This window comes from Symphalangus syndactylus, chromosome 22 (assembly GCF_028878055.3).
Source record: "Symphalangus syndactylus isolate Jambi chromosome 22, NHGRI_mSymSyn1-v2.1_pri, whole genome shotgun sequence".
Classification (NCBI taxonomy): Eukaryota; Metazoa; Chordata; class Mammalia; order Primates; family Hylobatidae; genus Symphalangus; species Symphalangus syndactylus.
In genome coordinates this window covers 7,228,858-7,300,946 of record NC_072444.2, presented here as the reverse complement: position 1 = coordinate 7,300,946, position 72,089 = coordinate 7,228,858, and positions in this window count along the sequence as shown.

Genomic DNA, 72,089 nt, shown 5'->3' with positions numbered 1-72,089 from the left:
AAACTACACAGTAGCATTCTGTGAAAATTCTTTCTCTTCTGTGCATTCAACTAACAGATTTGAACCTTACTTTTGATTGAGCCGTTCTGAAACACTCTTTCTGTAGAAACTGCAATTGGACATGCTAAGCGCTAAGATGCCTACATTGGGAAAAAGAATATCTTCAAATAAAAACTACACAGATGCATTCTGTGAAACTTATTTCTGATCTGTAAATTCAGTTAACAGAGATAAAACATATTTTTGATTGAGCAGTTATGAAACACTCTTTTTGTAGAAAATGCAACTGGAGATTCGGAGCGCTAAGAGGGTAATAGTGGAAAAAGGAATGTCTTCAAATATAAACTACACAGAATCATTCGGTGAAACTTCTTTCTGATCTGTGCATTCAGCTAACAGAGTTAATCCATACTTTTGATTGAGCAGATCTGAACACTCTTTCTGTAGAAAATGCAACTGGACATTTGGAGCGCTAAGAGCGTAGTAGTGGAAAAAGGAATATATTCAAATATAAACTACACAGAAGCATTCTGTGAAACTTCTTTCTGATCTGAGCATTCAGCTAACAGATTTAAACCATACTTTTGATTGAGCAGTTTTGAAACACTCTGTCTGTAGAAAATGCAACTGGACATTCGTAGCGCTAAGTGGGTAATAGTGGAAAAAAGAATATGTTCAAATATAAACTACACAGAAGCATTGTATGAAAGTTCTTTCTGTTCTGTGCATTCAACTAACAGAGTTGAACCTTACTTTTGATTGAGCCGTTCTGAAACTCTCTTTCTGTAGAAACTTCAATTGGACATTCTGAGGGCTAGGAGGCCTATATTGGGAAAAAGAATGTCTACAAATTAAAACTACACAGAAGAATTGTGTGAAACTTCTTTCTGTTCTGTTTGTTCAACTAAAAGAGTTGAACCTTAGTTTTGATTGAGCCGTTCTGAAACACTCTTTCTGTAGAAAATGCAAGTGGACATTCGGAGCGCTAAGAGGGTAATAGTGGAAAAAGGAATATATTCAAATATAAACTACACAGTAGCATTCTGTGAAAATACTTTCTGTTCTGTGCATTCAACTAACAGAGTTGAACCTTACTTTTGATTGAGCCGTTCTGAAACACTCTTTCTGTAGAAACTGCAATTGGACATGCTAAGCGCTAAGAGGCCTACATTGGGAAAAAGAATATCTTCAAATAAAAACTACACAGATGAATTCTGTGAAACTTATTTCTGATCTGTAAATTCAGTTAACAGAGATAAAACATATTTTTGATTGAGCAGTTATGAAACACTCTTTTTGTAGAAAATGCAAGTGGAGATTCGGAGCGCTAAGAGGGTAATAGTGGAAAAAGGAATGTCTTCAAATATAAACTACACAGAATCATTCGGTGAAACTTCTTTCTGATCTGTGCATTCAGGTAACAGAGTTAAACCATACTTTTGATTGAGCAGATCTGAACACTCTTTCTTTAGAAAGTGCAACTGGACATTTGGAGCGCTAAGAGCGTAGTAGTGGAAAAAGGAATATATTCAAATATAAACTACACAGAAGCATTCTGTGAAACTTCTTTCTGATCTGAGCATTCAGCTAACAGATTTAAACCATACTTTTGATTGAGCAGTTTTGAAACACTCTGTCTGTAGAAAATGCAACTGGACATTCGTAGCGCTAAGTGGGTAATAGTGGAAAAAAGAATATGTTCAAATATAAACTACACAGAAGCATTGTATGAAAGTTCTTTCTGTTCTGTGCATTCAAGTAACAGAGTTGAAACTTACTTTTGATTGAGCCTTTCTGAAACACTCTTTCTGTAGAAACTGCAATTGGACATTCTTAGCGCTAAGAGGCCTCTTTTGGGAAAAATAATATCTTCAACTAAAAACTACACAGAAGCATTGTGTGAAACTTATTTCAGATATGTTCATTAAGCTAACAGAGTTAAACCATACTTTTGATTGCGCAGTTCTGAACACTCTTTCTGTAGAAAATGCAAATGGACATTCGGAGCGCTAAGAGGGTAATAGTGGAAAAAGGAATATATTCAAATATAAACTACACAGTAGCATTCTGTGAAAATACTTTCTGTTCTGTGCATTCAACTAACAGAGTTGAACCTTACTTTTGATTGAGCCGTTCTGAAACACTCTTTCTGTAGAAACTGCAATTGGACATGCTAAGCGCTAAGAGGCCTACATTGGGAAAAAGAATATCTTCAAATAAAAACTACACAGATGCATTCTGTGAAACTTATTTCTGATCTGTAAATTCAGTTAACAGAGATAAAACATATTTTTGATTGAGCAGTTATGAAACACACTTTTTGTAGAAAATGCAAGTGGAGATTTGGAGCGCTAAGAGGGTAATAGTGGAAAAATGAATGTCTTCAAATATAAACTACACAGAATCATTCGGTGAAACTTCTTTCTGATCTGTGCATTCAGCTAACAGAGTTAAACCATACTTTTGATTGAGCAGATCTGAACACTCTTTCTTTAGAAAATGCAACTGGACATTTGGAGCGCTAAGAGCGTAGTAGTGGAAAAAGGAATATATTCAAATATAAACTACACAGAAGCATTCTGTGAAACTTCTTTCTGACCTGAGCATTCAGCTAACAGATTTAAACCATACTATTGATTGAGCAGTTTTGAAACACTCTGTCTGTAGAAAATGCAACTGGACATTCGTAGCGCTAAGGGGGTAATAGTGGAAAAAAGAATATGTTCAAATATAAACTACACAGAAGCATTGTATGAAAGTTCTTTCTGTTCTGTGCATTCAACTAACAGAGTTGAACCTTACTTTTGATTGAGCCGTTCTGAAACTCTCTTTCTGTAGAAACTGCAATTGGACATTCTGAGCGCTAGGAGGCCTATATTGGGAAAAATAATATCTTCAAATAAAAACTACACAGAAGAATTGTGTGAAACTCCTTTCAGTTCTGTTTGTTCAACTAAAAGAGTTGAACCTTAGTTTTGATTGAGCCGTTCTGAAACACTCTTTCTGTAGAAAATGCAAGTGGAGATTCGGAGCGCTAAGAGGGTAATAGTGGAAAAAGGAATGTCTCCAAATATAAACTACACAGAATCATTCTGTGAAACTTCTTTCTGATCTGTGCATTCAGCTAACAGAGTTAAACCATACTTTTGATTGAGTACATCTGAACACTCTTTCTGTAGAAAATGCAACTGGACATTTGGAGCGCTAAGAGAGTAGTAGTGGAAAAAGGAATATATTCAAATATAAACTACACAGAAGCATTCTGTGAAACATCTTTCTAATCTGAGCATTCAGCTAACAGAGTTAAACCATACTTTTGATTGAGCAGTTTTGAAACACTCTGTCTGTACAAAATGCAACTGGACATTCGTAGCGCTAAGTGGGTAATAGTGGAAAAAAGAATATGTTCAAATATAAACTACACAGAAGCATTGTATGAAACTTCTTTCTGTTCTGTGCATTCAACTAACAGAGTTGAACCTTACTTTTGATTGAGCCTTTCTGAAACACTCTTTCTGTAGAAACTGCAATTGGACATTCTGAGCGCTAAGAGGCCTCTTTTGGGAAAAATAATATCTTCAACTAAAAACTACACAGAAGCATTGTGTGAAACTTATTTCAGATATGTTCATTAAGCTAACAGAGTTAAACCATACTTTTGATTGCGCAGTTCTGAACACTCTTTCTGTAGAAAATGCAAGTGGACATTCGGAGCGCTAAGAGGGTAATAGTGGAAAAAGGAATATATTCAAATATAAACTACACAGTAGCATTCTGTGAAAATACTTTCTGTTCTGTGCATTCAACTAACAGAGTTGAACCTTACTTTTGATTGAGCCGTTCTGAAACACTCTTTCTGTAGAAACTGCAATTGGACATGCTAAGCGCTAAGAGGCCTACATTGGGAAAAAGAATATCTTCAAATAAAAACTACACAGATGCATTCTGTGAAACTTATTTCTGATCTGTAAATTCAGTTAACAGAGATAAAACATATTTTTGATTGAGCAGTTTTGAAACACTCTGTCTGTAGAAAATGCAACTGTACATTCGTAGCGCTAAGTGGGTAATAGTGGAAAAAAGAATATTTTCAAATATAAACTACACAGAAGCATTGTATGAAACTTCTTTCTGTTCTGTGCATTCAACTAACAGAGTTGAACCTTACTTTGATTGAGCCGTTCTGAAACACTCTTTCTGTAGAAACTGCAATTGGACATTCTGAGCGCTAAGAGGCCTATATTGGGAAAAAGAATGTCTACAAATAAAAACTACACAGAAGAATTGTGTGAAACTTCTTTCTGTTCTGTTTGTTCAACTAAAAGAGTTGAACCTTAGTTTTGATTGAGCCGTTCTGAAACACTCTTTCTGTAGAAAATGCAAGTGGAGATTCCGAGCGCTAAGAGGGTAATAGTGGAAAAAGGAATGTCTCCAAATATAAACTACACAGAATCATTCTGTGAAACTTCTTTCTGATCTGTGCATTCAGCTAACAGAGTTAAACCATACTTTTGATTGAGCAGATCTGAGCACTCTTTCTGTAGAAAATGCAACTGGACATTTGGAGCGCTAGGAGAGTAGTAGTGGAAAAAGGAATATACTCAAATATAAACTACACAGAAGCATTCTGTGAAACTTTTTTCTGATCTGAGCATTCAGCTAACAGAGTTAAACCATACTTTTGATTGAGCAGTTTTGAAACACTCTGTCTGTAGAAAATGCAACTGGACATTCGTAGCGCTAAGTGGGTAATAGTGGAAAAAAGAATATGTTCAAATATAAACTACACAGAAGCATTGTATGAAACTTCTTTCTGTTCTGTGCATTCAACTAACAGAGTTGAACCTTACTTTTGATTGAGCCTTTCTGAAACACTCTTTCTGTAGAAACTGCAATTGGACATTCTGAGCGCTAAGAGGCCTCTATTGGGAAAAATAATATCTTCAACTAAAAACTACACAGAAGCATTGTGTGAAACTTATTTCTGATATGTTCATTAAGCTAACAGAGTTAAACCATACTTTTGATTGCGCAGTTCTGAACACTCTTTCTGTAGAAAATGCAAGTGGACATTCGGAGCGCTAAGAGGGTAATAGTGGAAAAAGGAATATATTCAAATATAAACTACACAGTAGCATTCTGTGAAAATACTTTCTGTTCTGTGCATTCAACTAACAGAGTTGAACCTTACTTTTGATTGAGCCATTCTGAAACACTCTTTCTGTAGAAACTGCAATTGGACATGCTAAGCGCTAAGAGGCCTACATTGGGAAAAAGAATATCTTCAAATAAAAACTACACAGATGCATTCTGTGAAACTTACTTCTGATCTGTAAATTCAGTTAACAGAGATAAAACATATTTTTGATTGAGCAGTTATGAAACACTCTTTTTGTAGAAAATGCAAGTGGAGATTCGGAGCGCTAAGAGGGTAATAGTGGAAAAAGGAATGTCTTAAAATATAAACTACACAGAATCATTTGGTGAAACTTCTTTCTGATCTGTGCATTCAGCTAACAGAGTTAAACCATACTTTTGATTGAGCAGATCTGAACACTCTTTCTGTAGAAAATGCAACTGGACCTTTGGAGCGCTAAGAGCGTAGTAGTGGAAAAAGGAATATATTCAAATATAAACTACACAGAAGCATTCTGTGAAACTTCTTTCTGATCTGAGCATTCAGCTAACAGATTTAAACCATACTTTTGATTGAGCAGTTTTGAAACACTCTGTCTGTAGAAAATGCAACTGGACATTCGTAGCGCTAAGTGGGTAGTAGTGGAAAAAAGAATATGTTCAAATATAAACTACACAGAAGCATTGTATGAAAGTTCTTTCTGTTCTGTGCATTCAACTAACAGAGTTGAACCTTACTTTTGATTGAGCCGTTCTGAAACTCTCTTTCTGTAGAAACTGCAATTGGACATTCTGAGCGCTAGGAGGCCTATATTGGGAAAAAGAATGTCTACAAATAAAAACTACACAGAAGAATTGTGTGAAACTTCTTTCTGTTCTGTTTGTTCAACTAAAAGAGTTGAACCTTAGTTTTGATTGAGCCGTTCTGAAACACTCTTTCTGTAGAAAATGCAAGTGGAGATTCGGAGCGCTAAGAGGGTAATAGTGGAAAAAGGAATGTCTCCAAATATAAACTACACAGAATCATTCTGTGAAACTTCTTTCTGATCTGTGCATTCAGCTAACAGAGTTAAACCATACTTTTGATTGAGCAGATCTGAACACTCTTTCTGTAGAAAATGCAACTGGACATTTGGAGCGCTAAGAGTGTAGTAGTGGAAAAAGGAATATATTCAAATATAAACTACACAGAAGCATTCTGTGAAACTTCTTTCTGATCTGAGCATTCAGCTAACAGAGTTAAACCATACTTTTGATTGAGCAGTTTTGAAACACTCTGTCTGTAGAAAATGCAACTGGACATTCGTAGCGCTAAGTGGGTAACAGTGGAAAAAAGAATATGTTCAAATATAAACTACACAGAAGCATTGTATGAAACTTCTTTCTGTTCTGTGCATTCAACTAACAGAGTTGAACCTTACTTTTGATTGAGCCTTTCTGAAACACTCTTTCTGTAGAAACTGCAATTGGACATTCTGAGCGCTAAGAGGCCTCTATTGGGAAAAATAATATCTTCAACTAAAAACTACACAGAAGCATTGTGTGAAACTTATTTCTGATATGTTCATTAAGCTAACAGAGTTAAACCATACTTTTGATTGCGCAGTTCTGAACACTCTTTCTGTAGAAAATGCAAGTGGACATTCGGAGCGCTAAGAGGGTAATAGTGGAAAAAGGAATATATTCAAATATAAACTACACAGAAGCATTCTGTGAAAATACTTTCTGTTCTGTGCATTCAACTAACAGAGTTGAATCTTACTTTTGATTGAGCCGTTCTGAAACACTCTTTCTGTAGAAACTGCAATTGGACATGCTAAGCGCTAAGAGGCCTACATTGGGAAAAAGAATATCTTCAAATAAAAACTACACAGATGCATTCTGTGAAACTTATTTCTGATCTGTAAATTCAGTTAACAGAGATAAAACATATTTTTGATTGAGCAGTTATGAAACACTCTTTTTGTAGAAAATGCAAGTGGAGATTCGGAGCGCTAAGAGGGTAATAGTGGAAAAAGGAATGTCTTAAAATATAAACTACACAGAATCATTCGGTGAAACTTCTTTCTGATCTGTGCATTCGGCTAACAGAGTTAAACCATACTTTTGATTGAGCAGATCTGAACACTCTTTCTTTAGAAAATGCAACTGGACATTTGGAGCGCTAAGAGCGTAGTAGTGGAAAAAGGAATATATTCAAATATAAACTACACAGAAGCATTCTGTGAAACTTCTTTCTGATCTGAGCATTCAGCTAACAGAGTTAAACCATACTTTTGATTGAGCAGTTTTGAAACTCTCTGTCTCTAGAAAATGCAACTGGACATTCGTAGCGCTAAGTGGGTAATAGTGGAAAAAAGAATATGTTCAAATATAAACTACACAGAAGCATTGTATGAAACTTCTTTCTGTTCTGTGCATTCAACTAACAGAATTGAACCTTACTTTTGATTGAGCCTTTCTGAAACACTCTTTCTGTAGAAACTGCAATTGGACATTCTGAGCGCTAAGAGGCCTCTATTGGGAAAAATAATATCTTCAAATAAAAACTACACAGAAGCATTGTGTGAAACTTATTTCTGATATGTTCATTAAGCTAACAGAGTTAAACCATACTTTTGATTGCGCAGTTCTGAACACTCTTTCTGTAGAAAATGCAAGTGGACCTTCGGAGCGCTAAGAGGGTAATAGTGGAAAAAGGAATATATTCAAATATAAACTACACAGTAGCATTCTGTGAAAATTCTTTCTCTTCTGTGCATTCAACTAACAGATTTGAACCTTACTTTTGATTGAGCCGTTCTGAAACACTCTTTCTGTAGAAACTGCAATTGGACATGCTAAGCGCTAAGATGCCTACATTGGGAAAAAGAATATCTTCAAATAAAAACTACACAGATGCATTCTGTGAAACTTATTTCTGATCTGTAAATTCAGTTAACAGAGATAAAACATATTTTTGATTGAGCAGTTATGAAACACTCTTTTTGTAGAAAATGCAACTGGAGATTCGGAGCGCTAAGAGGGTAATAGTGGAAAAAGGAATGTCTTCAAATATAAACTACACAGAATCATTCGGTGAAACTTCTTTCTGATCTGTGCATTCAGCTAACAGAGTTAATCCATACTTTTGATTGAGCAGATCTGAACACTCTTTCTGTAGAAAATGCAACTGGACATTTGGAGCGCTAAGAGCGTAGTAGTGGAAAAAGGAATATATTCAAATATAAACTACACAGAAGCATTCTGTGAAACTTCTTTCTGATCTGAGCATTCAGCTAACAGATTTAAACCATACTTTTGATTGAGCAGTTTTGAAACACTCTGTCTGTAGAAAATGCAACTGGACATTCGTAGCGCTAAGTGGGTAATAGTGGAAAAAAGAATATGTTCAAATATAAACTACACAGAAGCATTGTATGAAAGTTCTTTCTGTTCTGTGCATTCAACTAACAGAGTTGAACCTTACTTTTGATTGAGCCGTTCTGAAACTCTCTTTCTGTAGAAACTTCAATTGGACATTCTGAGGGCTAGGAGGCCTATATTGGGAAAAAGAATGTCTACAAATTAAAACTACACAGAAGAATTGTGTGAAACTTCTTTCTGTTCTGTTTGTTCAACTAAAAGAGTTGAACCTTAGTTTTGATTGAGCCGTTCTGAAACACTCTTTCTGTAGAAAATGCAAGTGGACATTCGGAGCGCTAAGAGGGTAATAGTGGAAAAAGGAATATATTCAAATATAAACTACACAGTAGCATTCTGTGAAAATACTTTCTGTTCTGTGCATTCAACTAACAGAGTTGAACCTTACTTTTGATTGAGCCGTTCTGAAACACTCTTTCTGTAGAAACTGCAATTGGACATGCTAAGCGCTAAGAGGCCTACATTGGGAAAAAGAATATCTTCAAATAAAAACTACACAGATGAATTCTGTGAAACTTATTTCTGATCTGTAAATTCAGTTAACAGAGATAAAACATATTTTTGATTGAGCAGTTATGAAACACTCTTTTTGTAGAAAATGCAAGTGGAGATTCGGAGCGCTAAGAGGGTAATAGTGGAAAAAGGAATGTCTTCAAATATAAACTACACAGAATCATTCGGTGAAACTTCTTTCTGATCTGTGCATTCAGGTAACAGAGTTAAACCATACTTTTGATTGAGCAGATCTGAACACTCTTTCTTTAGAAAGTGCAACTGGACATTTGGAGCGCTAAGAGCGTAGTAGTGGAAAAAGGAATATATTCAAATATAAACTACACAGAAGCATTCTGTGAAACTTCTTTCTGATCTGAGCATTCAGCTAACAGATTTAAACCATACTTTTGATTGAGCAGTTTTGAAACACTCTGTCTGTAGAAAATGCAACTGGACATTCGTAGCGCTAAGTGGGTAATAGTGGAAAAAAGAATATGTTCAAATATAAACTACACAGAAGCATTGTATGAAAGTTCTTTCTGTTCTGTGCATTCAAGTAACAGAGTTGAAACTTACTTTTGATTGAGCCTTTCTGAAACACTCTTTCTGTAGAAACTGCAATTGGACATTCTTAGCGCTAAGAGGCCTCTTTTGGGAAAAATAATATCTTCAACTAAAAACTACACAGAAGCATTGTGTGAAACTTATTTCAGATATGTTCATTAAGCTAACAGAGTTAAACCATACTTTTGATTGCGCAGTTCTGAACACTCTTTCTGTAGAAAATGCAAATGGACATTCGGAGCGCTAAGAGGGTAATAGTGGAAAAAGGAATATATTCAAATATAAACTACACAGTAGCATTCTGTGAAAATACTTTCTGTTCTGTGCATTCAACTAACAGAGTTGAACCTTACTTTTGATTGAGCCGTTCTGAAACACTCTTTCTGTAGAAACTGCAATTGGACATGCTAAGCGCTAAGAGGCCTACATTGGGAAAAAGAATATCTTCAAATAAAAACTACACAGATGCATTCTGTGAAACTTATTTCTGATCTGTAAATTCAGTTAACAGAGATAAAACATATTTTTGATTGAGCAGTTATGAAACACACTTTTTGTAGAAAATGCAAGTGGAGATTTGGAGCGCTAAGAGGGTAATAGTGGAAAAATGAATGTCTTCAAATATAAACTACACAGAATCATTCGGTGAAACTTCTTTCTGATCTGTGCATTCAGCTAACAGAGTTAAACCATACTTTTGATTGAGCAGATCTGAACACTCTTTCTTTAGAAAATGCAACTGGACATTTGGAGCGCTAAGAGCGTAGTAGTGGAAAAAGGAATATATTCAAATATAAACTACACAGAAGCATTCTGTGAAACTTCTTTCTGACCTGAGCATTCAGCTAACAGATTTAAACCATACTATTGATTGAGCAGTTTTGAAACACTCTGTCTGTAGAAAATGCAACTGGACATTCGTAGCGCTAAGGGGGTAATAGTGGAAAAAAGAATATGTTCAAATATAAACTACACAGAAGCATTGTATGAAAGTTCTTTCTGTTCTGTGCATTCAACTAACAGAGTTGAACCTTACTTTTGATTGAGCCGTTCTGAAACTCTCTTTCTGTAGAAACTGCAATTGGACATTCTGAGCGCTAGGAGGCCTATATTGGGAAAAATAATATCTTCAAATAAAAACTACACAGAAGAATTGTGTGAAACTCCTTTCAGTTCTGTTTGTTCAACTAAAAGAGTTGAACCTTAGTTTTGATTGAGCCGTTCTGAAACACTCTTTCTGTAGAAAATGCAAGTGGAGATTCGGAGCGCTAAGAGGGTAATAGTGGAAAAAGGAATGTCTCCAAATATAAACTACACAGAATCATTCTGTGAAACTTCTTTCTGATCTGTGCATTCAGCTAACAGAGTTAAACCATACTTTTGATTGAGTACATCTGAACACTCTTTCTGTAGAAAATGCAACTGGACATTTGGAGCGCTAAGAGAGTAGTAGTGGAAAAAGGAATATATTCAAATATAAACTACACAGAAGCATTCTGTGAAACATCTTTCTAATCTGAGCATTCAGCTAACAGAGTTAAACCATACTTTTGATTGAGCAGTTTTGAAACACTCTGTCTGTACAAAATGCAACTGGACATTCGTAGCGCTAAGTGGGTAATAGTGGAAAAAAGAATATGTTCAAATATAAACTACACAGAAGCATTGTATGAAACTTCTTTCTGTTCTGTGCATTCAACTAACAGAGTTGAACCTTACTTTTGATTGAGCCTTTCTGAAACACTCTTTCTGTAGAAACTGCAATTGGACATTCTGAGCGCTAAGAGGCCTCTTTTGGGAAAAATAATATCTTCAACTAAAAACTACACAGAAGCATTGTGTGAAACTTATTTCAGATATGTTCATTAAGCTAACAGAGTTAAACCATACTTTTGATTGCGCAGTTCTGAACACTCTTTCTGTAGAAAATGCAAGTGGACATTCGGAGCGCTAAGAGGGTAATAGTGGAAAAAGGAATATATTCAAATATAAACTACACAGTAGCATTCTGTGAAAATACTTTCTGTTCTGTGCATTCAACTAACAGAGTTGAACCTTACTTTTGATTGAGCCGTTCTGAAACACTCTTTCTGTAGAAACTGCAATTGGACATGCTAAGCGCTAAGAGGCCTACATTGGGAAAAAGAATATCTTCAAATAAAAACTACACAGATGCATTCTGTGAAACTTATTTCTGATCTGTAAATTCAGTTAACAGAGATAAAACATATTTTTGATTGAGCAGTTTTGAAACACTCTGTCTGTAGAAAATGCAACTGTACATTCGTAGCGCTAAGTGGGTAATAGTGGAAAAAAGAATATTTTCAAATATAAACTACACAGAAGCATTGTATGAAACTTCTTTCTGTTCTGTGCATTCAACTAACAGAGTTGAACCTTACTTTGATTGAGCCGTTCTGAAACACTCTTTCTGTAGAAACTGCAATTGGACATTCTGAGCGCTAAGAGGCCTATATTGGGAAAAAGAATGTCTACAAATAAAAACTACACAGAAGAATTGTGTGAAACTTCTTTCTGTTCTGTTTGTTCAACTAAAAGAGTTGAACCTTAGTTTTGATTGAGCCGTTCTGAAACACTCTTTCTGTAGAAAATGCAAGTGGAGATTCCGAGCGCTAAGAGGGTAATAGTGGAAAAAGGAATGTCTCCAAATATAAACTACACAGAATCATTCTGTGAAACTTCTTTCTGATCTGTGCATTCAGCTAACAGAGTTAAACCATACTTTTGATTGAGCAGATCTGAGCACTCTTTCTGTAGAAAATGCAACTGGACATTTGGAGCGCTAGGAGAGTAGTAGTGGAAAAAGGAATATACTCAAATATAAACTACACAGAAGCATTCTGTGAAACTTTTTTCTGATCTGAGCATTCAGCTAACAGAGTTAAACCATACTTTTGATTGAGCAGTTTTGAAACACTCTGTCTGTAGAAAATGCAACTGGACATTCGTAGCGCTAAGTGGGTAATAGTGGAAAAAAGAATATGTTCAAATATAAACTACACAGAAGCATTGTATGAAACTTCTTTCTGTTCTGTGCATTCAACTAACAGAGTTGAACCTTACTTTTGATTGAGCCTTTCTGAAACACTCTTTCTGTAGAAACTGCAATTGGACATTCTGAGCGCTAAGAGGCCTCTATTGGGAAAAATAATATCTTCAACTAAAAACTACACAGAAGCATTGTGTGAAACTTATTTCTGATATGTTCATTAAGCTAACAGAGTTAAACCATACTTTTGATTGCGCAGTTCTGAACACTCTTTCTGTAGAAAATGCAAGTGGACATTCGGAGCGCTAAGAGGGTAATAGTGGAAAAAGGAATATATTCAAATATAAACTACACAGTAGCATTCTGTGAAAATACTTTCTGTTCTGTGCATTCAACTAACAGAGTTGAACCTTACTTTTGATTGAGCCATTCTGAAACACTCTTTCTGTAGAAACTGCAATTGGACATGCTAAGCGCTAAGAGGCCTACATTGGGAAAAAGAATATCTTCAAATAAAAACTACACAGATGCATTCTGTGAAACTTACTTCTGATCTGTAAATTCAGTTAACAGAGATAAAACATATTTTTGATTGAGCAGTTATGAAACACTCTTTTTGTAGAAAATGCAAGTGGAGATTCGGAGCGCTAAGAGGGTAATAGTGGAAAAAGGAATGTCTTAAAATATAAACTACACAGAATCATTTGGTGAAACTTCTTTCTGATCTGTGCATTCAGCTAACAGAGTTAAACCATACTTTTGATTGAGCAGATCTGAACACTCTTTCTGTAGAAAATGCAACTGGACCTTTGGAGCGCTAAGAGCGTAGTAGTGGAAAAAGGAATATATTCAAATATAAACTACACAGAAGCATTCTGTGAAACTTCTTTCTGATCTGAGCATTCAGCTAACAGATTTAAACCATACTTTTGATTGAGCAGTTTTGAAACACTCTGTCTGTAGAAAATGCAACTGGACATTCGTAGCGCTAAGTGGGTAGTAGTGGAAAAAAGAATATGTTCAAATATAAACTACACAGAAGCATTGTATGAAAGTTCTTTCTGTTCTGTGCATTCAACTAACAGAGTTGAACCTTACTTTTGATTGAGCCGTTCTGAAACTCTCTTTCTGTAGAAACTGCAATTGGACATTCTGAGCGCTAGGAGGCCTATATTGGGAAAAAGAATGTCTACAAATAAAAACTACACAGAAGAATTGTGTGAAACATCTTTCTGTTCTGTTTGTTCAACTAAAAGAGTTGAACCTTAGTATTGATTGAGCCGTTCTGAAACACTCTTTCTGTAGAAAATGAAAGTGGAGATTCGGAGCACTAAGAGGGTAATAGTGGAAAAAGGAATGTCTCCAAATATAAATTACACAGAATCATTCTGTGAAACTTCTTTCTGATCTGTGCATTCAGCTAACAGTGTTAAACCATACTTTTGATTGAGCACATCTGAACACTCTTTCTGTAGAAAATGCAACTGGACATTTGGAGCGCTAAGAGAGTAGTAGTGGAAAAAGGAATATATTCAAATATAAACTACACAGAAGCATTCTGTGAAACTTCTTTCTGATCTGAGCATTCAGCAAACAGAGTTAAACCATACTTTTGATTGAGCAGCTTTGAAACACTCTGTCTGTAGAAAATGCAACTGGACATTCGTAGCGCTAAGTGGGTAATAGTGGAAAAAAGAATATGTTCAAATATAAACTACACAGAAGCATTGTATGAAACTTCTCTCTGTTCTGTGCATTCAACTAACAGAGTTGAACCTTACTTTTGATTGAGCCTTTCTGAAACACTCTTTCTGTAGAAACTGCAATTGGACATTCTGAGCGCTAAGAGGCCTCTATTGGGAAAAATAATATCTTCAAATAAAAACTACACAGAAGCATTGTGTGAAACTTATTTCTGATATGTTCATTAAGCTAACAGAGTTAAACCATACTTTTGATTGCGCAGTTCTGAACACTCTTTCTGTAGAAAATGCAAGTGGACATTCGGAGCGCTAAGAGGGTAATAGTGGAAAAAGGAATATATTCAAATATAAACTACACAGTAGCATTCTGTGAAAATACTTTCTGTTCTGTGCATTCAACTAACAGAGTTGAACCTTACTTTTGATTGAGCCATTCTGAAACACTCTTTCTGTAGAAACTGCAATTGGACATGCTAAGCGCTAAGAGGCCTACATTGGGAAAAAGAATATCTTCAAATAAAAACTACACAGATGCATTCTGTGAAACTTACTTCTGATCTGTAAATTCAGTTAACAGAGATAAAACATATTTTTGATTGAGCAGTTATGAAACACTCTTTTTGTAGAAAATGCAAGTGGAGATTCGGAGCGCTAAGAGGGTAATAGTGGAAAAAGGAATGTCTTAAAATATAAACTACACAGAATCATTTGGTGAAACTTCTTTCTGATCTGTGCATTCAGCTAACAGAGTTAAACCATACTTTTGATTGAGCAGATCTGAACACTCTTTCTGTAGAAAATGCAACTGGACCTTTGGAGCGCTAAGAGCGTAGTAGTGGAAAAAGGAATATATTCAAATATAAACTACACAGAAGCATTCTGTGAAACTTCTTTCTGATCTGAGCATTCAGCTAACAGATTTAAACCATACTTTTGATTGAGCAGTTTTGAAACACTCTGTCTGTAGAAAATGCAACTGGACATTCGTAGCGCTAAGTGGGTAGTAGTGGAAAAAAGAATATGTTCAAATATAAACTACACAGAAGCATTGTATGAAAGTTCTTTCTGTTCTGTGCATTCAACTAACAGAGTTGAACCTTACTTTTGATTGAGCCGTTCTGAAACTCTCTTTCTGTAGAAACTGCAATTGGACATTCTGAGCGCTAGGAGGCCTATATTGGGAAAAAGAATGTCTACAAATAAAAACTACACAGAAGAATTGTGTGAAACATCTTTCTGTTCTGTTTGTTCAACTAAAAGAGTTGAACCTTAGTATTGATTGAGCCGTTCTGAAACACTCTTTCTGTAGAAAATGAAAGTGGAGATTCGGAGCACTAAGAGGGTAATAGTGGAAAAAGGAATGTCTCCAAATATAAATTACACAGAATCATTCTGTGAAACTTCTTTCTGATCTGTGCATTCAGCTAACAGTGTTAAACCATACTTTTGATTGAGCACATCTGAACACTCTTTCTGTAGAAAATGCAACTGGACATTTGGAGCGCTAAGAGAGTAGTAGTGGAAAAAGGAATATATTCAAATATAAACTACACAGAAGCATTCTGTGAAACTTCTTTCTGATCTGAGCATTCAGCTAACAGAGTTAAACCATACTTTTGATTGAGCAGCTTTGAAACACTCTGTCTGTAGAAAATGCAACTGGACATTCGTAGCGCTAAGTGGGTAATAGTGGAAAAAAGAATATGTTCAAATATAAACTACACAGAAGCATTGTATGAAACTTCTCTCTGTTCTGTGCATTCAACTAACAGAGTTGAACCTTACTTTTGATTGAGCCTTTCTGAAACACTCTTTCTGTAGAAACTGCAATTGGACATTCTGAGCGCTAAGAGGCCTCTATTGGGAAAAATAATATCTTCAAATAAAAACTACACAGAAGCATTGTGTGAAACTTATTTCTGATATGTTCATTAAGCTAACAGAGTTAAACCATACTTTTGATTGCGCAGTTCTGAACACTCTTTCTGTAGAAAATGCAAGTGGACATTCGGAGCGCTAAGAGGGTAATAGTGGAAAAAGGAATATATTCAAATATAAACTACACAGTAGCATTCTGTGAAAATTCTTTCTCTTCTGTGCATTCAACTAACAGATTTGAACCTTACTTTTGATTGAGCCGTTCTGAAACACTCTTTCTGTAGAAACTGCAATTGGACATGCTAAGCGCTAAGAGGCCTACATTGGGAAAAAGAATATCTTCAAATAAAAACTACACAGATGCATTCTGTGAAACTTATTTCTGATCTGTAAATTCAGTTAACAGAGATAAAACATATTTTTGATTGAGCAGTTATGAAACACTCTTTTTGTAGAAAATGCAAGTGGAGATTCGGAGCGCTAAGTGGGTAATAGTGGAAAAAGGAATGACTTCAAATATAAACTACACAGAATCATTCGGTGAAACTTCTTTCTGATCTGTGCATTCAGCTAACAGAGTTAAACCATACTTTTGATTGAGCAGATCTGAACACTCTTTCTGTAGAAAATGCAACTGGACGTTTGGAGCGCTAAGAGCGTAGTAGTGGAAAAAGGAATATATTCAAATATAAACTACACAGAAGCATTCTGTGAAACTTCTTTCTGATCTGAGCATTCAGCTAACAGAGTTAAACCATACTTTTGATTGAGCAGTTTTGAAACACTCTGTCTGTAGAAAATGCAACTGGACATTCGTAGCGCTAAGTGGGTAATAGTGGAAAAAGAATATTTTCAAATATAAACTACACAGAAGCATTGTATGAAACTTCTTTCTGTTCTGTGCATTCAACTAACAGAGTTGAACCTTACTTTGATTGAGCCGTTCTGAAACACTCTTTCTGTAGAAACTGCAATTGGACATTCTGAGCGCTAAGAGGCTTATATTGGGAAAAAGAATGTCTACAAATAAAAACTACACAGAAGAATTGTGTGAAACTTCTTTCTGTTCTGTTTGTTCAACTAAAAGAGTTGAACCTTAGTTTTGATTGAGCCGTTCTGAAACACTCTTTCTGTAGAAACTGCAATTGGACATGCTAAGCGCTAAGAGGCCTACATTGGGAAAAAGAATATCTTCAAATAAAAACTACACAGATGCATTCTGTGAAACTTATTTCTGATCTGTAAATTCAGTTAACAGAGATAAAACATATTTTTGATTGAGCAGTTATGAAACACACTTTTTGTAGAAAATGCAAGTGGAGATTCGGAGCGCTAAGAGGGTAATAGTGGAAAAAGGAATGTCTTCAAATATAAACTACACAGAATCATTCGGTGAAACTTCTTTCTGATCTGTGCATTCAGCTAACAGAGTTAAACCATACTTTTGATTGAGCAGATCTGAACACTCTTTCTGTAGAAAATGCAACTGGACGTTTGGAGCGCTAAGAGCGTAGTAGTGGTAAAAGGAATATATTCAAATATAAACTACACAGAAGCATTCTGTGAAACTCCTTTCTGATCTGAGCATTCAGCTAACAGAGTTAAACCATACTTTTGATTGAGCAGTTTTGAAACACTCTGTCTGTAGTAAATGCAACTGGACATTCGTAGCGCTAAGTGGGTAATAGTGGAAAAAAGAATATGTTCAAATATAAACTACACAGAAGCATTGTATGAAACTTCTTTCTGTTCTGTGCATTCAACTAACAGAGTTGAACCTTACTTTGATTGAGCCGTTCTGAAACACTCTTTCTGTAGAAACTGCAATTGGACATTCTGAGCGCTAAGAGGCTTATATTGGGAAAAAGAATGTCTACAAATAAAAACTACACAGAAGAATTGTGTGAAACTTCTTTCTGTTCTGTTTGTTCAACTAAAAGAGTTGAACCTTAGTTTTGATTGAGCCGTTCTGAAACACTCTTTCTGTAGAAAATGCAAGTGGAGATTCGGAGCGCTAAGAGGGTAATAGTGGAAAAAGGAATGTCTCCAAATATAAACTACACAGAATCATTCTGTGAAACTTCTTTCTGATCTGTGCATTCAGCTAACAGAGTTAAACCATACTTTTGATTGAGCAGATCTGAACACTCTTTCTGTAGAAAATGCAACTGGACATTTGGAGCGCTAAGAGTGTAGTAGTGGAAAAAGGAATATATTCAAATATAAACTACACAGAAGCATTCTGTGAAACTTCTTTCTGATCTGAGCATTCAGCTAACAGAGTTAAACCATACTTTTGATTGAGCAGTTTTGAAACACTCTGTCTGTAGAAAATGCAACTGGACATTCGTAGCGCTAAGTGGGTAATAGTGGAAAAAAGAATATGTTCAAATATAAACTACACAGAAGCATTGTATGAAACTTCTTTCTGTTCTGTGCATTCAACTAACAGAGTTGAACCTTACTTTTGATTGAGCCTTTCTGAAACACTCTTTCTGTAGAAACTGCAATTGGACATTCTGAGCGCTAAGAGGCCTCTATTGGGAAAAATAATATCTTCAACTAAAAACTACACAGAAGCATTGTGTGAAACTTATTTCTGATATGTTCATTAAGCTAACAGAGTTAAACCATACTTTTGATTGCGCAGTTCTGAACACTCTTTCTGTAGAAAATGCAAGTGGACATTCGGAGCGCTAAGAGGGTAATAGTGGAAAAAGGAATATATTCAAATATAAACTACACAGTAGCATTCTGTGAAAATACTTTCTGTTCTGTGCATTCAACTAACAGAGTTGAATCTTACTTTTGACTGAGCCGTTCTGAAACACTCTTTCTGTAGAAACTGCAATTGGACATGCTAAGCGCTAAGAGGCCTACATTGGGAAAAAGAATATCTTCAAATAAAAACTACACAGATGCATTCTGTGAAACTTATTTCTGATCTGTAAATTCAGTTAACAGAGATAAAACATATTTTTGATTGAGCAGTTATGAAACACTCTTTTTGTAGAAAATGCAAGTGGAGATTCGGAGCGCTAAGAGGGTAATAGTGGAAAAAGGAATGTCTTAAAATATAAACTACACAGAATCATTCGGTGAAACTTTTTTCTGATCTGTGCATTCGGCTAACAGAGTTAAACCATACTTTTGATTGAGCAGATCTGAACACTCTTTCTTTAGAAAATGCAACTGGACATTTGGAGCGCTAAGAGCGTAGTAGTGGAAAAAGGAATATATTCAAATATAAACTACACAGAAGCATTCTGTGAAACTTCTTTCTGATCTGAGCATTCAGCTAACAGATTTAAACCATACTTTTGATTGAGCAGTTTTGAAACACTCTGTCTGTAGAAAATGCAACTGGACATTCGTAGCGCTAAGTGGGTAATAGTGGAAAAAAGAATATGTTCAAATATAAACTACACAGAAGCATTGTATGAAAGTTCTTTCTGTTCTGTGCATTCAACTAACAGAGTTGAACCTTACTTTTGATTGAGCCGTTCTGAAACTCTCTTTCTGTAGAAACTGCAATTGGACATTCTGAGCGCTAGGAGGCCTATATTGGGAAAAAGAATGTCTACAAATAAAAACTACACAGAAGAATTGTGTGTAACTTCTTTCTGTTCTGTTTGTTCAACTAAAAGAGTTGAACCTTAGTTTTGATTGAGCCGTTCTGAAACACTCTTTCTGTAGAAAATGCAAGTGGAGATTCGGAGCGCTAAGAGGGTAATAGTGGAAAAAGGAATGTCTCCAAATATAAACTACACAGAATCATTCTGTGAAACTTCTTTCTGATCTGTGCATTCAGCTAACAGAGTTAAACCATACTTTTGATTGAGTACATCTGAACACTCTTTCTGTAGAAAATGCAACTGGACATTTGGAGCGCTAAGAGAGTAGTAGTGGAAAAAGGAATATATTCAAATATAAACTACACAGAAGCATTCTGTGAAACATCTTTCTAATCTGAGCATTCAGCTAACAGAGTTAAACCATACTTTTGATTGAGCAGTTTTGAAACACTCTGTCTGTAGAAAATGCAACTGGACATTCGTAGCGCTAAGTGGGTAATAGTGGAAAAAAGAATATGTTCAAATATAAACTACACAGAAGCATTGTATGAAACTTCTTTCTGTTCTGTGCATTCAACTAACAGAGTTGAACCTTACTTTTGATTGAGCCTTTCTGAAACACTCTTTCTGTAGAAACTGCAATTGGACATTCTGAGCGCTAAGAGGCCTCTATTGGGAAAAATAATATCTTCAAATAAAAACTACACAGAAGCATTGTGTGTAACTTATTTCTGATATGTTCATTAAGCTAACAGAGTTAAACCATACTTTTGATTGCGCAGTTCTGAACACTCTTTCTGTAGAAAATGCAAGTGGACATTCGGAGCGCTAAGAGGGTAATAGTGGAAAAAGGAATATATTCAGATATAAACTACACAGTAGCATTCTGTGAAAATTCTTTCTGTTCTCTGCATTCAACTAAAAGAGTTGAACCTTACTTTTGATTGAGCGGTTCTGAAACACTCTTTCTGTAGAAACTGCAATTGGACATGCTAAGCGCTAAGAGGCCTACATTGGGAAAAAGAATATCTTCAAATAAAAACTACACAGATGCATTCTGTGAAACTTATTTCTGATCTGTAAATTCAGTTAACAGAGATAAAACATATTTTTGATTGAGCAGTTATGAAACACTCTTTTTGTAGAAAATGCAAGTGGAGATTCGGAGCGCTAAGAGGGTAATAGTGGAAAAAGGAATGTCTTCAAATATAAACTACACAGAATCATTCGGTGAAACTTCTTTCTGATCTGTGCATTCAGCTAACAGAGTTAAACCATACTTTTGATTGAGCAGATCTGAACACTCTTTCTGTAGAAAATGCAACTGGACATTTGGAGCGCTAAGAGCGTAGTAGTGGAAAAAGGAATATATTCAAATATAAACTACACAGAAGCATTCTGTGAAACTTCTTTCTGATCTGAGCATTCAGCTAACAGATTTAAACCATACTTTGATTGAGCAGTTTTGAAACACTCTGTCTGTAGAAAATGCAACTGGACATTCGTAGCGCTAAGTGGGTAATAGTGGAAAAAAGAATATGTTCAAATATAAACTACACAGAAGCATTGTATGAAACTTCTTTCTGTTCTGTGCATTCAACTAACAGAGTTGAGCCTTACTTTTGATTGAGCCTTTCTGAAACACTCTTTCTGTAGAAACTGCAATTGGACATTCTGAGCGCTAAGAGGCCTCTATTGGGAAAAATAATATCTTCAACTAAAAACTACACAGAAGCATTGTGTGAAATTTACTTCTGATATGTTCATTAAGCTAACAGAGTTAAACCATACTTTTGATTGTGCAGTTCTGAACACTCTTTCTGTAGAAAATGCAAGTGGACATTCGGAGCGCTAAGAGGGTAATAGTGGAAAAAGGAATATATTCAAATATAAACTACACAGTAGCATTCTGTGAAAATTCTTTCTGTTCTCTGCATTCAACTAACAGAGTTGAACCTTACTTTTGATTGAGCGGTTCTGAAACACTCTTTCTGTAGAAACTGCAATTGGACATGCTAAGCGCTAAGAGGCCTACATTGGGAAAAAGAATATCTTCAAATAAAGACTACACAGATGCATTCTGTGAAACTTATTTCTGATCTGTAAATTCAGTTAAAAGAGATAAAACATATTTTTGATTGAGCAGTTATGAAACACTCTTTTTGTAGAAAATGCAAGTGGAGATTCGGAGCGCTAAGAGGGTAATAGTGGAAAAAGGAATGTCTTCAAATATAAACTACACAGAATCATTCGGGGAAACTTCTTTCTGATCTGTGCATTCAGCTAACAGAGGTAAACCATACTTTTGATTGAGCAGATCTGAACACTCTTTCTGTAGAAAATGCAACTGGACATTTGGAGCGCTAAGAGCGTAGTAGTGGAAAAAGGAATATATTCAAATATAAACTACACAGAAGCATTCTGTGAAACTTCTTTCTGATCTGAGCATTCAGCTAACAGATTTAAACCATACTTTTGATTGAGCAGTTTTGAAACACTCTGTCTGTAGAAAATGCAACTGGACATTCGTAGCGCTAAGTGGGTAATAGTGGAAAAAAGAATATGTTCAAATATAAACTACACAGAAGCATTGTATGAAAGTTCTTTCTGTTCTGTGCATTCAACTAACAGAGTTGAACCTTACTTTTGATTGAGCCGTTCTGAAACTCTCTTTCTGTAGAAACTTCAATTGGACATTCTGAGCGCTAGGAGGCCTATATTGGGAAAAAGAATGTCTACAAATTAAAACTACACAGAAGAATTGTGTGAAACTTCTTTCTGTTCTGTTTGTTCAACTAAAAGAGTTGAACCTTAGTTTTGATTGAGCCGTTCTGAAACACACTTTCTGTAGAAAATGCAAGTGGAGATTCGGAGCGCTAAGAGGGTAATAGTGGAAAAAGGAATGTCTCCAAATATAAACTACACAGAATCATTCTGTGAAACTTCTTTCTGATCTGAGCATTCAGCTAACAGAGTTAAACCATACTTTTGATTGAGCAGATCTGAACACTCTTTCTGTAGAAAATGCAACTGGACATTTTGAGCGCTAAGAGAGTAGTAGTGGAAAAAGGAATATATTCAAATATAAACTACACAGAAGCATTCTGTGAAACTTCTTTCTGATCTGAGCATTCAGCTAACAGAGTTAAACCATACTTTTGATTGAGCAGTTTTGAAACACTCTGTCTGTAGAAAATGCAACTGGACATTCGTAGCGCTAAGTGGGTAATAGTGGAAAAAAGAATATGTTCAAATATAAACTACACAGAAGCATTGTATGAAACTTCTTTCTGTTCTGTGCATTCAACTAACAGAGTTGAACCTTACTTTTGATTGAGCCTTTCTGAAACACTCTTTCTGTAGAAACTGCAATTGGACATTCTGAGCGCTAAGAGGCCTCTATTGGGAAAAATAATATCTTCAACTAAAAACTACACAGAAGCATTGTGTGAAACTTATTTCTGATATGTTCATTAAGCTAACAGAGTTAAACCATACTTTTGATTGCGCAGTTCTGAACACTCTTTCTGTAGAAAATGCAAGTGGACATTCGGAGCGCTAAGAGGGTAATAGTGGAAAAAGGAATATATTCAAATATAAACTACACAGTAGCATTCTGTGAAAATACTTTCTGTTCTGTGCATTCAACTAACGGAGTTGAACCTTACTTTTGATTGAGCCGTTCTGAAACACTCTTTCTGTAGAAACTGCAATTGGACATGCTAAGCGCTAAGAGGCCTACATTGGGAAAAAGAATATCTTCAAATAAAAACTACACAGATGCATTCTGTGAAACTTATTTCTGATCTGTAAATTCAGTTAACAGAGATAAAACATATTTTTGATTGAGCAGTTATGAAACACACTTTTTGTAGAAAATGCAAGTGGAGATTCGGAGCGCTAAGAGGGTAATAGTGGAAAAATGAATGTCTTCAAATATAAACTACACAGAATCATTCGGTGAAACTTCTTTCTGATCTGTGCATTCAGCTAACAGAGTTAAACCATACTTTTGATTGAGCAGATCTGAACACTCTTTCTTTAGAAAATGCAACTGGACATTTGGAGCGCTAAGAGCGTAGTAGTGGAAAAAGGAATATATTCAAATATAAACTACACAGAAGCATTCTGTGAAACTTCTTTCTGATCTGAGCATTCAGCTAACAGATTTAAACCATACTATTGATTGAGCAGTTTTGAAACACTCTGTCTGTAGAAAATGCAACTGGACATTCGTAGCGCTAAGTGGGTAATAGTGGAAAAAAGAATATGTTCAAATATAAACTACACAGAAGCATTGTATGAAAGTTCTTTCTGTTCTGTGCATTCAACTAACAGAGTTGAACCTTACTTTTGATTGAGCCGTTCTGAAACTCTCTTTCTGTAGAAACTGCAATTGGACATTCTGAGCGCTAGGAGGCCTATATTGGGAAAAAGAATGTCTACAAATAAAAACTACACAGAAGAATTGTGTGAAACTCCTTTCTGTTCTGTTTGTTCAACTAAAAGAGTTGAACCTTAGTTTTGATTGAGCCGTTCTGAAACACTCTTTCTGTAGAAAATGCAAGTGGAGATTCGGAGCGCTAAGAGGGTAATAGTGGAAAAAGGAATGTCTCCAAATATAAACTACACAGAATCATTCTGTGAAACTTCTTTCTGATCTGTGCATTCAGCTAACAGAGTTAAACCATACTTTTGATTGAGTACATCTGAACACTCTTTCTGTAGAAAATGCAACTGGACATTTGGAGCGCTAAGAGAGTAGTAGTGGAAAAAGGAATATATTCAAATATAAACTACACAGAAGCATTCTGTGAAACACCTTTCTAATCTGAGCATTCAGCTAACAGAGTTAAACCATACTTTTGATTGAGCAGTTTTGAAACACTCTGTCTGTAGAAAATGCAACTGGACATTCGTAGCGCTAAGTGGGTAATAGTGGAAAAAAGAATATGTTCAAATATAAACTACACAGAAGCATTGTATGAAACTTCTTTCTGTTCTGTGCATTCAACTAACAGAGTTGAACCTTACTTTTGATTGAGCCTTTCTGAAAAACTCTTTCTGTAGAAACTGCAATTGGACATTCTGAGCGCTAAGAGGCCTCTTTTGGGAAAAATAATATCTTCAACTAAAAACTACACAGAAGCATTGTGTGAAACTTATTTCAGATATGTTCATTAAGCTAACAGAGTTAAACCATACTTTTGATTGCGCAGTTCTGAACACTCTTTCTGTAGAAAATGCAAGTGGACATTCGGAGCGCTAAGAGGGTAATAGTGGAAAAAGGAATATATTCAAATATAAACTACACAGTAGCATTCTGTGAAAATACTTTCTGTTCTGTGCATTCAACTAACAGAGTTGAACCTTACTTTTGATTGAGCCGTTCTGAAACACTCTTTCTGTAGAAACTGCAATTGGACATGCTAAGCGCTAAGAGGCCTACATTGGGAAAAAGAATATCTTCAAATAAAAACTACACAGATGCATTCTGTGAAACTTATTTCTGATCTGTAAATTCAGTTAACAGAGATAAAACATATTTTTGATTGAGCAGTTATGAAACACTCTTTTTGTAGAAAATGCAAGTGGAGATTCGGAGCGCTAAGTGGGTAATAGTGGAAAAATGAATGTCTTCAAATATAAACTACACAGAATCATTCGGTGAAACTTCTTTCTGATCTGTGCATTCAGCTAACAGAGTTAAACCATACTTTTGATTGAGCAGATCTGAACACTCTTTCTTTAGAAAATGCAACTGGACATTTGGAGCGCTAAGAGCGTAGTAGTGGAAAAAGGAATATATTCAAATATAAACTACACAGAAGCATTCTGTGAAACTTCTTTCTGATCTGAGCATTCAGCTAACAGATTTAAACCATACTTTTGATTGAGCAGTTTTGAAACACTCTGTCTGTAGAAAATGCAACTGGACATTCGTAGCGGTAAGTGGGTAATAGTGGAAAAAAGAATATGTTCAAATATAAACTACACAGAAGCATTGTATGAAAGTTCTTTCTGTTCTGTGCATTCAACTAACAGAGTTGAACCTTACTTTTGATTGAGCCGTTCTGAAACTCTCTTTCTGTAGAAACTGCAATTGGACATTCTGAGCGCTAGGAGGCCTATATTGGGAAAAAGAATGTCTACAAATAAAAACTACACAGAAGAATTGTGTGAAACTTCTTTCTGTTCTGTTTGTTCAACTAAAAGAGTTGAACCTTAGTTTTGATTGAGCCGTTCTGAAACACTCTTTCTGTAGAAAATGCAAGTGGAGATTCGGAGCGCTAAGAGGGTAATAGAGGAAAAAGGAATGTCTCCAAATATAAACTACACAGAATCATTCTGTGAAACTTCTTTCTGATCTGTGCATTCAGCTAACAGAGTTAAACCATACTTTTGATTGAGCACATCTGAACACTCTTTCTGTAGAAAATGCAACTGGACATTTGGAGCGCTAAGAGAGTAGTAGTGGAAAAAGGAATATATTCAAATATAAACTACACAGAAGCATTCTGTGAAACATCTTTCTAATCTGAGCATTCAGCTAACAGAGTTAAACCATACTTTTGATTGAGCAGTTTTGAAACACTCTGTCTGTAGAAAATGCAACTGGACATTCGTAGCGCTAAGTGGGTAATAGTGGAAAAAAGAATATGTTCAAATATAAACTACACAGAAGCATTGTATGAAACTTCTTTCTGTTCTGTGCATTCAACTAACAGAGTTGAACCTTACTTTTGATTGAGCCTTTCTGAAACACTCTTTCTGTAGAAACTGCAATTGGACATTCTGAGCGCTAAGAGGCCTCTATTGGGAAAAATAATATCTTCAAATAAAAACTACACAGAAGCATTGTGTGAAACTTATTTCTGTTCTGTTTGTTCAACTAAAAGAGTTGAACCTTAGTTTTGATTGAGCCGTTCTGAAACACTCTTTCTGTAGAAAATGCAAGTGGAGATTCGGAGCGCTAAGAGGGTAATAGTGGAAAAAGGAATCTCTCCAAATATAAACTACACAGAATCATTCTGTGAAACTTCTTTCTGATCTGTGCATTCAGCTAACAGAGTTAAAACATACTTTTGATTGAGCAGATCTGAACACTCTTTCTGTAGAAAATGCAACTGGACATTTGGAGCGCTAAGAGAGTAGTAGTGGAAAAAGGAATATATTCAAAAATAAACTACACAGAAGCATTCTGTGAAACTTCTTTCTGATCTGAGCATTCAGCTAACAGAGTTAAACCATACTTTCGATTGAGCAGTTTTGAAACACTCTGTCTGTAGAAAATGCAACTGGACATTCGTAGCGCTAAGTGGGTAATAGTGGAAAAACGAATATGTTCAAATATAAACTACACAGAAGCATTGTATGAAACTTCTTTCTGTTCTGTGCATTCAACTAACAGAGTTGAACCTTACTTTTGATTGAGCCTTTCTGAAACACTCTTTCTGTAGAAACTGCAATTGGACATTCTGAGCGCTAAGAGGCCTCTATTGGGAAAAATAATATCTTCAAATAAAAACTACACAGAAGCATTGTGTGTAACTTATTTCTGATATGTTCATTAAGCTAACAGAGTTAAACCATACTTTTGATTGCGCAGTTCTGAACACTCTTTCTGTAGAAAATGCAAGTGGACATTCGGAGCGCTAAGAGGGTAATAGTGGAAAAAGGAATATATTCAGATATAAACTACACAGTAGCATTCTGTGAAAATCCTTTCTGTTCTCTGCATTCAACTAAAAGAGTTGAACCTTACTTTTGATTGAGCGGTTCTGAAACACTCTTTCTGTAGAAACTGCAATTGGACATGCTAAGCGCTAAGAGGCCTACATTGGGAAAAAGAATATCTTCAAATAAAAACTACACAGATGCATTCTGTGAAACTTATTTCTGATCTGTAAATTCAGTTAACAGAGATAAAACATATTTTTGATTGAGCAGTTATGAAACACTCTTTTTGTAGAAAATGCAAGTGGAGATTCGGAGCGCTAAGAGGGTAATAGTGGAAAAAGGAATGTCTTCAAATATAAACTACACAGAATCATTCGGTGAAACTTCTTTCTGATCTGTGCATTCAGCTAACAGAGTTAAACCATACTTTTGATTGAGCAGATCTGAACACTCTTTCTGTAGAAAATGCAACTGGACATTTGGAGCGCTAAGAGCGTAGTAGTGGAAAAAGGAATATATTCAAATATAAACTACACAGAAGCATTCTGTGAAACTTCTTTCTGATCTGAGCATTCAGCTAACAGATTTAAACCATACTTTGATTGAGCAGTTTTGAAACACTCTGTCTGTAGAAAATGCAACTGGACATTCGTAGCGCTAAGTGGGTAATAGTGGAAAAAAGAATATGTTCAAATATAAACTACACAGAAGCATTGTATGAAACTTCTTTCTGTTCTGTGCATTCAACTAACAGAGTTGAGCCTTACTTTTGATTGAGCCTTTCTGAAACACTCTTTCTGTAGAAACTGCAATTGGACATTCTGAGCGCTAAGAGGCCTCTATTGGGAAAAATAATATCTTCAACTAAAAACTACACAGAAGCATTGTGTGAAATTTATTTCTGATATGTTCATTAAGCTAACAGAGTTAAACCATACTTTTGATTGTGCAGTTCTGAACACTCTTTCTGTAGAAAATGCAAGTGGACATTCGGAGCGCTAAGAGGGTAATAGTGGAAAAAGGAATATATTCAAATATAAACTACACAGTAGCATTCTGTGAAAATTCTTTCTGTTCTCTGCATTCAACTAACAGAGTTGAACCTTACTTTTGATTGAGCGGTTCTGAAACACTCTTTCTGTAGAAACTGCAATTGGACATGCTAAGCGCTAAGAGGCCTACATTGGGAAAAAGAATATCTTCAAATAAAAACTACACAGATGCATTCTGTGAAACTTATTTCTGATCAGTAAATTCAGTTAACAGAGATAAAACATATTTTTGATTGAGCAGTTATGAAACACTCTTTTTGTAGAAAATGCAAGTGGAGATTCGGAGCGCTAAGAGGGTAATAGTGGAAAAAGGAATGTCTTCAAATATAAACTACACAGAATCATTCGGTGAAACTTCTTTCTGATCTGTGCATTCAGCTAACAGAGTTAAACCATACTTTTGATTGAGCAGATCTGAACACTCTTTCTGTAGAAAATGCAACTGGACATTTGGAGGGCTAAGAGCGTAGTAGTGGAAAAAGGAATATATTCAAATATAAACTACACAGAAGCATTCTGTGAAACTTCTTTCTGATCTGAGCATTCAGCTAACAGATTTAAACCATACTTTTGATTGAGCAGTTTTGAAACACTCTGTCTGTAGAAAATGCAACTGGACATTCGTAGCGCTAAGTGGGTAGTAGTGGAAAAAAGAATATGTTCAAATATAAACTACACAGAAGCATTGTATGAAAGTTCTTTCTGTTCTGTGCATTCAACTAACAGAGTTGAACCTTACTTTTGATTGAGCCGTTCTGAAACTCTCTTTCTGTAGAAACTTCAATTGGACATTCTGAGCGCTAGGAGGCCTATATTGGGAAAAAGAATGTCTACAAATAAAAACTACACAGAAGAATTGTGTGAAACTTCTTTCTGTTCTGTTTGTTCAACTAAAAGAGTTGAACCTTAGTTTTGATTGAGCCGTTCTGAAACACTCTTTCTGTAGAAAATGCAAGTGGAGATTCGGAGCGCTAAGAGGGTAATAGTGGAAAAATGAATGTCTCCAAATATAAACTACACAGAATCATTCTGTGAAACTTCTTTCTGATCTGTGCATTCAGCTAACAGAGTTAAACCATACATTTGATTGAGCAGATCTGAACACTCTTTCTGTAGAACATGCAACTGGACATTTGGAGCGCTAAGAGAGTAGTAGTGGAAAAAGGAATATATTCAAATATAAACTACACAGAAGCATTCTGTGAAACTTCTTTCTGATCTGAGCATTCAGCTAACAGAGTTAAACCATACTTTTGATTGAGCAGTTTTGAAACACTGTCTGTAGAAAATGCAACTGGACATTCGTAGCGCTAAGTGGGTAATAGTGGAAAAAAGAATATGTTCAAATATAAACTACACAGAAGGATTGTATGAAAGTACTTTCTGTTCTGTGCATTCAACTAACAGAGTTGAACCTTACTTTTGATTGAGCCGTTCTGAAACTCTCTTTCTGTAGAAACTGCAATTGGACATTCTGAGCGCTAGGAGGCCTATATTGGGAAAAAGAATGTCTACAAATAAAAACTACACAGAAGAATTGTGTGAAACTTCTTTCTGTTCTGTTTGTTCAACTAAAAGAGTTGAACCTTAGTTTTGATTGAGCCGTTCTGAAACACTCTTTCTGTAGAAAATGCAAGTGGAGATTCGGAGCGCTAAGAGGGTAATAGTGGAAAAAGGAATGTCTCCAAATATAAACTACACAGAATCATTCTGTGAAACTTCTTTCTGATCTGTGCATTCAGCTAACAGAGTTAAACCATACTTTTGATTGAGCACATCTGAACACTCTTTCTGTAGAAAATGCAACTGGACATTTGGAGCGCTAAGAGAGTAGTAGTGGAAAAAGGAATATATTCAAATATAAACTACACAGAAGCATTCTGTGAAACAACTTTCTAATCTGAGCATTCAGCTAACAGAGTTAAACCATACTTTTGATTGAGCAGTTTTGTAACACTCTGTCTGTAGAAAATGCAACTGGACATTCGTAGCGCTAAGTGGGTAATAGTGGAAAAAAGAATATGTTCAAATATAAACTACACAGAAGCATTGTATGAAACTTCTTTCTGTTCTGTGCATTCAACTAACAGAGTTGAACCTTACTTTGATTGAGCCTTTCTGAAACACTCTTTCTGTAGAAACTGCAATTGGACATTCTGAGCGCTAAGAGGCCTCTATTGGGAAAAATAATATCTTCAAATAAAAACTACACAGAAGCATTGTGTGAAACTTATTTCTGATATGTTCATTAAGCTAACAGAGTTAAACCATACTTTTGATTGCGCAGTTCTGAACACTCTTTCTGTAGAAAATGCAAGTGGACATTCGGAGCGCTAAGAGGGTAATAGTGGAAAAAGGAATATATTCAAATATAAACTACACAGTAGCATTCTGTGAAAATTCTTTCTGTTCTGTGCATTCAACTAACAGAGTTGAACCTTACTTTTGATTGAGCCATTCTGAAACACTCTTTCTGTAGAAACTGCAATTGGACATGCTAAGCGCTAAGAGGCCTACATTGGGAAAAAGAATATCTTCAAATAAAAACTACACAGATGCATTCTGTGAAACTTATTTCTGATCTGTAAATTCAGTTAACAGAGATAAAACATATTTTTGATTGAGCAGTTATGAAACACTCTTTTTGTAGAAAATGCAAGTGGAGATTCGGAGCGCAAAGAGGGTAATAGTGGAAAAAGGAATGTCTTCAAATATAAACTACACAGAATCATTCGGTGAAACTTCTTTCTGATCTGTGCATTCAGCTAACAGAGTTAAACCATACTTTTGATTGAGCAGATCTGAACACTCTTTCTGTAGAAAATGCAACTGGACATTTGGAGGGCTAAGAGCGTAGTAGTGGAAAAAGGAATATATTCAAATATAAACTACACAGAAGCATTCTGTGAAACTTCTTTCTGATCTGAGCATTCAGCTAACAGATTTAAACCATACTTTTGATTGAGCAGTTTTGAAACACTCTGTCTGTAGAAAATGCAACTGGACATTCGTAGCGCTAAGTGGGTAGTAGTGGAAAAAAGAATATGTTCAAATATAAACTACACAGAAGCATTGTATGAAAGTTCTTTCTGTTCTGTGCATTCAACTAACAGAGTTGAACCTTACTTTTGATTGAGCCGTTCTGAAACTCTCTTTCAGTAGAAACTTCAATTGGACATTCTGAGCGCTAGGAGGCCTATATTGGGAAAAAGAATGTCTACAAATAAAAACTACACAGAAGAATTGTGTGAAACTTCTTTCTGTTCTGTTTGTTCAACTAAAAGAGTTGAACCTTAGTTTTGATTGAGCCGTTCTGAAACACTCTTTCTGTAGAAAATGCAAGTGGAGATTCGGAGCGCTAAGAGGGTAATAGTGGAAAAATGAATGTCTCCAAATATAAACTACACAGAATCATTCTGTGAAACTTCTTTCTGATCTGTGCATTCAGCTAACAGAGTTAAACCATACATTTGATTGAGCAGATCTGAACACTCTTTCTGTAGAACATGCAACTGGACATTTGGAGCGCTAAGAGAGTAGTAGTGGAAAAAGGAATATATTCAAATATAAACTACACAGAAGCATTCTGTGAAACTTCTTTCTGATCTGAGCATTCAGCTAACAGAGTTAAACCATACTTTTGATTGAGCAGTTTTGAAACACTGTCTGTAGAAAATGCAACTGGACATTCGTAGCGCTAAGTGGGTAATAGTGGAAAAAAGAATATGTTCAAATATAAACTACACAGAAGGATTGTATGAAAGTACTTTCTGTTCTGTGCATTCAACTAACAGAGTTGAACCTTACTTTTGATTGAGCCGTTCTGAAACTCTCTTTCTGTAGAAACTGCAATTGGACATTCTGAGCGCTAGGAGGCCTATATTGGGAAAAAGAATGTCTACAAATAAAAACTACACAGAAGAATTGTGTGAAACTTCTTTCTGTTCTGTTTGTTCAACTAAAAGAGTTGAACCTTAGTTTTGATTGAGCCGTTCTGAAACACTCTTTCTGTAGAAAATGCAAGTGGAGATTCGGAGCGCTAAGAGGGTAATAGTGGAAAAAGGAATGTCTCCAAATATAAACTACACAGAATCATTCTGTGAAACTTCTTTCTGATCTGTGCATTCAGCTAACAGAGTTAAACCATACTTTTGATTGAGCACATCTGAACACTCTTTCTGTAGAAAATGCAACTGGACATTTGGAGCGCTAAGAGAGTAGTAGTGGAAAAAGGAATATATTCAAATATAAACTACACAGAAGCATTCTGTGAAACAACTTTCTAATCTGAGCATTCAGCTAACAGAGTTAAACCATACTTTTGATTGAGCAGTTTTGTAACACTCTGTCTGTAGAAAATGCAACTGGACATTCGTAGCGCTAAGTGGGTAATAGTGGAAAAAAGAATATGTTCAAATATAAACTACACAGAAGCATTGTATGAAACTTCTTTCTGTTCTGTGCATTCAACTAACAGAGTTGAACCTTACTTTGATTGAGCCTTTCTGAAACACTCTTTCTGTAGAAACTGCAATTGGACATTCTGAGCGCTAAGAGGCCTCTATTGGGAAAAATAATATCTTCAAATAAAAACTACACAGAAGCATTGTGTGAAACTTATTTCTGATATGTTCATTAAGCTAACAGAGTTAAACCATACTTTTGATTGCGCAGTTCTGAACACTCTTTCTGTAGAAAATGCAAGTGGACATTCGGAGCGCTAAGAGGGTAATAGTGGAAAAAGGAATATATTCAAATATAAACTACACAGTAGCATTCTGTGAAAATTCTTTCTGTTCTGTGCATTCAACTAACAGAGTTGAACCTTACTTTTGATTGAGCCATTCTGAAACACTCTTTCTGTAGAAACTGCAATTGGACATGCTAAGCGCTAAGAGGCCTACATTGGGAAAAAGAATATCTTCAAATAAAAACTACACAGATGCATTCTGTGAAACTTATTTCTGATCTGTAAATTCAGTTAACAGAGATAAAACATATTTTTGATTGAGCAGTTATGAAACACTCTTTTTGTAGAAAATGCAAGTGGAGATTCGGAGCGCAAAGAGGGTAATAGTGGAAAAAGGAATGTCTTCAAATATAAACTACACAGAATCATTCGGTGAAACTTCTTTCTGATCTGTGCATTCAGCTAACAGAGTTAAACCATACTTTTGATTGAGCAGATCTGAACACTCTTTCTGTAGAAAATGCAACTGGACATTTGGAGCGCTAAGAGCGTAGTAGTGGAAAAAGGAATATATTCAAATATAAACTACACAGAAGCATTCTGTGAAACTTCTTTCTGATCTGAGCATTCAGCTAACAGAGTTAAACCATACTTTTGATTGAGCAGTTTTGAAACACTCTGTCTGTAGAAAATGCAACTGGACATTCGTAGCGCTAAGTGGGTAATAGTGGAAAAAAGAATATGTTCAAATATAAACTACACAGAAGCATTGTATGAAACTTCTTTCTGTTCTGTGCATTCAACTAACAGAGTTGAACCTTACTTTTGATTGAGCCTTTCTGAAACACTCTTTCTGTAGAAACTGCAATTGGACATTCTGAGCGCTAAGAGGCCTCTATTGGGAAAAATAATATCTTCAACTAAAAACTACACAGAAGCATTGTGTGAAATTTATTTCTGATATGTTCATTAAGCTAACAGAGTTAAACCATACTTTTGATTGTGCAGTTCTGAACACTCTTTCTGTAGAAAATGCAAGTGGACATTCGGAGCGCTAAGAGGGTAATAGTGGAAAAGAGAATATATTCAAATATAAACTACACAGTAGCATTCTGTGAAAATACTTTCTGTTCTCTGCATTCAACTAACAGAGTTGAACCTTACTTTTGATTGAGCGGTTCTGAAACACTCTTTCTGTAGAAACTGCAATTGGACATGCTAAGCGCTAAGAGGCCTACATTGGGAAAAAGAATATCTTCAAATAACAACTACACAGATGCATTCTGTGAAACTTATTTCTGATCAGTAAATTCAGTTAACAGAGATAAAACATATTTTTGATTGAGCAGTTATGAAACACTCTTTTTGTAGAAAATGCAAGTGGAGATTCGGAGCGCTAAGAGGGTAATAGTGGAAAAAGGAATGTCTTCAAATATAAACTACACAGAAGCATTCGGTGAAACTTCTTTCTGATCTGTGCATTCAGCTAACAGAGTTAAACCATACTTTTGATTGAGCAGATCTGAACACTCTTTCTGTAGAAAATGCAACTGGACATTTGGAGGGCTAAGAGCGTAGTAGTGGAAAAAGGAATATATTCAAATATAAACTACACAGAAGCATTCTGTGAAACTTCTTTCTGATCTGAGCATTCAGCTAACAGATTTAAACCATACATTTGATTGAGCAGTTTTGAAACACTCTGTCTGTAGAAAATGCAACTGGACATTCGTAGCGCTAAGTGGGTAGTAGTGGAAAAAAGAATATGTTCAAATATAAACTACACAGAAGCATTGTATGAAAGTTCTTTCTGTTCTGTGCATTCAACTAACAGAGTTGAACCTTACTTTTGATTGAGCCGTTCTGAAACTCTCTTTCTGTAGAAACTTCAATTGGACATTCTGAGCGCTAGGAGGCCTATATTGGGATAAAGAATGTCTACAAATAAAAACTACACAGAAGAATTGTGTGAAACTTCTTTCTGTTCTGTTTGTTCAACTAAAAGAGTTGAACCTTAGTTTTGATTGAGCCGTTCTGAAACACTCTTTCTGTAGAAACTGCAATTGGACATGCTAAGCGCTAAGAGGCCTACATTGGGAAAAAGAATATCTTCAAATAAAAACTACACAGATGCATTCTGTGAAACTTATTTCTGATCTGTAAATTCAGTTAACAGAGATAAAACATATTTTTGATTGAGCAGTTATGAAACACTCTTTTTGTAGAAAATGCAAGTGGAGATTCGGAGCGCTAAGTGGGTAATAGTGGAAAAATGAATGTCTTCAAATATAAACTACACAGAATCATTCGGTGAAACTTCTTTCTGATCTGTGCATTCAGCTAACAGAGTTAAACCATACTTTTGATTGAGCAGATCTGAACACTCTTTCTTTAGAAAATGCAACTGGACATTTGGAGCGCTAAGAGCGTAGTAGTGGAAAAAGGAATATATTCAAATATAAACTACACAGAAGCATTCTGTGAAACTTCTTTCTGATCTGAGCATTCAGCTAACAGATTTAAACCATACTTTTGATTGAGCAGTTTTGAAACACTCTGTCTGTAGAAAATGCAACTGGACATTCGTAGCGCTAAGTGGGTAATAGTGGAAAAAAGAATATGTTCAAATATAAACTACACAGAAGCATTGTATGAAAGTTCTTTCTGTTCTGTGCATTCAACTAACAGAGTTGAACCTTACTTTTGATTGAGCCGTTCTGAAACTCTCTTTCTGTAGAAACTGCAATTGGACATTCTGAGCGCTAGGAGGCCTATATTGGGAAAATGAATGTCTACAAATAAAAACTACACAGAAGAATTGTGTGAAACTTCTTTCTGTTCTGTTTGTTCAACTAAAAGAGTTGAACCTTAGTTTTGATTGAGCCGTTCTGAAACACTCTTTCTGTAGAAAATGCAAGTGGAGATTCGGAGCGCTAAGAGGGTAATAGTGGAAAAAGGAATGTCTTCAAATATAAACTACACAGAATCATTCGGTGAAACTTCTTTCTGATCTGTGCATTCAGCTAACACAGTTAAACCATACTTTTGATTGAGCAGATCTGAACACTCTTTCTTTAGAAAATGCAACTGGACATTTGGAGCGCTAAGAGCGTAGTAGTGGAAAAAGGAATATATTCAAATATAAACTACACAGAAGCATTCTGTGAAACTTCTTTCTGATCTGAGCATTCAGCTAACAGATTTAAACCATACTTTTGATTGAGCAGTTTTGAAACACTGTCTGTAGAAAATGCAACTGGACATTCGAAGCGCTAAGAGGGTAATAGTGGAAAAAAGAATATGTTCAAATATAAACTACACAGAAGGATTGTATGAAAGTACTTTCTGTTCTGTGCATTCAACTAACAGAGTTGAACCTTACTTTTGATTGAGCCGTTCTGAAACTCTCTTTCTGTAGAAACTGCAATTGGACATTCTGAGCGCTAGGAGGCCTATATTGGGAAAAAGAATGTCTACAAATAAAAACTACACAGAAGAATTGTGTGAAACTTCTTTCTGTTCTGTTTGTTCAACTAAAAGAGTTGAACCTTAGTTTTGATTGAGCCGTTCTGAAACACTCTTTCTGTAGAAAATGCAAGTGGAGATTCGGAGCGCTAAGAGGGTAATAGTGGAAAAAGGAATGTCTCCAAATATAAACTACACAGAATCATTCTGTGAAACTTCTTTCTGATCTGTGCATTCAGCTAACAGAGTTAAACCATACTTTTGATTGAGCACATCTGAACACTCTGTCTGTAGAAAATGCAACTGGACATTTGGAGCGCTAAGAGAGTAGTAGTGGAAAAAGGAATATATTCAAATATAAACTACACAGAAGCATTCTGTGAAACAACTTTCTAATCTGAGCATTCAGCTAACAGAGTTAAACCATACTTTCGATTGAGCAGTTTTGTAACACTCTGTGTGTAGAAAATGCAACTGGACATTCGTAGCGCTAAGTGGGTAATAGTGGAAAAACGAATATGTTCAAATATAAACTACACAGAAGCATTGTATGAAACTTTTTCTGTTCTGTGCATTCAACTAACAGAGTTGAACCTTATTTTGATTGAGCCTTTCTGAAACACTCTTTCTGTAGAAACTGCAATTGGACATTCTGAGCGCTAAGAGGCCTCTATTGGGAAAAATAATATCTTCAAATAAAAACTACACAGAAGCATTGTGTGTAACTTATTTCTGATATGTTCATTAAGCTAACAGAGTTAAACCATACTTTTGATTGCGCAGTTCTGAACACTCTTTCTGTAGAAAATGCAAGTGGACATTCGGAGCGCTAAGAGGGTAATAGTGGAAAAAGGAATATATTCAGATATAAACTACACAGTAGCATTCTGTGAAAATTCTTTCTGTTCTCTGCATTCAACTAAAAGAGTTGAACCTTACTTTTGATTGAGCGGTTCTGAAACACTCTTTCTGTAGAAACTGCAATTGGACATGCTAAGCGCTAAGAGGCCTACATTGGGAAAAAGAATATCTTCAAATAAAAACTACACAGATGCATTCTGTGAAACTTATTTCTGATCTGTAAATTCAGTTAACAGAGATAAAACATATTTTTGATTGAGCAGTTATGAAACACTCTTTTTGTAGAAAATGCAAGTGGAGATTCGGAGCGCAAAGAGGGTAATAGTGGAAAAAGGAATGTCTTCAAATATAAACTACACAGAATCATTCGGTGAAACTTCTTTCTGATCTGTGCATTCAGCTAACAGAGTTAAACCATACTTTTGATTGAGCAGATCTGAACACTCTTTCTCTAGAAAATGCAACTGGACATTTGGAGCGCTAAGAGCGTAGTAGTGGAAAAAGGAATATATTCAAATATAAACTACACAGAAGCATTCTGTGAAACTTCTTTCTGATCTGAGCATTCAGCTAACAGAGTTAAACCATACTTTTGATTGAGCAGTTTTGAAACACTCTGTCTGTAGAAAATGCAACTGGACATTCGTAGCGCTAAGTGGGTAATAGTGGAAAAAAGAATATGTTCAAATATAAACTACACAGAAGCATTGTATGAAACTTCTTTCTGTTCTGTGCATTCAACTAACAGAGTTGAACCTTACTTTTGATTGAGCCTTTCTGAAACACTCTTTCTGTAGAAACTGCAATTGGACATTCTGAGCGCTAAGAGGCCTCTATTGGGAAAAATAATATCTTCAACTAAAAACTACACAGAAGCATTGTGTGAAATTTATTTCTGATATGTTCATTAAGCTAACAGAGTTAAACCATACTTTTGATTGTGCAGTTCTGAACACTCTTTCTGTAGAAAATGCAAGTGGACATTCGGAGCGCTAAGAGGGTAATAGTGGAAAAGGGAATATATTCAAATATAAACTACACAGTAGCATTCGGTGAAAATTCTTTCTGTTCTCTGCATTCAACTAACAGAGTTGAACCTTACTTTTGATTGAGCGGTTCTGAAACACTCTTTCTGTAGAAACTGCAATTGGACATGCTAAGCGCTAAGAGGCCTACATTGGGAAAAAGAATATCTTCAAATAAAAACTACACAGATGCATTCTGTGAAACTTATTTCTGATCAGTAAATTCAGTTAACAGAGATAAAACATATTTTTGATTGAGCAGTTATGAAACACTCTTTTTGTAGAAAATGCAAGTGGAGATTCGGAGCGCTAAGAGGGTAATAGTGGAAAAAGGAATGTCTTCAAATATAAACTACACAGAATCATTCGGTGAAACTTCTTTCTTATCTGTGCATTCAGCTAACAGAGTTAAACCATACTTTTGATTGAGCAGATCTGAACACTCTTTCTGTAGAAAATGCAACTGGACATTTGGAGGGCTAAGAGCGTAGTAGTGGAAAAAGGAATATATTCAAATATAAACTACACAGAAGCATTCTGTGAAACTTCTTTCTGATCTGAGCATTCAGCTAACAGATTTAAACCATACTTTTGATTGAGCAGTTTTGAAACACTCTGTCTGTAGAAAATGCAACTGGACATTCGTAGCCCTAAGTGGGTAGTAGTGGAAAAAAGAATATGTTCAAATATAAACTACACAGAAGCATTGTATGAAAGTTCTTTCTGTTCTGTGCATTCAACTAACAGAGTTGAACCTTACTTTTGATTGAGCCGTTCTGAAACTCTCTTTCTGTAGAAACTTCAATTGGACATTCTGAGCGCTAGGAGGCCTATATTGGGAAAAAGAATGTCTACAAATAAAAACTACACAGAAGAATTGTGTGAAACTTCTTTCTGTTCTGTTTGTTCAACTAAAAGAGTTGAACCTTAGTTTTGATTGAGCCGTTCTGAAACACTCTTTCTGCAGAAAATGCAAGTGGAGATTCGGAGCGCTAAGAGGGTAATAGTGGAAAAAGGAATGTCTCCAATTATAAACTACACAGAATCATTCTGTGAAACTTCTTTCTGATCTGTGCATTCAGCTAACAGAGTTAAACCATACATTTGATTGAGCAGATCTGAACACTCTTTCTGTAGAACATGCAACTGGACATTTGGAGCGCTAAGAGAGTAGTAGTGGAAAAAGGAATATATTCAAATATAAACTACACAGAAGCATTCTGTGAAACTTCTTTCTGATCTGAGCATTCAGCTAACAGAGTTAAACCATACTTTTGATTGAGCAGTTTTGAAACACTCTGTCTGTAGAAAATGCAACTGGACATTCGAAGTGCTAAGTGGGTAATAGTGGAAAAAAGAATATGTTCAAATATAAACTACACAGAAGCATTGTATGAAACTTCTTTCTGTTCTGTGCATTCAACTAACAGAGTTGAACCTTACTTTTGATTGAGCCTTTCTGAAACACTCTTTCTTTAGAAACTGCAATTGGACATTCTGAGCGCTAAGAGGCCTCTATTGGGAAAAATAATATCTTCAACTAAAAACTACACAGAAGCATTGTGTGAAATTTATTTCTGATATGTTCATTAAGCTAACAGAGTTAAACCATACTTTTGATTGCGCAGTTCTGAACACTCTTTCTCTAGAAAATGCAAGTGGACATTCGGAGCGCTAAGAGGGTAATAGTGGAAAAAGGAATATATTCAAATATAAACTACACAGTAGCATTCTGTGAAAATACTTTCTGTTCTGTGCATTCAACTAACAGAGTTGAACCTTACTTTTGATTGAGCGGTTCTGAAACACTCTTTCTGTAGAAACTGCAATTGGACATGCTAAGCGCTAAGAGGCCTACATTGGGAAAAAGAATATCTTCAAATAAAAACTACACAGATGCATTCTGTGAAACTTATTTCTGATCTGTAAATTCAGTTAACAGAGATAAAACATATTTTTGATTGAGCAGTAATGAAACACTCTTTTTGTAGAAAATGCAAGTGGAGATTCGGAGCGCTAAGAGGGTAATAGTGGAAAAAGGAATGTCATCAAATATAAACTACACAGAATCATTCGGTGAAACTTCTTTCTGATCTGTGCATTCAGCTAACACAGTTAAACCATACTTTTGATTGAGCAGATCTGAACACTCTTTCTTTAGAAAATGCAACTGGACATTTGGAGCGCTAAGAGCGTAGTAGTGGAAAAAGGAATATATTCAAATATAAACTACACAGAAGCATTCTGTGAAACTTCTTTCTGATCTGAGCATTCAGCTAACAGATTTAAACCATACTTTTGATTGAGCAGTTTTGAAACACTGTCTGTAGAAAATGCAACTGGACATTCGTAGCGCTAAGTGGGTAATAGTGGAAAAAAGAATATGTTCAAATATAAACTACACAGAAGGATTGTATGAAAGTACTTTCTGTTCTGTGCATTCAACTAACAGAGTTGAACCTTACTTTTGATTGAGCCGTTCTGAAACTCTCTTTCTGTAGAAACTGCAATTGGACATTCTGAGCGCTAGGAGGCCTATATTGGGAAAAAGAATGTCTACAAATAAAAACTACACAGAAGAATTGTGTGAAACTTCTTTCTATTCTGTTTGTTCAACTAAAAGAGTTGAACCTTAGTTTTGATTGAGCCGTTCTGAAACACTCTTTCTGTAGAAAATGCAAGTGGAGATTCGGAGCGCTAAGAGGGTAATAGTGGAAAAAGGAATGTCTCCAAATATAAACTACACAGAATCATTCTGTGAAACTTCTTTCTGATCTGTGCATTCAGCTAACAGAGTTAAAGCATACTTTTGATTGAGCACATCTGAACACTCTTTCTGTAGAAAATGCAACTGGACATTTGGAGCGCTAAGAGAGTAGTAGTGGAAAAAGGAATATATTCAAATATAAACTACACAGAAGCATTCTGTGAAACAACTTTCTAATCTGAGCATTCAGCTAACAGAGTTAAACCATACTTTTGATTGAGCAGTTTTGTAACACTCTGTCTGTAGAAAATGCAACTGGACATTCGTAGCGCTAAGTGGGTAATAGTGGAAAAAAGAATATGTTCAAATATAAACTACACAGAAAAATTGTATGAAACTTCTTTCTGTTCTGTGCATTCAACTAACAGAGTTGAACCTTACTTTGATTGAGCCTTTCTGAATCACTCTTTCTGTAGAAACTGCAATTGGACATTCTGAGCGCTAAGAGGCCTCTATTGGGAAAAATAATATCTTCAAATAAAAACTACACAGAAGCATTGTGTGAAACTTATTTCTGATATGTTTATTAAGCTAACAGAGTTAAACCATACTTTTGATTGCGCAGTTCTGAACACTCTTTCTGTAGAAAATGCAAGTGGACATTCGGAGCGCTAAGAGGGTAATAGTGGAAAAAGGAATATATTCAAATATAAACTACACAGTAGCATTCTGTGAAAATTCTTTCTGTTCTGTGCATTCAACTAACAGAGTTGAACCTTACTTTTGATTGAGCCATTCTGAAACACTCTTTCTGTAGAAACTGCAATTGGACATGCTAAGCGCTAAGTGGCCTACATTGGGAAAAAGAATATCTTCAAATAAAAACTACACAGATGCATTCTGTGAAACTTATTTCTGATCTGTAAATTCAGTTAACAGAGATAAAACATATTTTTGATTGAGCAGTTATGAAACACTCTTTTTGTAGAAAATGCAAGTGGAGATTCGGAGCGCTAAGAGGGTAATAGTGGAAAAAGGAATGTCTTCAAATATAAACTACACAGAATCATTCGGTGAAACTTCTTTCTGATCTGTGCATTCAGCTAACAGAGTTAAACCATACTTTTGATTGAGCAGATCTGAACACTCTTTCTCTAGAAAATGCAACTGGACATTTGGAGCGCTAAGAGCGTAGTAGTGGAAAAAGGAATATATTCAAATATAAACTACACAGAAGCATTCTGTGACACTTCTTTCTGATCTGAGCATTCAGCTAACAGAGTTAAACCATACTTTTGATTGAGCAGTTTTGAAACACTCTGTCTGTAGAAAATGCAACTGGACATTCGTAGCGCTTAGTGCGTAATAGTGGAAAAAAAATATGTTCAAATATAAACTACACAGAAGCATTGTATGAAACTTCTTTCTGTTCTGTGCATTCAACTAACAGAGTTGAACCTTACTTTTGATTGAGCTGTTCTGAAACACTCTTTCTGTAGAAACTGCAATTGGACATTCTGAGCGCTAAGAGGCCTATATTGGGAAAAAGAATGTCTACAAATAAAAACTACACAGAAGAATTGTGTGAAACTTCTTTCTGTTCTGTTTGTTCAACTAAAAGAGTTGAACCTTAGTTTTGATTGAGCCGTTCTGAAACACTCTTTCTGTAGAAAATGCAAGTGGAGATTCGGAGCGCTAAGAGGGTAATAGTGGAAAAAGGAATGTCTCCAAATATAAACTACACAGAATAATTCTGTGAAACTTCTTTCGGATCTGTGCATTCAGCTAACAGAGTTAAACCATACTTTTGATTGAGCAGATCTGAACACTCTTTCTGTAGAAAATGCAACTGGACATTTGGAGCGTTAAGAGAGTAGTAGTGGAAAAAGGAATATATTCAAAAATAAACTACACAGAAGCATTCTGTGAAACTTCTTTCTGATCTGAGCATTCAGCTAACAGAGTTAAACCATACTTTTGATTGAGCAGTTTTGAAACACTCTGTCTGTAGAAAATGCAACTGGACATTCGTAGCGCTAAGTGGGTAATAGTGGAAAAAAGAATATGTTCAAATATAAACTACACAGAAGCATTGTATGAAAGTTCTTTCTGTTCTGTGCATTCAACTAACAGAGTTGAACCTTACTTTTGATTGAGCCTTTCTGAAACACTCTTTCTGTAGAAACTGCAATTGGACATTCTGAGCGCTAGGAGGCCTATATTGGGAAAAAGAATGTCTACAAATAAAAACTACACAGAAGAATTGTGTGAAACTTCTTTCTGTTCTGTTTGTTCAACTAAAAGAGTTGAACCTTAGTTTTGATTGAGCCGTTCTGAAACACTCTTTCTGTAGAAAATGCAAGTGGAGATTCGGAGCGCTAAGAGGGTAATAGAGGAAAAAGGAATGTCTCCAAATATAAACTACACAGAATCATTCTGTGAAACTTCTTTCTGATCTGTGCATTCAGCTAACAGAGTTAAACCATACATTTTATTGAGCAGTTTTGTAACACTCTGTCTGTAGAAAATGCAACTGGACATTCGTAGCGCTAAGTGGGTAATAGTGGAAAAAAGAATATGTTCAAATATAAACTACACAGAAGCATTGTATGAAACTTCTTTCTGTTCTGTGCATTCAACTAACAGAGTTGAACCTTACTTTGATTGAGCCTTTCTGAAACACTCTTTCTGTAGAAACTGCAATTGGACATTCTGAGCGCTAAGAGGCCTCTATTGGGAAAAATAATATCTTCAAATAAAAACCACACAGAAGCATTGTGTGAAACTTATTTCTGATATGTTCATTAAGCTAACAGAGTTAAACCATACTTTTGATTGCGCTGTTCTGAACACTCTTTCTGTAGAAAATGCAAGTGGACATTCGGAGCGCTAAGAGGGTAATAGTGGAAAAAGGAATATATTCAAATATAAACTACACAGTAGCATTCTGTGAAAATTCTTTCTGTTCTGTGCATTCAACTAACAGAGTTGAACCTTACTTTTGATTGAGCCATTCTGAAACACTCTTTCTGTAGAAACTGCAATTGGACATGCTAAGCGCTAAGAGGCCTATATTGGGAAAAAGAATATCTTCAAATAAAAACTACACAGATGCATTCTGTGAAACTTATTTCTGATCTGTAAATTCAGTTAACAGAGATAAAACATATTTTTGATTGAGCAGTTATGAAACACTCTTTTTGTAGAAAATGCAAGTGGAGATTCGGAGCGCAAAGAGGGTAATAGTGGAAAAAGGAATGTCTTCAAATATAAACTACACAGAATCATTCGGTGAAACTTCTTTCTGATCTGTGCATTCAGCTAACAGAGTTAAACCATACTTTTGATTGAGCAGATCTGAACACTCTTTCTCTAGAAAATGCAACTGGACATTTGGAGCGCTAAGAGCGTAGTAGTGGAAAAAGGAATATATTCAAATATAAACTACACAGAAGCATTCTGTGAAACTTCTTTCTGATCTGAGCATTCAGCTAACAGAGTTAAACCGTACTTTTGATTGAGCAGTTTTGAAACACTCTGTCTGTAGAAAATGCAACTGGACATTCGTAGCGCTAAGTGGGTAATAGTGGAAAAAAGAATATGTTCAAATATAAACTACACAGAAGCATTGTATGAAACTACTTTCTGTTCTGTGCATTCAACTAACAGAGTTGAACCTTATTTTGATTGAGCCTTTCTGAAACACTCTTTCTGTAGAAACTGCAATTGGACATTCTGAGCGCTAAGAGGCCTCTATTGGGAAAAATAATATCTTCAACTAAAAACTACACAGAAGCATTGTGTGAAATTTATTTCTGATATGTTCATTAAGCTAACAGAGTTAAACCATACTTTTGATTGCGCAGTTCTGAACACTCTTTCTCTAGAAAATGCAAGTGGACATTCGGAGCGCTAAGAGGGTAATAGTGGAAAAAGGAATATATTCAAATATAAACTACACAGTAGCATTCTGTGAAAATACTTTCTGTTCTGTGCATTCAACTAACAGAGTTGAACCTTACTTTTGATTGAGCGGTTCTGAAACACTCTTTCTGTAGAAACTGCAATTGGACATGCTAAGCGCTAAGAGGCCTACATTGGGAAAAAGAATATCTTCAAATAAAAACTACACAGATGCATTCTGTGAAACTTATTTCTGATCTGTAAATTCAGTTAACAGAGATAAAACATATTTTTGATTGAGCAGTTATGAAACACTCTTTTTGTAGAAAATGCAAGTGGAGATTCGGAGCGCTAAGTGGGTAATAGTGGAAAAAGGAATGTCTTCAAATATAAACTACACAGAATCATTCGGTGAAACTTCTTTCTGATCTGTGCATTCAGCTAACAGAGTTAAACCATACTTTTGATTGAGCAGATCTGAACACTCTTTCTGTAGAAAATGCAACTGGACATTTGGAGGGCTAAGAGCGTAGTAGTGGAAAAAGGAATATATTCAAATATAAACTACACAGAAGCATTCTGTGAAACTTCTTTCTGATCTGAGCATTCAGCTAACAGATTTAAACCATACTTTTGATTGAGCAGTTTTGAAACACTCTGTCTGTAGAAAATGCAACTGGAAATTCGTAGCGCTAAGTGGGTAGTAGTGGAAAAAAGAATATGTTCAAATATAAACTACACAGAAGCATTGTATGAAAGTTCTTTCTGTTCTGTGCATTCAACTAACAGGGTTGAACCTTACTTTTGATTGAGCCGTTCTGAAACTCTCTTTCTGTAGAAACTTCAATTGGACATTCTGAGCGCTAGGAGGCCTATATTGGGAAAAATAATGTCTACAAATAAAAACTACACAGAAGAATTGTGTGAAACTTCTTTCTGTTCTGTTTGTTCATCTAAAAGAGTTGAACCTTAGTTTTGATTGAGCCGTTCTGAAACACTCTTTCTGTAGAAAATGCAAGTGGAGATTCGGAGCGCTAAGAGGGTAATAGTGGAAAAAGGAATGTCTCCAATTATAAACTACACAGAATCATTCTGTGAAACTTCTTTCTGATCTGTGCATTCAGCTAACAGAGTTAAACCATACATTTGATTGAGCAGATCTGAACACTCTTTCTGTAGAAAATGCAACTGGACATTTGGAGCGCTAAGAGAGTAGTAGTGGAAAAAGGAATATATTCAAATATAAACTACACAGAAGCATTCTGTGAAACTTCTTTCTGATCTGAGCATTAAGCTAACAGAGTTAAACCATACTTTGATTGAGCAGTTTTGAAACACTCTGTCTGTAGAAAATGCAACTGGACATTCGTAGCGCTAAGTGGGTAATAGTGGAAAAAAGAATATGTTCAAATATAAACTACACAGAAGCATTGTATGAAACTTCTTTCTGTTCTGTGCATTCAACTAACAGAGTTGAACCTTACTTTTGATTGAGCCTTTCTGAAACACTCTTTCTGTAGAAACTGCAATTGGACATTCTGAGCGCTAAGAGGCCTCTATTGGGAAAAATAATATCTTCAACTAAAAACTACACAGAAGCATTGTGTGAAATTTATTTCTGATATGTTCATTAAGCTAACAGAATTAAACCATACTTTTGATTGCGCAGTTCTAACACTCTTTCTGTAGAAAATGCAAGTGGACATTCGGAGCGCTAAGAGGGTAATAGTGGAAAAAGGAATATATTCAAATATAAACTACACAGTAGCATTCTGTGAAAATACTTTCTGTTCTGTGCATTCAACTAACAGAGTTGAACCTTACTTTTGATTGAGCGGTTCTGAAACACTCTTTCTGTAGAAACTGCAATTGGACATGCTAAGCGCTACGAGGCCTACATTGGGAAAAAGAATATCTTCAAATAAAAACTACACAGATGCATTCTGTGAAACTTATTTCTGATCTGTAAATTCAGTTAACAGAGATAAAACATATTTTTGATTGAGCAGTTATGAAACACTCTTTTTGTAGAAAATGCAAGTGGAGATTCGGAGCGCTAAGAGGGTAATAGTGGAAAAAGGAATGTCTTCAAATATAAACTACACAGAATCATTCGGTGAAACTTCTTTCTGATCTGTGCATTCAGCTAACAGAGTTAAACCATACTTTTGATTGAGCAGATCTGAACACTCTTTCTTTAGAAAATGCAACTGGACATTTGGAGCGCTAAGAGCGTAGTAGTGGAAAAAGCAATATATTCAAATATAAACTACACAGAAGCATTCTGTGAGACTTCTTTCTGATCTGAGCATTCAGCTAACAGATTTAAACCATACTTTTGATTGAGCAGTTTTGAAACACTGTCTGTAGAAAATGCAACTGGACATTCGTAGTACTAAGTGGGTAATAGTGGAAAAAAGAATATGTTCAAATATAAACTACACAGAAGCATTGTATGAAAGTACTTTCTGTTCTGTGCATTCAACTAACAGAGTTGAACCTTACTTTTGATTGAGCCGTTCTGAAACTCTCTTTCTGTAGAAACTGCAATTGGACATTCTGAGCGCTAGGAGGCCTATATTGGGAAAAAGAATGTCTACAAATAAAAACTACACAGAAGAATTGTGTGAAACTACTTTCTGTTCTGTTTGTTCAACTAAAAGAGTTGAACCTTAGTTTTGATTGAGCCGTTCTGAAACACTCTTTCTGTAGAAAATGCAAGTGGTGATTCGGAGCGCTAAGAGGGTAATAGTGGAAAAAGGAATGTCTCCAAATATAAACTACACGGAATCATTCTGTGAAACTTCTTTCTGATCTGTGCATTCAGCTAACAGAGTTAAACCATACTTTTGATTGAGCACATCTGAACACTCTTTCTGTAGAAAATGCAACTGGACATTTGGAGCGCTAAGAGAGTAGTAGTGGAAAAAGGAATATATTCAAATATAAACTACACAGAAGCATTCTGTGAAACAACTTTCTAATCTGAGCATTCAGCTAACAGAGTTAAACCATACTTTTGATTGAGCAGTTTTGTAACACTCTGTCTGTAGAAAATGCAACTGGACATTCGTAGCGCTAAGTGGGTAATAGTGGAAAAAAGAATATGTTCAAATATAAACTACACAGAAACATTGTATGAAACTTCTTTCTCTTCTGTGCATTCAACTAACAGAGTTGAACCTTACTTTGATTGAGCCTTTCTGAAACACTCTTTCTGTAGAAACTGCAATTGGACATTCTGAGCGCTAAGAGGCCTCTATTGGGAAAAATAATATCTTCAAATAAAAACTACACAGAAGCATTGTGTGAAACTTATTTCTGATATGTTCATTAAGCTAACAGAGTTAAACCATACTGTTGATTGCGCAGTTCTGAACACTCTTTCTGTAGAAAATGCAAGTGGACATTCGGAGCGCTAAGAGGGTAATAGTGGAAAAAGGAATATATTCAAATATAAACTACACAGTAGCATTCTGTGAAAATTCTTTCTGTTCTGTGCATTCAACTAACAGAGTTGAACCTTACTTTTGATTGAGCCATTCTGAAACACTCTTTCTGTAGAAACTGCAATTGGACATGCTAAGCGCTAAGAGGCCTACATTGGGAAAAAGAATATCTTCAAATAAAAACTACACAGATGCATTCTGTGAAACTTATTTCTGATCTGTAAATTCAGTTAACAGAGATAAAACATATTTTTGATTGAGCAGTTATGAAACACTCTTTTTGTAGAAAATGCAAGTGGAGATTCGGAGCGCAAAGAGGGTAATAGTGGAAAAAGGAATGTCTTCAAATATAAACTACACAGAATCATTCGGTGAAACTTCTTTCTGATCTGTGCATTCAGCTAACAGAGTTAAACCATACTTTTGATTGAGCAGATCTGAACACTCTTTCTCTAGAAAATGCAACTGGACATTTGGAGCGCTAAGAGCGTAGTAGTGGAAAAAGGAATATATTCAAATATAAACTACACAGAAGCATTCTGTGACACTTCATTCTGATCTGAGCATTCAGCTAACAGAGTTAAACCATACTTTTGATTGAGCAGTTTTGAAACACTCTGTCTGTAGAAAATGCAACTGGACATTCGTAGCGCTTAGTGCGTAATAGTGGAAAAAAAATATGTTCAAATATAAACTACACAGAAGCATTGTATGAAACTTCTTTCTGTTCTGTGCATTCAACTAACAGAGTTGAACCTTACTTTTGATTGAGCCGTTCTGAAACACTCTTTCTGTAGAAACTGCAATTGGACATTCTGAGCGCTAAGAGGCCTATATTGGGAAAAAGAATGTCTACAAATAAAAACTACACAGAAGAATTGTGTGAAACTTCTTTCTGTTCTGTTTGTTCAACTAAAAGAGTTGAACCTTAGTTTTGATTGAGCCGTTCTGAAACACTCCTTCTGTAGAAAATGCAAGTGGAGATTCGGAGCGCTAAGAGGGTAATAGTGGAAAAAGGAATGTCTCCAAATATAAACTACACAGAATAATTCTGTGAAACTTCTTTCGGATCTGTGCATTCAGCTAACAGAGTTAAACCATACTTTTGATTGAGCAGATCTGAACACTCTTTCTGTAGAAAATGCAACTGGACATTTGGAGCGTTAAGAGAGTAGTAGTGGAAAAAGGAATATATTCAAAAATAAACTACACAGAAGCATTCTGTGAAACTTCTTTCTGATCTGAGCATTCAGCTAACAGAGTTAAACCATACTTTTGATTGAGCAGTTTTGAAACACTCTGTCTGTAGAAAATGCAACTGGACATTCGTAGCGCTAAGTGGGTAATAGTGGAAAAAAGAATATGTTCAAATATAAACTACACAGAAGCATTTTATGAAAGTTCTTTCTGTTCTGTGCATTCAACTAACAGAGTTGAACCATACTTTTGATTGAGCCGTTCTGAAACACTCTTTCTGTAGAAACTGCAATTGGACATTCTGAGCGCTAGGAGGCCTATATTGGGAAAAAGAATGTCTACAAATAAAAACTACACAGAAGAATTGTGTGAAACTTCTTTCTGTTCTGTTTGTTCAACTAAAAGAGTTGAACCTTAGTTTTGATTGAGCCGTTCTGAAACACTATTTCTGTAGAAAATGCAAGTGGAGATTCGGAGCGCTAAGAGGGTAATAGAGGAAAAAGGAATGTCTCCAAATATAAACTACACAGAATCATTCTGTGAAACTTCTTTCTGATCTGTGCATTCAGCTAACGGAGTTAAACCATACATTTGATTGAGCAGATCTGAACACTCTTTCTGTAGAAAATGCAACTGGACATTTGGAGCGCTAAGAGAGTAGTAGTGGAAAAAGGAATATATTCAAATATAAACTACACAGAAGCATTCTGTGAAACTTCTTTCTGATCTGAGCATTCAGCTAACAGAGTTAAACCATACTTTTGATAGAGCAGTTTTGAAACACTCTGTCTGTAGAAAATGCAACTGGACATTCGTAGCGCAAAGTGGGTATTGGTGGAAAAAAGAATATGTTCAAATATAAACTACACAGAAGCATTGTATGAAACTTCTTTCTGTTCTGTGCATTCAACTAACAGAGTTGAACCTTACTTTTGATTGAGCCTTTCTGAAACACTCTTTCTGTAGAAACTGCAATTGGACATTCTGAGCGCTAAGAGGCCTCTATTGGGAAAAATAATATCTTCAACTAAAAACTACACAGAAGCATTGTGTGAAATTTATTTCTCATATGTTCATTAAGCTAACAGAGTTAAACCATACTTTTGATTGCGCAGTTCTGAACACTCTTTCTGTAGAAAATGCAAGTGGACATTCGGAGCGCTAAGAGGGTAATAGTGGAAAAAGGAATATATTCAAATATAAACTACACAGTAGCATTCTGTGAAAATTCTTTCTGTTCTCTGCATTCAACTATCAGAGTTGAACCTTACTTTTGATTGAGCGGTTCTGAAACACTCTTTCTGTAGAAACTGCAATTGGACATGCTAAGCGCTAAGAGGCCTACATTGGGAAAAAGAATATCTTCAAATAAAAACTACACAGATGCATTCTGTGAAACTTATTTCTGATCTGTAAATTCAGTTAACAGAGATAAAACATATTTTTGATTGAGCAGTTATGAAACACTCTTTTTGTAGAAAATGCAAGTGGAGATTCGGAGCGCTAAGAGGGTAATAGTGGAAAAAGGAATGTCTTCAAATATAAACTACACAGAATCATTCGGTGAAACTTCTTTCTGATCTGTGCATTCAGCTAACAGAGTTAAACCATACTTTTGATTGAGCAGATCTGAACACTCTTTCTTTAGAAAATGCAACTGGACATTTGGAGCGCTAAGAGCGTAGTAGTGGAAAAAGCAATATATTCAAATATAAACTACACAGAAGCATTCTGTGAGACTTCTTTCTGATCTGAGCATTCAGCTAACAGATTTAAACCATACTTTTGATTGAGCAGTTTTGAAACACTGTCTGTAGAAAATGCAACTGGACATTCGTAGTACTAAGTGGGTAATAGTGGAAAAAAGAATATGTTCAAATATAAACTACACAGAAGCATTGTATGAAAGTACTTTCTGTTCTGTGCATTCAACTAACAGAGTTGAACCTTACTTTTGATTGAGCCGTTCTGAAACTCTCTTTCTGTAGAAACTGCAATTGGACATTCTGAGCGCTAGGAGGCCTATATTGGGAAAAAGAATGTCTACAAATAAAAACTACACAGAAGAATTGTGTGAAACTTCTTTCTGTTCTGTTTGTTCAACTAAAAGAGTTGAACCTTAGTTTTGATTGAGCCGTTCTGAAACACTCTTTCTGTAGAAAATGCAAGTGGTGATTCGGAGCGCTAAGAGGGTAATAGTGGAAAAAGGAATGTCTCCAAATATAAACTACACAGAATCATTCTGTGAAACTTCTTTCTGATCTGTGCATTCAGCTAACAGAGTTAAACCATACTTTTGATTGAGCACATCTGAACACTCTTTCTGTAGAAAATGCAACTGGACATTTGGAGCGCTAAGAGAGTAGTAGTGGAAAAAGGAATATATTCAAACATAAACTACACAGAAGCATTCTGTGAAACAACTTTCTAATCTGAGCATTCAGCTAACAGAGTTAAACCATACTTTTGATTGAGCAGTTTTGTAACACTCTGTCTGTAGAAAATGCAACTGGACATTCGTAGCGCTAAGTGGGTAATAGTGGAAAAAAGAATATGTTCAAATATAAACTACACAGAAACATTGTATGAAACTTCTTTCTCTTCTGTGCATTCAACTAACAGAGTTGAACCTTACTTTGATTGAGCCTTTCTGAAACACTCTTTCTGTAGAAACTGCAATTGGACATTCTGAGCGCTAAGAGGCCTCTATTGGGAAAAATAATATCTTCAAATAAAAACTACACAGAAGCATTGTGTGAAACTTATTTCTGATATGTTCATTAAGCTAACAGAGTTAAACCATACTGTTGATTGCGGAGTTCTGAACACTCTTTCTGTAGAAAATGCAAGTGGACATTCGGAGCGCTAAGAGGGTAATAGTGGAAAAAGGAATATATTCAAATATAAACTACACAGTAGCATTCTGTGAAAATTCTTTCTGTTCTGTGCATTCAACTAACAGAGTTGAACCTTACTTTTGATTGAGCCATTCTGAAACACTCTTTCTGTAGAAACTGCAATTGGACATGCTAAGCGCTAAGAGGCCTTCATTGGGAAAAAGAATATCTTCAAATAAAAACTACACAGATGCATTCTGTGAAACTTATTTCTGATCTGTAAATTCAGTTAACAGAGATAAAACATATTTTTGATTGAGCAGTTATGAAACACTCTTTTTGTAGAAAATGCAAGTGGAGATTCGGAGCGCAAAGAGGGTAATAGTGGAAAAAGGAATGTCTTCAAATATAAACTACACAGAATCATTCGGTGAAACTTCTTTCTGATCTGTGCATTCAGCTAACAGAGTTAAACCATACTTTTGATTGAGCAGATCTGAACACTCTTTCTCTAGAAAATGCAACTGGACATTTGGAGCGCTAAGAGCGTAGTAGTGGAAAAAGGAATATATTCAAATATAAACTACACAGAAGCATTCTGTGACACTTCTTTCTGATCTGAGCATTCAGCTAACAGAGTTAAACCATACTTTTGATTGAGCAGTTTTGAAACACTCTGTCTGTGGAAAATGCAACTGGACATTCGTAGCGCTTAGTGCGTAATAGTGGAAAAAAAATATGTTCAAATATAAACTACACAGAAGCATTGTATGAAACTTCTTTCTGTTCTGTGCATTCAACTAACAGAGTTGAACCTTACTTTTGATTGAGCCGTTGTGAAACACTCTTTCTGTAGAAACTGCAATTGGACATTCTGAGCGCTAAGAGGCCTATATTGGGAAAAAGAATGTCTACAAATAAAAACTACACAGAAGAATTGTGTGAAACTTCTTTCTGTTCTGTTTGTTCAACTAAAAGAGTTGAACCTTAGTTTTGATTGAGCCGTTCTGAAACACTCCTTCTGTAGAAAATGCAAGTGGAGATTCGGAGCGCTAAGAGGGTAATAGTGGAAAAAGGAATGTCTCCAAATATAAACTACACAGAATAATTCTGTGAAACTTCTTTCGGATCTGTGCATTCAGCTAACAGAGTTAAACCATACTTTTGATTGAGCAGATCTGAACACTCTTTCTGTAGAAAATGCAACTGGACATTTGGAGCGTTAAGAGAGTAGTAGTGGAAAAAGGAATATATTCAAATATAAACTACACAGAAGCATTCTGTGAAACTTCTTTCTGATCTGAGCATTCAGCTAACAGAGTTAAACCATACTTTTGATAGAGCAGTTTTGAAACACTCTGTCTGTAGAAAATGCAACTGGACATTCGTAGCGCAAAGTGGGTATTGGTGGAAAAAAGAATATGTTCAAATATAAACTACACAGAAGCATTGTATGAAACTTCTTTCTGTTCTGTGCATTCAACTAACAGAGTTGAACCTTACTTTTGATTGAGCCTTTCTGAAACACTCTTTCTGTAGAAACTGCAATTGGACATTCTGAGCGCTAAGAGGCCTCTATTGGGAAAAATAATATCTTCAACTAAAAACTACACAGAAGCATTGTGTGAAATTTATTTCTCATATGTTCATTAAGCTAACAGAGTTAAACCATACTTTTGATTGCGCAGTTCTGAACACTCTTTCTGTAGAAAATGCAAGTGGACATTCGGAGCGCTAAGAGGGTAATAGTGGAAAAAGGAATATATTCAAATATAAACTACACAGTAGCATTCTGTGAAAATTCTTTCTGTTCTCTGCATTCAACTATCAGAGTTGAACCTTACTTTTGATTGAGCGGTTCTGAAACACTCTTTCTGTAGAAACTGCAATTGGACATGCTAAGCGCTAAGAGGCCTACATTGGGAAAAAGAATATCTTCAAATAAAAACTACACAGATGCATTCTGTGAAACTTATTTCTGATCTGTAAATTCAGTTAACAGAGATAAAACATATTTTTGATTGAGCAGTTATGAAAAACTCTTTTTGTAGAAAATGCAAGTGGAGATTCGGAGCGCTAAGAGGGTAATAGTGGAAAAAGGAATGTCTTCAAATATAAACTACACAGAATCATTCGGTGAAACTTCTTTCTGATCTGTGCATTCAGCTAACAGAGTTAAACCATACTTTTGATTGAGCAGATCTGAACACTCTTTCTTTAGAAAATGCAACTGGACATTTGGAGCGCTAAGAGCGTAGTAGTGGAAAAAGCAATATATTCAAATATAAACTACACAGAAGCATTCTGTGAGACTTCTTTCTGATCTGAGCATTCAGCTAACAGATTTAAACCATACTTTTGATTGAGCAGTTTTGAAACACTGTCTGTAGAAAATGCAACTGGACATTCGTAGTACTAAGTGGGTAATAGTGGAAAAAAGAATATGTTCAAATATAAACTACACAGAAGCATTGTATGAAAGTACTTTCTGTTCTGTGCATTCAACTAACAGAGTTGAACCTTACTTTTGATTGAGCCGTTCTGAAACTCTCTTTCTGTAGAAACTGCAATTGGACATTCTGAGCGCTAGGAGGCCTATATTGGGAAAAAGAATGTCTACAAATAAAAACTACACAGAAGAATTGTGTGAAACTTCTTTCTGTTCTGTTTGTTCAACTAAAAGAGTTGAACCTTAGTTTTGATTGAGCCGTTCTGAAACACTCTTTCTGTAGAAAATGCAAGTGGTGATTCGGAGCGCTAAGAGGGTAATAGTGGAAAAAGGAATGTCTCCAAATATAAACTACACAGAATCATTCTGTGAAACTTCTTTCTGATCTGTGCATTCAGCTAACAGAGTTAAACCATACTTTTGATTGAGCACATCTGAACACTCTTTCTGTAGAAAATGCAACTGGACATTTGGAGCGCTAAGAGAGTAGTAGTGGAAAAAGGAATATATTCAAACATAAACTACACAGAAGCATTCTGTGAAACAACTTTCTAATCTGAGCATTCAGCTAACAGAGTTAAACCATACTTTTGATTGAGCAGTTTTGTAACACTCTGTCTGTAGAAAATGCAACTGGACATTCGTAGCGCTAAGTGGGTAATAGTGGAAAAAAGAATATGTTCAAATATAAACTACACAGAAACATTGTATGAAACTTCTTTCTCTTCTGTGCATTCAACTAACAGAGTTGAACCTTACTTTGATTGAGCCTTTCTGAAACACTCTTTCTGTAGAAACTGCAATTGGACATTCTGAGCGCTAAGAGGCCTCTATTGGGAAAAATAATATCTTCAAATAAAAACTACACAGAAGCATTGTGTGAAACTTATTTCTGATATGTTCATTAAGCTAACAGAGTTAAACCATACTGTTGATTGCGGAGTTCTGAACACTCTTTCTGTAGAAAATGCAAGTGGACATTCGGAGCGCTAAGAGGGTAATAGTGGAAAAAGGAATATATTCAAATATAAACTACACAGTAGCATTCTGTGAAAATTCTTTCTGTTCTGTGCATTCAACTAACAGAGTTGAACCTTACTTTTGATTGAGCCATTCTGAAACACTCTTTCTGTAGAAACTGCAATTGGACATGCTAAGCGCTAAGAGGCCTTCATTGGGAAAAAGAATATCTTCAAATAAAAACTACACAGATGCATTCTGTGAAACTTATTTCTGATCTGTAAATTCAGTTAACAGAGATAAAACATATTTTTGATTGAGCAGTTATGAAACACTCTTTTTGTAGAAAATGCAAGTGGAGATTCGGAGCGCAAAGAGGGTAATAGTGGAAAAAGGAATGTCTTCAAATATAAACTACACAGAATCATTCGGTGAAACTTCTTTCTGATCTGTGCATTCAGCTAACAGAGTTAAACCATACTTTTGATTGAGCAGATCTGAACACTCTTTCTCTAGAAAATGCAACTGGACATTTGGAGCGCTAAGAGCGTAGTAGTGGAAAAAGGAATATATTCAAATATAAACTACACAGAAGCATTCTGTGACACTTCTTTCTGATCTGAGCATTCAGCTAACAGAGTTAAACCATACTTTTGATTGAGCAGTTTTGAAACACTCTGTCTGTGGAAAATGCAACTGGACATTCGTAGCGCTTAGTGCGTAATAGTGGAAAAAAAATATGTTCAAATATAAACTACACAGAAGCATTGTATGAAACTTCTTTCTGTTCTGTGCATTCAACTAACAGAGTTGAACCTTACTTTTGATTGAGCCGTTGTGAAACACTCTTTCTGTAGAAACTGCAATTGGACATTCTGAGCGCTAAGAGGCCTATATTGGGAAAAAGAATGTCTACAAATAAAAACTACACAGAAGAATTGTGTGAAACTTCTTTCTGTTCTGTTTGTTCAACTAAAAGAGTTGAACCTTAGTTTTGATTGAGCCGTTCTGAAACACTCTTTCTGTAGAAAATGCAAGTGGAGATTCGGAGCGCTAAGAGGGTAATAGTGGAAAAAGGAATGTCTCCAAATATAAACTACACAGAATAATTCTGTGAAACTTCTTTCGGATCTGTGCATTCAGCTAACAGAGTTAAACCATACTTTTGATTGAGCAGATCTGAACACTCTTTCTGTAGAAAATGCAACTGGACATTTGGAGCGCTAAGAGCGTAGTAGTGGAAAAAGGAATATATTCAAATATAAACTACACAGAAGCATTCTGTGAAACTTCTTTCTGATCTGAGCATTCAGCTAACAGATTTAAACCATTCTTTTGATTGAGCAGTTTTGAAACACTCTGTCTGTAGAAAATGCAACAGGACATTCGTAGCGCTAAGTGGGTAATAGTGGAAAAAAGAATATGTTCAAATATAAACTACACAGAAGCATTGTATGAAAGTTCTTTCTGTTCTGTGCATTCAACTAACAGAGTTGAACCTTACTTTTGATTGAGCCGTTCTGAAACTCTCTTTCTGTAGAAACTTCAATTGGACATTCTGAGCGCTAGGAGGCCTATATTGGGAAAAAGAATGTCTACAAATAAAAACTACACAGAAGAATTGTGTGAAACTTCTTTCTGTTCTGTTTGTTCAACTAAAAGAGTTGAACCTTAGTTTTGATTGAGCCGTTCTCAAACACTCTTTCTGTAGAAAATGCAAGTGGAGATTCGGAGCGCTAAGAGGGTAATAGTGGAAAAAGGAATGTCTCCAAATATAAACTACACAGAATCATTCTGTGAAACTTCTTTCTGATCTGTGCATTCAGCTAACAGAGTTAAACCATACATTTGATTGAGCAGATCTGAACACTCTTTCTGTAGAAAATGCAACTGGACATTTGGAGCGCTAAGAGAGTAGTAGTGGAAAAAGGAATATATTCAAATATAAACTACACAGAAGCATTCTGTGAAACTTCTTTCTGATCTGAGCATTCAGCTAACAGAGTTAAACCATACTTTTGATTGAGCAGTTTTGAAACACTCTGTGTGTAGAAAATGCAACTGGACATTCGTAGCGCTAAGTGGGTAATAGTGGAAAAAAGAATATGTTCAAATATAAACTACACAGAAGCATTGTATGAAACTTCTTTCTGTTCTGTGCATTCAACTAACAGAGTTGAACCTTACTTTTGATTGAGCCTTTCTGAAACACTCTTTCTGTAGAAACTGCAATTGGACATTCTGAGCGCTAAGAGGCCTCTATTGGGAAAAATAATATCTTCAACTAAAAACTACACAGAAGCATTGTGTGAAATTTATTCCTGATATGTTCATTAAGCTAACAGAGTTAAACCATACTTTTGATTGCGCAGTTCTGAACACTCTTTCTGTAGAAAATGCAAGTGGACATTCGGAGCGCTAAGAGGGTAATAGTGGAAAAAGGAATATATTCAAATATAAACTACACAGTAGCATTCTGTGAAAATTCTTTCTGTTCTGTGCATTCAACTAACAGAGTTGAACCTTACTTTTGATTGAGCGGTTCTGAAACACTCTTTCTGTAGAAACTGCAATTGGACATGCTAAGCGCTAAGAGGCCTACATTGGGAAAAAGAATATCTTCAAATACAAACTACACAGATGCATTCTGTGAAACTTATTTCTGATCTGTAAATTCAGTTAACAGAGGTAAAACATATTTTTGATTGAGCAGTTATGAAACAATCTTTTTGTAGAAAATGCAAGTGGAGATTCGGAGCGCTAAGTGGGTAATAGTGGAAAAGGAATTTCTTCAAATATAAACTACACAGAATCATTCGGTGAAACTTATTTCTGATCTGTGCATTCAGCTAACAGAGTTAAACCATACTTTTGATTGAGCAGATCTGAACACTCTTTCTGTAGAAAATGCAACTGGACATTTGGAGCGCTAAGAGCGTAGTAGTGGAAAAAGGAATATATTCAAATATAAAGTACACAGAAGCATTCTGTGAAACTTCTTTCTGATCTGAGCATTCAGCTAACAGATTTAAACCATTCTTTTGATTGAGCAGTTTTGAAACACTCTGTCTGTAGAAAATGCAACTGGACATTCGTAGCGCTAAGTGGGTAATAGTGGAAAAAAGAATATGTTCAAATATAAACTACACATAAGCATTGTATGAAACTTCTTTCTGTTCTGTGCATTCAACTAACAGAGTTGAACCTTACTTTTGATTGAGCCTTTCTGAAACACTCTTTCTGTAGAAACTGCAATTGGACATTCTGAGCGCTAAGAGGCCTCTATTGGGAAAAATAATATCTTCAAATAAAAACTACACAGAAGCATTGTGTGAAATTTATTTCTGATATGTTCCTTAAGCTAACAGAGTTAAACCATACTTTTGATTGCGCAGTTCTGAACACTCTTTCTGTAGAAAATGCAAGTGGACATTCGGAGCGCTAAGAGGGTAATAGTGGAAAAAGGAATATATTCAAATATAAACTACACAGTAGCATTCTGTGAAAATTCTTTCTGTTCTCTGCATACAACTAACAGAGTTGAACCTTACTTTTGATTGAGCGGTTCTGAAACACTCTTTCTGTAGAAACTGCAATTGGACATGCTAAGCGCTAAGAGGCCTACATTGGGAAAAAGAATATCTTCAAATAAAAACTACACAGATGCATTCTGTGAAACTTATTTCTGATCTGTAAATTCAGTTAACAGAGATAAAACATATTTTTGATTGAGCAGTTATGAAACACTCTTTTTGTAGAAAATGCAAGTGGAGATTCGGAGCGCTAAGAGGGTAATAGTGGAAAAAGGAATGTCTTCAAATATAAACTACACAGAATCATTCGGTGAAACTTCTTTCTGATCTGTGCATTCAGCTAACAGAGTTAAACCATACTTTTGATTGAGCAGATCTGAACACTCTTTCTGTAGAAAATGCAACTGGACATTTGGAGCGCTAAGAGCGTAGTAGTGGAAAAAGGAATATATTCAAATATAAACTACACAGAAGCATTCTGTGAAACTTCTTTCTGATCTGAGCATTCAGCTAACAGATTTAAACCATACTTTTGATTGAGCAGTTTTGAAACACTCTGTCTGTAGAAAATGCAACAGGACATTCGTAGCGCTAAGTGGGTAATAGTGGAAAAAAGAATATGTTCAAATATAAACGACACAGAAGCATTGTATGAAAGTTCTTTCTGTTCTGTGCATTCAACTAACAGAGTTGAACCTTACTTTTGATTGAGCCGTTCTGAAACTCTCTTTCTGTAGAATCTTCAATTGGACATTCTGAGCGCTAGGAGGCCTATATTGGGAAAAAGAATGTCTACAAATAAAAACTACACAGAAGAATTGTGTGAAACTTCTTTCTGTTCTGTTTGTTCAACTAAAAGAGTTGAACCTTAGTTTTGATTGAGCCGTTCTGAAACACTCTTTCTGTAGAAAATGCAAGTGGAGATTCGGAGCGCTAAGAGGGTAATAGTGGAAAAAGGAATGTCTCCAAATATAAACTACACAGAATCATTCTGTGAAACTTCTTTCTGATCTGTGCATTCAGCTAACAGAGTTAAACCATACATTTGATTGAGCAGATCTGAACACTCTTTCTGTAGAAAATGCAACTGGACATTTGGAGCGCTAAGAGAGTAGTAGTGGAAAAAGGAATATATTCAAATATAAACTACACAGAAGCATTCTGTGAAACTTCTTTCTGATCTGAGCATTCAGCTAACAGAGTTAAACCATACTTTTGATTGAGCAGTTTTGAAACACTCTGTCTGTAGAAAATGCAACTGGACATTCGTAGCGCTAAGTGGGTAATAGTGGAAAAAAGAATATGTTCAAATATAAACTACACAGAAGCATTGTATGAAACTTCTTTCTGTTCTGTGCATTCAACTAACAGAGTTGAACCTTACTTTTGATTGAGCCTTTCTGAAACACTCTTTCTGTAGAAACTGCAATTGGACATTCTGAGCGCTAAGAGGCCTCTATTGGGAAAAATAATATCTTCAACTAAAAACTACACAGAAGCATTGTGTGAAATTTATTTCTGATATGTTCATTAAGCTAACAGAGTTAAACCATACTTTTGATTGCGCAGTTCTGAACACTCTTTCTGTAGAAAATGCAAGTGGACATTCGGAGCGCTAAGAGGGTAATAGTGGAAAAAGGAATATATTCAAATATAAAGTACACAGTAGCATTCTGTGAAAATTCTTTCTGTTCTGTGCATTCAACTAACAGAGTTGAACCTTACTTTTGATTGAGCGGTTCTGAAACACTCTTTCTGTAGAAACTGCAATTGGACATGCTAAGCGCTAAGAGGCATACATTGGGAAAAAGAATATCTTCAAATACAAACTACACAGATGCATTCTGTGAAACTTATTTCTGATCTGTAAATTCAGTTAACAGAGGTAAAACATATTTTTGATTGAGCAGTTATGAAACAATCTTTTTGTAGAAAATGCAAGTGGAGATTCGGAGCGCTAAGTGGGTAATAGTGGAAAAGGAATGTCTTCAAATATAAACTACACAGAATCATTCGGTGAAACTTATTTCTGATCTGTGCATTCAGCTAACAGAGTTAAACCATACTTTTGATTGAGCAGATCTGAACACTCTTTCTGTAGAAAATGCAACTGGACATTTGGAGCGCTAAGAGCGTAGTAGTGGAAAAAGGAATATATTCAAATATAAAGTACACAGAAGCATTCTGTGAAACTTCTTTCTGATCTGAGCATTCAGCTAACAGATTTAAACCATTCTTTTTATTGAGCAGTTTTGAAACACTCTGTCTGTAGAAAATGCAACTGGACATTCGTAGCGCTAAGTGGGTAATAGTGGAAAAAAGAATATGTTCAAATATAAACTACACAGAAGCATTGTATGAAAGTTCTTTCTGTTCTGTGCATTCAACTAACAGAGTTGAACCTTACTTTTGATTGAGCCGTTATGAAACTCTCTTTCTGTAGAAACTGCAATTGGACATTCTGAGCGCTAGGAGGCCTATATTGGGAAAAAGAATGTCTACAAATAAAAACTACACAGAAGAATTTTGTGAAACTTCTTTCTGTTCTGTTTGTTCAACTAAAAGAGTTGAACCTTAGTTTTGATTGAGCCGTTCTGAAACACTCTTTCTGTAGAAAATGCAAGTGGAGATTCGGAGCGCTAAGAGGGTAATAGTGGAAAAAGGAATGTCTCCAAATATAAACTACACAGAATCATTCTGTGAAACTTCTTTCTGATCTGTGCATTCAGCTAACAGAGTTAAACCATACTTTTGATTGAGCAGATCTGAACACTCTTTCTGTAGAAAATGCAACTGGACATTTGGAGCGCTAAGAGATTAGTAGTGGAAAAAGGAATATATTCAAATATAAACTACACAGAAGCATTCTGTGAAACTTCTTTCTGATCTGAGCATTAAGCTAACAGAGTTACACCATACTTTTGATTGAGCAGTTTTGAAACACTCTGTCTGTAGAAAATGCAACTGGACATTCGTAGCGCTAAGTGGGTAATAGTGGAAAAAAAATATGTTCAAATATAAACTACACAGAAGCATTGTATGAAACTTCTTTCTGTTCTGTGCATTCAACTAACAGAGTTGAACCTTACATTTGATTGAGCCTTTCTGAAACACTCTTTCTGTAGAAACTGCAATTGGACATTCTGAGCGCTAAGAGGCCTCTATTGGGAAAAATAATATCTTCAAATAAAAACTACACAGAAGCATTGTGTGAAACTTATTTCTGATATGTTCATTAAGCTAACAGAATTAAACCATACTTTTGATTGCGCAGTTCTGAACACTCTTTCTGTAGAAAATGCAAGTGGACATTCGGAGCGCTAAGTGGGTAATAGTGGAAAAAGGAATATATTCAAATATAAACTACACAGTAGCATTCTGTGAAAATTCTTTCTGTTCTGTGCATTCAACTAACAGAGTTGAACCTTACTTTTGTTTGAGCCGTTCTGAAACACTCTTTCTGTAGAAACTGCAATTGGACATGCTAAGCGCTAAGAGGCCTACATTGGGAAAAAGAATATCTTCAAATAAAAACTACACAGATGCATTCTGTGAAACTTATTTCTGATCTGTAAATTCAGTTAACAGAGATAAAACATATTTTTGATTGAGCAGTTATGAAACACTCTTTTTGTAGAAAATGCAAGTGGAGATTCGGAGCGCTAAGAGGGTAATAGTGGAAAAAGGAATGTCTTCAAATATAAACTACACAGAATCATTCGGTGAAACTTCTTTCTGATCTGTGCATTCAGCTAACAGAGTTAAACCATACTTTTGATTGAGCAGATCTGAACACTCTTTCTGTAGAAAATGCAACAGGACATTTGGAGCGCTAAGAGCGTAGTAGTGGAAAAAGGAATATATTCAAATATAAACTACACAGAAGCATTCTGTGAAACTTCTTTCTGATCTGAGCATTCAGCTAACAGAGTTAAACCATACTTTTGATTGAGCAGTTTTGAAACACTCTGTCTGTAGAAAATGCAACTGGACATTCGTAGCGCTAAGTGGGTAATAGTGGAAAAAAGAATATGTTCAAATATAAACTACACAGAAGCATTGTATGAAACTTCTTTCTGTTCTGTGCATTCAACTAACAGAGTTGAACCTTACTTTTGATTGAGCCGTTCTGAAACACTCTTTCTGTAGAAACTGCAATTGGACATCCTGAGCGCTAAGAGGCCTATATTGGGAAAAAGAATGTCTACAAATAAAAACTACACAGAAGAATTGTGTGAAACATCTTTCTGTTCTGTTTGTTCAACTAAAAGTGTTGAACCTTAGTTTTGATTGAGCCGTTCTGAAACAGTCTTTCTGTAGAAAATGCAAGTGGAGATTCGGAGCGTTAAGAGTGTAATAGTGGAAAAAGGTATGTCTCCAAATATAAACTACACAGAATCATTCTGTGAAACTTCTTTCTGATCTGTGCATTCAGCTAACAGAGTTAAACCATACTTTTGATTGAGCAGATCTGAACACTCTTTCTGTAGAAAATGCAACTGGACATTTGGAGCGCTAAGAGAGTAGTAGTGGAAAAAGGAATATATTCAAATATAAACTACACAGAAGCATTCTGTGAAACATCTTTCTGATCTGAGAATTCAGCTAACAGAGTTAAACCATACTTTTGATTGAGCAGCTTTGAAACACTCTGTCTCTAGAAAATGCAACTGGACATTCGTAGCGCTTAGTGAGTATTAGTGGAAAAAAGAATATGTTCAAATATAAACTACACAGAAGCATTGTATGAAACTTCTTTCTGTTCTGTGCATTCAACTAACAGAGTTGAACCTTACTTTTGATTGAGCCTTTCTGAAACACTCTTTCTGTAGAAACTGCAATTGGACATTCTGAGCGCTAAGAGGCCTCTATTGGGAAAAATAATATCTTCAAACAAAAACTACACAGAAGCATTGTGTGAAACTTATTTCTGATATGTTCATTAAGCTAACAGAGTTAAACCATACTTTTGATTGCGCAGTTCTGAACACTCTTTCTGTAGAAAATGCAAGTGGACATTCGGAGCGCTAAGTGGGTAATAGTGGAAAAAGGAATATATTCAAATATAAACTACACTGTAGCATTCTGTGAAAATTCTTTCTGTTCTGTGCATTCAACTAACAGTGTTGAACCTTACTTTTGATTGAGCCGTTCTGAAACACTCTTTCTGTAGAAACTGCAATTGGACATGCTAAGCGCTAAGAGGCCTACATTGGGAAAAAGAATATCTTCAAATAAAAACTACACAGATGCATTCTGTGAAACTTATTTCTGATCTGTAAATTCAGTTAACAGAGATAAAACATATTTTTGATTGAGCAGTTATGAAACACTCTTTTTGTAGAAAGTGCAAGTGGAGATTCGGAGCGCTAAGAGGGTAATAGTGGAAAAAGGAATGTCTTCAAATATAAACTACACAGAATCATTCGGTGAAACTTCCTTCTGATCTGTGCATTCAGGTAACAGAGTTAAACCATACTTTTGATTGAGCAGATCTGAACACTCTTTCTGTAGAAAATGCAACTGGACATTTGGAGCGCTAAGAGCGTAGTAGTGGAAAAAGGAATATATTCAAATATAAACTACACAGAAGCATTCTGTGAAACTTCTTTCTGATCTGAGCATTCAGCTAACAGAGTTAAACCATACTTTTGATTGAGCAGTTTTGAAACATTCTGTCTGTAGAAAATGCAACTGGACATTCGTAGCGCTAAGTGGGTAATAGTGGAAAAAAGAATATGTTCAAATATAAACTACACAGAAGCATTGTATGAAACTTCTTTCTGTTCTGTGCATTCAACTAACAGAGTTGAACCTTACTTTTGATTGAGCCTTTCTGAAACACTCTTTCTGTAGTAACTGCAATTGGACATTCTGAGCGCTAAGAGGCCTCTATTGGGAAAAATAATATCTTCAAATAAATACTACACAGAAGCATTGTGTGAAACTTATTTCTGATATGTTCATTAAGCTAACAGAGTTAAACCATACTTTTGATTGCGCAGTTCTGAACACTCTTTCTGTAGAAAATGGAAGTGGACATTCGGAGCGCTAAGAGGGTAATAGTGGAAAAAGGAATATATTCAAATATAAACTACACAGTAGCATTCCGTGAAAATTCTTTCTGTTCTGTGCATTCAACTAACACAGTTGAACCTTACTTTTGATTGAGCCGTTCTGAAACACTCTTTCTGTAGAAACTGCAATTGGACATGCTAAGCGCTAAGAGGCCTACATTGGGAAAAAGAATATCTTCAAATAAAACCTACACAGATGCATTCTGTGAAACTTATTTCTGATCTGTAAATTCAGTTAACAGAGATAAAACATATTTTTGATTGAGCAGTTATGAAACACTCTTTTTGTAGAAAATGCAAGTGGAGATTTGGAGCGCTAAGAGGGTAATAGTGGAAAAAGGAATGTGTTCAAATATAAACTACACAGAATCATTCGGTGAAACTTCTTTCTGATCTGTGCATTCAGCTAACAGAGTTAAACCATACTTTTGATTGAGCAGATCTGAACACTCTTTCTGTAGAAAATGCAACTGGACATTTGGAGCGCTAAGAGAGTAGTAGTGGAAAAAGGAATATATTCAAATATAAACTACACAGAAGCATTCTGTGAAACTTCTTTCTGATCTGAGCATTCAGCTAACAGAGTTAAACCATACTTTTGATTGAGCAGTTTTGAAACACTCTGTGTGTAGAAAATGCAACTGGACATTCGTAGCGCTAAGTGGGTAATAGTGGAAAAAAGAATATGTTCAAATATAAACTACACAGAAGCATTGTATGAAACTTCTTTCTGTTCTGTGCATTCAACTAACAGAGTTGAACCTTACTTTTGATTGAGCCTTTCTGAAACACTCTTTCTGTAGAAACTGCAATTGGACATTCTGAGCGCTAAGAGGCCTATATTGGGAAAAAGAATGTCTACAAATAAAAACTACACAGAAGAATTGTGTGAAACATCTTTCTGTTCTGTTTGTTCAACTAAAAGGGTTGAACCTTAATTTTGATTGAGCCGTTCTTAAACACTCTTTCTGTAGAAAATGCAAGTGGAGATTCGGAGCGCTAAGAGGGTAATAGTGGAAAAAGGAATATATTCAAATATAAACTACACAGTAGCATTCTGTGAAAATTCTTTCTGTTCTGTACATTCAACTAACAGAGTTGAACCTTACTTTAGATTGAGCCATTCTGAAACAGTCTTTCTGTAGAAAATGCAATTGGACATGCTAAGCGCTAAGAGGCCTACATTGGGAAAAAGAATATCTTCAAATAAAAACTACACAGATGCATTCTGTGAAACTTATTTCTGATCTGTAAATTCAGTTAACAGAGATAAAACATATTTTTGATTGAGCAGTTATGAAACACTCTTTTTGTAGAAAATGCAAGTGGAGTTTCCGAGCGCTAAGAGGGTAATAGTGGAAAAAGGAATGTCTTCAAATATAAACTACACAGAATCATTCGGTGAAACTTCTTTCTGATCTGTGCATTCAGCTAACAGAGTTAAACCATACTTTTGATTGAGCAGATCTGAACACTCTTTCTGTAGAAAATGCAACTGGACATTTGGAGCGCTAAGAGCGTAGTAGTGGAAAAAGGAATATATTCAAATATAAACTACACAGAAGCATTCTGTGAAACTTCTTTCTGATCTGAGCATTCAGCTAATAGAGTTAAACCATACTTTTGATTGAGCAGTTTTGAAACACTCTGTCTGTAGAAAATGCAACTGGACATTCGTAGCGCTAAGTGGGTAATAGTGGACAAAAGAATATGTTCAAATATAAACTACACAGAAGCATTGTATGAAACTTCTTTCTGTTCTGTGCATTCAACTAACAGAGTTGAACCTTACTTTTGATTGAGCCGTTCTGAAACACTCTTTCTGTAGAAACTGCAATTGGACATTCTGAGCGCTAAGAGGCCTATATTGGGAAAAAGAATGTCTACAAATAAAAACTACACAGAAGAATTGTGTGAAACATCTTTCTGTTCTGTTTGTCAACTAAAAGAGTTGAACCTTAGTTTTGATTGAGCCGTTCTGAAACACTATTTCTGTAGAAAATGCAAGTGGAGATTCGGAGCGCTAAGAGGGTAATAGTGGAAAAAGGAATGTCTCCAAATATAAACTACACAGAATCATTCTGTGAAACTTCTTTCTGATCTGTGCATTCAGCTAACAGAGTTAAACTATAGTTTTGATTGAGCAGATCTGAACACTCTTTCTGTAGAAAATGCAACTGGACATTTGGAGCGCTAAGTGGGTAATAGTGGAAAAAAGAATATGTTCAAATATAAACTACACAGAAGCATTGTATGAAACTTCTTTCTGTTCTGTGCATTCAACTAACAGAGTTGAACCTTACTTTGATTGAGCCTTTCTGAAACACTCTTTCTGTAGAAACTGCAATTGGACATTCTGAGCGCTAAGAGGCCTCTATTGGGAAAAATAATATCTTCAAATAAAAACTACACAGAAGCATTGTGTGAAATTTATTTCTGATATGTTCCTTAAGCTAACAGAGTTAAACCATACTTTTGATTGCGCAGTTCTGAACACTCTTTCTGTAGAAAATGCAAGTGGACATTCGGAGCGCTAAGAGGGTAATAGTGGAAAAAGGAATATATTCAAATATAAACTACACAGTAGCATTCTGTGAAAATTCTTTCTGTTCTCTGCATACAACTAACAGAGTTGAACCTTACTTTTGATTGAGCGGTTCTGAAACACTCTTTCTGTAGAAACTGCAATTGGACATGCTAAGCGCTAAGAGGCCTACATTGGGAAAAAGAATATCTTCAAATAAAAACTACACAGATGCATTCTGTGAAACTTATTTCTGATCTGTAAATTCAGTTAACAGAGATAAAACATATTTTGGATTGAGCAGTTATGAAACACTCTTTTTGTAGAAAATGCAAGTGGAGATTCGGAGCGCTAAGAGGGTAATAGTGGAAAAAGGAATGTCTTCAAATATAAACTACACAGAATCATTCGGTGAAACTTCTTTCTGATCTGTGCATTCAGCTAACAGAGTTAAACCATACTTTTGATTGAGCAGATCTGAACACTCTTTCTGTAGAAAATGCAACTGGACATTTGGAGCGCTAAGAGCGTAGTAGTGGAAAAAGGAATATATTCAAATATAAACTACACAGAAGCATTCTGTGAAACTTCTTTCTGATCTGAGCATTCAGCTAACAGATTTAAACCATACTTTTGATTGAGCAGTTTTGAAACACTCTGTCTGTAGAAAATGCAACAGGACATTCGTAGCGCTAAGTGGGTAATAGTGGAAAAAAGAATATGTTCAAATATAAACGACACAGAAGCATTGTATGAAAGTTCTTTCTGTTCTGTGCATTCAACTAACAGAGTTGAACCTTACTTTTGATTGAGCCGTTCTGAAACTCTCTTTCTGTAGAATCTTCAATTGGACATTCTGAGCGCTAGGAGGCCTATATTGGGAAAAAGAATGTCTACAAATAAAAACTACACAGAAGAATTGTGTGAAACTTCTTTCTGTTCTGTTTGTTCAACTAAAAGAGTTGAACCTTAGTTTTGATTGAGCCGTTCTGAAACACTCTTTCTGTAGAAAATGCAAGTGGAGATTCGGAGCGCTAAGAGGGTAATAGTGGAAAAAGGAATGTCTCCAAATATAAACTACACAGAATCATTCTGTGAAACTTCTTTCTGATCTGTGCATTCAGCTAACAGAGTTAAACCATACATTTGATTGAGCAGATCTGAACACTCTTTCTGTAGAAAATGCAACTGGACATTTGGAGCGCTAATAGAGTAGTAGTGGAAAAAGGAATATATTCAAATATAAACTACACAGAAGCATTCTGTGAAACTTCTTTCTGATCTGAGCATTCAGCTAACAGAGTTAAACCATACTTTTGATTGAGCAGTTTTGAAACACTCTGTCTGTAGAAAATGCAACTGGACATTCGTAGCGCTAAGTGGGTAATAGTGGAAAAAAGAATATGTTCAAATATAAACTACACAGAAGCATTGTATGAAACATCTTTCTGTTCTGTGCATTCAACTAACAGAGTTGAACCTTACTTTTGATTGAGCCTTTCTGAAACACTCTTTCTGTAGAAACTGCAATTGGACATTCTGAGCGCTAAGAGGCCTCTATTGGGAAAAATAATATCTTCAACTAAAAACTACACAGAAGCATTGTGTGAAATTTATTTCTGATATGTTCATTAAGCTAACAGAGTTAAACCATACTTTTGATTGCGCAGTTCTGAACACTCTTTCTGTAGAAAATGCAAGTGGACATTCGGAGCGCTAAGAGGGTAATAGTGGAAAAAGGAATATATTCAAATATAAAGTACACAGTAGCATTCTGTGAAAATTCTTTCTGTTCTGTGCATTCAACTAACAGAGTTGAACCTTACTTTTGATTGAGCGGTTCTGAAACACTCTTTCTGTAGAAACTGCAATTGGACATGCTAAGCGCTAAGAGGCATACATTGGGAAAAAGAATATCTTCAAATACAAACTACACAGATGCATTCTGTGAAACTTATTTCTGATCTGTAAATTCAGTTAACAGAGGTAAAACATATTTTTGATTGAGCAGTTATGAAACAATCTTTTTGTAGAAAATGCAAGTGGAGATTCGGAGCGCTAAGTGGGTAATAGTGGAAAAGGAATGTCTTCAAATATAAACTACACAGAATCATTCGGTGAAACTTATTTCTGATCTGTGCATTCAGCTAACAGAGTTAAACCATACTTTTGATTGAGCAGATCTGAACACTCTTTCTGTAGAAAATGCAACTGGACATTTGGAGCGCTAAGAGCGTAGTAGTGGAAAAAGGAATATATTCAAATATAAAGTACACAGAAGCATTCTGTGAAACTTCTTTCTGATCTGAGCATTCAGCTAACAGATTTAAACCATTCTTTTTATTGAGCAGTTTTGAAACACTCTGTCTGTAGAAAATGCAACTGGACATTCGTAGCGCTAAGTGGGTAATAGTGGAAAAAAGAATATGTTCAAATATAAACTACACAGAAGCATTGTATGAAAGTTCTTTCTGTTCTGTGCATTCAACTAACAGAGTTGAACCTTACTTTTGATTGAGCCGTTATGAAACTCTCTTTCTGTAGAAACTGCAATTCGACATTCTGAGCGCTAGGAGGCCTATATTGGGAAAAAGAATGTCTACAAATAAAAACTACACAGAAGAATTTTGTGAAACTTCTTTCTGTTCTGTTTGTTCAACTAAAAGAGTTGAACCTTAGTTTTGATTGAGCCGTTCTGAAACACTCTTTCTGTAGAAAATGCAAGTGGAGATTCGGAGCGCTAAGAGGGTAATAGTGGAAAAAGGAATGTCTCCAAATATAAACTACACAGAATCATTCTGTGAAACTTCTTTCTGATCTGTGCATTCAGCTAACAGAGTTAAACCATACTTTTGATTGAGCAGATCTGAACACTCTTTCTGTAGAAAATGCAACTGGACATTTGGAGCGCTAAGAGATTAGTAGTGGAAAAAGGAATATATTCAAATATAAACTACACAGAAGCATTCTGTGAAACTTCTTTCTGATCTGAGCATTAAGCTAACAGAGTTACACCATACTTTTGATTGAGCAGTTTTGAAACACTCTGTCTGTAGAAAATGCAACTGGACATTCGTAGCGCTAAGTGGGTAATAGTGGAAAAAAAATATGTTCAAATATAAACTACACAGAAGCATTGTATGAAACTTCTTTCTGTTCTGTGCATTCAACTAACAGAGTTGAACCTTACATTTGATTGAGCCTTTCTGAAACACTCTTTCTGTAGAAACTGCAATTGGACATTCTGAGCGCTAAGAGGCCTCTATTGGGAAAAATAATATCTTCAAATAAAAACTACACAGAAGCATTGTGTGAAACTTATTTCTGATATGTTCATTAAGCTAACAGAATTAAACCATACTTTTGATTGCGCAGTTCTGAACACTCTTTCTGTAGAAAATGCAAGTGGACATTCGGAGCGCTAAGAGGGTAATAGTGGAAAAAGGAATATATTCAAATATAAACTACACAGTAGCATTCTGTGAAAATTCTTTCTGTTCTGTGCATTCAACTAACAGAGTTGAACCTTACTTTTGTTTGAGCCGTTCTGAAACACTCTTTCTGTAGAAACTGCAATTGGACATGCTAAGCGCTAAGAGGCCTACATTGGGAAAAAGAATATCTTCAAATAAAAACTACACAGATGCATTCTGTGAAACTTATTTCTGATCTGTAAATTCAGTTAACAGAGATAAAACATATTTTTGATTGAGCAGTTATGAAACACTCTTTTTGTAGAAAATGCAAGTGGAGATTCGGAGCGCTAAGAGGGTAATAGTGGAAAAAGGAATGTCTTCAAATATAAACTACACAGAATCATTCGGTGAAACTTCTTTCTGATCTGTGCATTCAGCTAACAGAGTTAAACCATACTTTTGATTGAGCAGATCTGAACA